Source organism: Ahaetulla prasina, chromosome 3 (assembly GCF_028640845.1).
Source record: "Ahaetulla prasina isolate Xishuangbanna chromosome 3, ASM2864084v1, whole genome shotgun sequence".
NCBI classification, from domain to species: Eukaryota; Metazoa; Chordata; class Lepidosauria; order Squamata; family Colubridae; genus Ahaetulla; species Ahaetulla prasina.
In genome coordinates this window covers 58351850-58423938 of record NC_080541.1, presented here as the reverse complement: position 1 = coordinate 58423938, position 72089 = coordinate 58351850, and the positions used below count along the sequence as shown (strand labels likewise).

Sequence of the window (72089 nt, the reverse complement as noted above, 5' to 3'; positions counted from 1 at the left end):
AGTAAATAGTTTGAAAGTGTTGAGGGAATTATTTGTTTAGCAGCGTGATGGCATTCAGGAAGAAACTGTTCTTGTATCTAGTTGTTCTGGTGTGCAGTGCTCTATAGTGTCATTTTGAGGGTAGGGGTTAAAACAGTTTCTGTCCATCATGCGAGGAGTCTGTAAATACTTTCACGGCCCTCTTTTTGACTCGTGCAGTATAGAGGTCCTCAATGGAAGGCAGGTTGGTAGCAATTGTTTTTTTCTGCAGTTCTAATTATCCTCTGAAGTCTGTGTCTGTCTTGCTGGGTTGCAGAACCAAAGGAGTTTAGCAATAATTGTATTAAGACAATTAAAGGTAGGGTTACTCTGTAGCACCATCAGACAACTTCAGCTTACTTAGGGAGAAGAATCTAAGTTATTTGTACCAACTTGCTGTCTTTTGACTACATGCCATTTCATGCTATTCCCTGCTGTTTTAACACAGATGGTGCAACATTTAAATATTTCATTGTTTATGACTTTGCTTTGATTTGCTGTATGTGATACTTGACTAGTTTTATCGAGTTCATGAACAAGTGACAAGAAAATATCTGTGAAGTTTCTTCCCCTTTTTCTGTGCTAGAATATCAAGTGTTTCACTTTAAAGGCAGGGTTATAGTTTTAAACACAGCAGAGTACTTGTTTGAATTCAGTGGAATGGCATGAACAGAGAATTGTAATACTGCAAAGGAAGTAAGTGTATAACGTCACAGAGAATACCCAGGGGTAATTTAATAATAGTTATTTGTAGATTACTTACTAATAGTACATCTTCATAATAATCTAAATATTCTATTATCTTTTTGAATTATTATCATGGATGGATAAACGAATGAATGAACAGCTAAGATACGTAGAGACAGAATTGTTTTTTTAGACATTATCCTTTCTATCCTCCCTGTGATTATAACCTGGCACAAGGGAAGGGAATGATTCCATAGAGGAATGAATTAGGATACTGTATTTATAAATGCACTCAGAACTATAGAGTTATATATCTGAAATTTCTTTCTAGGAGATATTACAATGGTTTCTTAGCATCTTCTATGGTTAAGTGTGTCCTTGACTCCCTTCCAAATACTTAAAGAGTCTAGTTTAATCTCTGTTTTCAGGTTTTCACTCTAGTGCTGTGTCCTTTTATGTTGTGGATAATGTCATATTATATCATTTATAGTTATTCATTCCCACAAATTGTCTTGTTTTTGCTTTCTATTTCCACTTAAGAAAGAAGAAGATAGATAGATAGATAGATAGATAGATAGATAGATAGATAGATAGATAGATAGATAGATAGATAGATATACACACACACACACACACATATTGAATCCAGAACTTTTCTTCCTTTTCTGCCGCAGGAACTTTTCTTCTGTTAGAAAAAAAGGAAAACATGTGAAATAAATTAAGTGGAGTTGTCCACATCTTTTAGAATAATGGAAGGCAGCCATCTCTCCTAAAGGATCATCACAGGAAGGATCTCAAAGAGGCCCAGTGAAAGCCTTCTAGAGGTGTAGATTTTCCAAGCAGTGTATTCAGAAGGTATTTTGTTCATTTCCTAAAGTGGTACTCCAAATGAATTCTGCTGCGAATTTCAACTTGTTGGTAAATTCTATAAGGCTTCATTCTTTTTCCTTTACTTCTTTAAGTTTTCATTCACATCTGTGTTTGCTTGCCCATTTTCTTCCCTCCCTTTTCTGTGAAGCAACCTCTTACTCTTATCCTATCTTCATCCTAGTTTTCATTTTTTTTCCTGCTGAAACATGTGTGAATGTGTACACTTCTATGTGTTATGTTTCCCCACATAATATGCAGTGAATTCATTCCCAATACTGTCTTAATAAAGTTGTCATGTAAAATGTGAAAAAAATCCTTCAAGGAATGACACTAAAATAAATGCTATAGAATCCCAAGATCAATGTTACAGGCATGGGAGGGATACCACTACAAAAGATAACCTTTTCAGGGAATTAAAAATAAGGTATTTGTCAATAGAATGATGTACCAAGGAGAATAGAACAATAATGTAATTCTAATTAAATTTAATTGGTCTAGTTACTATAACACAAGCAACTTGCTAATTCGGTTCATAAGATATCAGTGGACATTTTATTGGATCAGATTTTCCTTAACTTGAATATCAGACATCTTTCTTATTTAGGATGTGTTGTGTTGTGGTCGGCCAGCAGCCTGCAGACCTGGCAATGGAGTGAGACAGTGAGGAGTCTGGGGAGGACACTGGGCCAGTCCTGGAGTCAGGGGAAGGCCCGGACAAGGGCTCTGCATCGGAGGCAGAGATGGTGCCAGGGCCATCTGAGAGCAATGTGCGGACTCCGGAGCTCCAGAAGCAGACAGCAGGGAGGCAGAGGAACAGGAGAAGCCTATTCCTAGCGCACGCATACAAAGAGCTGCCAGAACGCAAGAGCAGCTGAAGAAAAAAGGATAACTCGGGAGTAGGCCAGAAGATGATTGGCCGCTCTCATAAGGCTTAAAAGAGCAACAACGAGCCATTGAGTTCTTTGTAGAAAAGCAACGTTGATTTCCGTGCTTCTTGTCAGCGTCTCATGAACTTTGTGGGGGTTTTGCCAAGAAAAGCCTTTGGCAGGTTGCCAAAGAAATCAAAGGTTGGTGACAAGGCTACCTGACTGGTTATTAAGAATTTTGTTTTGGACTAAGCTTAGAATGAATTAATTCTCAGCTGTTTCAATAAAATAAGTTTGTTGAGGTCTGAATTGTGTTTAGTAATCACTACTTGGGCCTTGGTCACAACATGTTGCTCAAGTCCTTTGTAATACACAATGTTGTCCTTCTTACAATTATGATAACATTGCCCTTGCAATTCATTACAATATGAAATTATAATGAATAGAAGATCTTGCATGCAAATGGCTGAATCTCCCTTATGGCGAAATATATAGTTTCATCTATGAAGAATTATATGGGTGGAATTTTTTCTTCATCATCCCCTAACACAGGGGTGTCCAAACTTGGTCCCTTTAAGACTTGTGGACTTCAACTCCCAGAGTCCCTCAGCCAGCAAAGCTGGCTGAGGAACTCTGGGAATTGAAGTCCACAAGTCTTAAAGGGACCAAGTTTGGACACTCCTGCCCTAACAGATCTTGCCATTTCTGTGTTTAACTCTACTTTCCAGGCTTTTATTTCTAATGAGGGAATGTTAGAAAGGGATTTGCTCCTCCCTTTGCTTTTCCTTCAGTCCTAAAACAAAATATTAAGGCCTTTATTTTTTATCATCTGACACCTTCCAATTGGCAAACTGATGTTTTCTTGGTTTAAAATCCTAGGAACAATCTTTAACCAGTCATGATCTTTATGTTGCTTCTAACTACTGTTAAGTTTGGGTATTGACGAGGCAGGAGACCAGGTTAGTGACAACAGCTCTTTAATATAGTGTGACCCAGCAAAACTCTGGAGAAAAACCTCTCCTTATATACACTTCAGCCAGAGGCTGTATCCAATCAGAAGCGAGATACTTCCCGCCTAAAACTCCCGCCAAAACTTACAGTAATACATTACACTCCTCCCCTCCCAGAAGGCACTTTGCCAATATTTGCATATTACTTCTCTACGTAGTCCCGCAGGTACGTGGGGCGTCTCCTGACTCTCCCGGACCTGCGCAGTTCACTTTCTGGAGTTGAGTCGAGCTTGCCGGAGGGGCTTTTCGTTCCTCTGAGCTCCTCCTCCCGGCCATCCGGCCCTGGATTATTCGCCGGCTCGGACCTGCTGTCCTCTAGAGAGACCTGAGGGTGTCGCTGGACCTCGCCTGACTCAGATAAGTCTCTGTTTGGTTCTACGCTTTCTGTTTGTTCTCTGCTCCAGTCAGCTGTGGGGTTAATTAAATCATAGTCAGGGCTGGTCTCGCCTAATTCTGCCTTATCGCTCAATCTGTTTCTTAATTGATCTATGTGGCGCCTCCAAACTCTGCCATCGTCTATTTCCACTAGATAAGATTTGGGGCCCGTTTGTCTATGACTATCCTCTTCCAGCTTGGGCCGTCGCTGTAATTATGTGCCCACACTGAGTCTCCTATGTTTAATTCCCGGATTCTATCTGGTTTTGTTTTGAACCCGTCCTGCACGTAGTTCGGTGTAGCCGGTCTAGCGGGCACCGTAGCTTCCGCCCATTAATAGCTCGGCTGGGCTGCGGCGGTGGCCACAGGGGTCCTGTGTTGGACGGTTAGGAATCGTCGATCTGTGCCTGCCAATCGCCGGGCCGCTTCGTGATAGCGCTTCTTCGCACTCCGAACAAAGCGTTCAGCAAGGCCGTTCGGCGCGGGGTGGAACGGCGCTGAGAGGGCATGCGGATGCCCTCTTCAGCCAGGTACCCTTCAAATAATGCTGCGGTGAACTGTGGGCGTTATCGGACACGAGGGTGTCCGGTAGCCCGTGCGTGGCGAAAAGGTGTTTTAGTGCTGCAATGACAGCTCCAGCGGTTGTGGATTTCATTAGGATGATCTCCAGCCATTTGGAGAATGCATCCACCACAATTAGAAATGTTTGGCCGTGGAAGGGCGGCAAAATCAATGTGTATGCGGGACCAAGGGCCTTGGGGTTTCTCCCACTCCAACACTGGGGCCGTGGGTGGTAGTGGTCTGGATTCCTGACATACCTGGCATCGGCCAACCCTGTCACTGATTTCCCTGTCCATTAGGGGCCACCAGACATAGCTCCTGGCTAGCCCTTCATCCTTACAATTCCTGGGTGACCCTCATGCAGTAGTTCCAGGACTTTTTTTCTCAGCTTCTCTGGAACTACCACCCTATCCCCCCAGAGCAGGCACCCCCCTTGCACAGACAATTCCCCTCTTTTCTTTACAAACTCTCTAAAACGGTCGCCCGGCACAGCGGGCCATCCCCTTTGAACCCAACCGATTACAGTTCTTAACACAACGTCCCGGTAGGAGGCCCGAGCCACTTCCTGCGATGTGACTGGGCCAGAGTCCCAAGAGTCAATTAGTAGAACGGGGGCGCCCGGAGTAGGGTCCTCGATTTCCCCGGGCAATGGGCATCTGCTCAATGCGTCCGCATGCCCCAGCTCTTTTCCAGGTCGATGCTGCAGTTTGTAAGAGTAGGCGGCCAGAAAATAGTCCATCTGGTCAGTCTAGGTGAGAGTGCCACTGGCGTTGGGCGGTCGCCAGCCAGTAATCCCAATAGCGGTCTGTGGTCAGTGATAATTTCAAAGTCTCTCCCAAAACGTATTCGTGAAATTTTTTCACCCCTGACACTATTGCGAGAGCCTCCCTATCTAGCTGGCTGTAATTCCTCTCAGCCGGGGACATCGTTCGTGAATAGAACGCTATAGGGGCTTCAGTGCCGTTTGGGAGTCTGTGGCTAAGTACCGCTCCTACTCCATAGGGGGACGCATCACAAACCAATACTAACGGCAGTCTGTTGTTGTATTGTATTAACAGGCTATCGCTTGATAGCAAACTTTTTACTGTCTCAAATGCCCTATTCTCTGACTTCCCCCACGACCAAACAGCGTTTTTTCCAAGCAATTTATGCAGCGGTTCAGCAACGGTTGCCTTGTCTTTTAAAAACACGGCGTAAAAGTTTACCAGACCCAGGAAAGCCTGGAGTTCTGTCTTGTTTTTGGGTGCTGGGGCTCTCTTTATCGCCTTGACTTTGCTCTCAGTGGGGTGAATCCTTTTTGTCTATTCTATAGCCCAAAATTCAACAGATTCGACCCCTATCTGACACTTGCTTGCTTTGACTTTTAATCCTGCCGACCTAAAATGGCCAAAACTTTCCTTAATCGCTTCCCCAGTTCTCTTAAATCTTCCCTGATACCAACACATCATCGAAATAGGGTACGACTCCGGTAACCCTTGTAGGAGCCGCTCCATCAAATTTTGGAATAGCCGGGCCACACTCACCCGAACTGTAACGGGTGCACTTAAAGGCACCCGGTGCGTTACAATGGTCTGGGCTTCAGCTGTGCTAGCATCTACGGGTAGCTGTTGGTACGCTTGTGCCAAGTCTAATTTGGCGAAAATTTGTCCGTGCCTAGTGAGTGCAATAAGTGTTGCACTACTGGAACTGGGTAGGCGCTCTTTGCAATGCTTTGTTCAAGGTAGCCTTGTAATCAGCGCAAATTCTTATGGACCCGTCTGGTTTTATAGGGTGACGATTGGCGTCTCCCATTTGGCATGGTCAACTGGCACTAGTATCCCTGGCTGACTAATTTATCTAACTCTTTGTCGATTTTAGGTTTGAGTGCAAAAGGAACCCTCCTTGCCTTTAACCTAATGGGAGCTATTTGGGGTCTAAATTGAAGGAGATAGGGGTCCCTTGTACTTGCCTAAACGGTCCTCGAATACGTCTGCGAATTCCTCCATTAGGGCGTTTGCAGGTTGCATCCGTCCGTGGACGCCAGTCACCCCATTCCCAACGCCCGGAACCAGTCTAGCCCCAGCAAGCTTGGCAAGGTTCCTCGACTAACGTGATGGGCAGGGTCTTTTCGTATGTCCCGTACTTGACCTCGACGGTCGTTGTCCCTCGAACAGGGATGCGGTTGCCCTGGTAATCCTGCACCCGGGCCGTTGTTTCTGTAGCTTGCGCTTTGCGATGTGCGGCAAGGCTTTCACAAAAGTGTCCCAGGACATGATTGTGATAGCTGATCCTGTGTCTACTTCCAGTCGGCACGGTATGCCTTCAATTGTCGGGTTTGTGAAGATCTTTTCTTGATGCGGGTAGCTGCGTGGTCTATGGTAACAGTCATTCGGTTTGACTTGCGCTCTTTCTTTCCTGGCCAATCGCGGGTCGCCTCGCCGATCTCGCGCTCTGATTGGCTGGTTTGAAATTTCGGCGGAATGTGGGGTTTGCATCTCTGACTCAGAGCCGCTCTGATTGGCCGATTTGAATTTTCGGCGGAAGGTTGGGGTGCTCGGCAGACTTGAGCCAGGTGCCCTTCCTTTCACACCGCCGCAAATGGCGTCCCTGAACTTACATCTTTGGCGCTGATGTCGCCCGCAACTTCCGCATTCCTCCGGGTCTTCCTTGTCGATTTTCCGGTGTAGTGGACTTCTTCCTCCTCTTCGCTGGTTGACTCACGATAGGTTTCTTCGTGGTGGACTGTGCTCGGCTTTGCGCCCGCCATCGGCGTGAGTCGCTTTGTAAGGTGTCTGCTGCATGGTTGGACATCTCATGGGCTCTGGCTTCGTCCAGGCGTTTGCCAATGTCAGGTTGCTCTTGGCTAGCAACCGTCTCCTCAAACGGATGTCTCTGACCCCCGTATAAGTTGTTCCAGCAGCTCTTCGTCCAGATCGCGGTACTCGCAATGCTTGGAGGCTTGTCTCAGGGCTGCCATGTAGTCGCTGATAGACTCGCCTTCTTGTTGCCTGCGCTCCCCAAACTCGTACCGTCGAACGTATTTGGACGGGGCTGGTGCGTAGTGATTCTTCAGGAGGGTCTGAAGGGTCTGCCACGATACGGAGTGTAGCGGTGTTGGCTCCGCTAGGGCTTCTGCGACGGCGATGACTGCGGACCCACAGTGGCTTATGAAGTAAGCCCGTTTACGGTTGTCGGAGACTCCCTGTAGCTCGTTTGCCTCCAGGAAACTTTCGAAACTGGTCATATATATTCCCCATGTCTCCTGGGCAGGGTCAAACGGAGTGGGTGGCGTGTAGCCGGTCATCGCTGCATTCGCCGTCACCTTGCTGGGTTTGATTCTCGTAGTGAGTTCAGCTTTGTTCTGGTGCTCTGCCTCAAGATCCCACCTTCGTCGCCAATGTTAAGTTTGGGTATTGACGAGGCAGGAGACCAGGTTAGTGACAACAGCTCTTTAATATAGTGTGACCCAGCAAAACTCTGGAGAAAAACCTCTCCTTATATACACTTCAGCCAGAGGCTGTATCCAATCAGAAGCGAGATACTTCCCGCCTAAAACTCCCGCCAAAACTTACAGTAATACATTACAACTACCAACCCAAATTAACTCCATGGGTAATCCAAGTTTTAGTTTACTATAAATTAGATATTTGTAAATTGTCAGCTTGAAAGCGTGCTTCCATAGCAACTATAACCAAAGCAGCCGGACTGTTTAATGCCAACTACATTGTAGCAAAATTGTGCTTCTGTTAAATTACAATCCTATTTGGAGACCAATCAAAAAAAATGCAAACATCACCATAATATATACAGAGGTTCTTCATGAAGGTCAATTCCCATGTAGCCTTATTTAGTTGTTTCCAGATGTTTCAAATTTACGCTCTTATTAGACAAAATGATTAAATCGTGTCATGAATTTCTACATTCAGGAAACTGCTGTACCTATTCTTGTTGCATTCATTTTTTTTAATGAATTACAGTATTTATTGACCTTTTGTTTTTCTCCCTTCATCCAAGACAATTGTCTGATTGTATATGCAAGCATTTTCTCTGCTACTTAGTTGACTGCTATCAAATGCCAAATAACAGAATGCAGAATAGATTTATGCACCATGAGACAGACACTGCTGGGGTTTTGTATATGTGTGTTTTGATTCCAGTTAAACAATACCCAGAGGGCTGCCATACTAACAAGCTTTATAATGATTGACTTCACCAGCCACTTTGAGACCTTGGCTTCAGTTGAGTAGCTCAAAACCTTCAATTAACATGAAATTTATGTCTGAGACAGGACGCTTGCTTTGAGCAGTGATGCATGTCTTTGATTTTCCCCCACAATATCTGGCTCTTCCTTATTTAGATATACTTTATCTACATTATCTACTCCCAGCAATTTCTGACTGCCAAAAAAAAAAAAAAGCAATAATTAAGTTAATGTAGTGCGTGAGTCAAGAATTATGTTTAACTTTGTTAGGTGATATCTATTCTAAATAGTTTCTTTACATTGTTTATAATGCTTCACTAACCATTGTCATATTAGAAGCTGAGATATTCACTATCTTCTTTACCCTTTATATTTAATAATAACTTTTTTCTCTCTCCTGAAGCCAGTTCCTGAGATTGGTGGAGCATAAAGCTTTAAAAGCATATCACCACTTCCTGACAAAAGAGGGGTGAAATCCAGCAGGTTCTGATAGGTTCTGGAGAACCGGTAGTAGAAATTTTGAATAGTTCAGAGAACCGGTAGCGGAAATTTTGAATCATTCGGAGAACCGGTAGCAGAAATTTTGAGTAGTTTGGAGAACCGGCAAATGCCACCTCTGGCTGACCCCAGAGTGGGGAGGGAATGGAGATTTTGCAATATCCTTCCTCCCGGAGTGGGGAGGGAATGGAGATTTTGCAGTATCCTTTCCCTGTCACGCCCACCAAGCCACACCACGTCCACGCCCACAGAACCGGTAGTTAAAAAAATTGGATTTCACCACTGTGACAAAGTTAGCTCCCCATGTGATAAGTCTCCCCACCATCATGAATGGATTCCAGGTGTTCTGCTTCTCTGTAACACTGACCTTCCAGAATAGAACAAAGAAGTGTAGCATTGGCAATTATACTTAGAATAAATCTAATATGGTCACCCTTTTTCTTATAATTGTGTTTTCTTTACAGATAGTTCTAGACTTACAACAGTTCATTTGGTGACCATTCGAAATTACAATGGCAGTGAAAAAAAGTGAATTATGACCGTTTTTCACACTTACAGCTGTTGCAGCATCCCAAGCTCATAGGATCAAAATTCAGACGTTTCAACCGACTCATATTTATGACAGTTGCAGTCTCCTGGGGTCATGTTATCACTTTTTGCAACAGTCTGATGAACAAAGTCAATGGGGAAGCAAGAGTCCCTTAACAATCATGTTACTAATAGCAATAGCACTTATATACCGCTTTACAGTGCTTTACAGCCCTCTCTAAGCAGTTTACAGAGTCAGAATATTGCCCCCAATAGTTTGGGTCCTCATTTTACTAACCGGAAGGATGGAAGGCTGAGACAACCTTGAGCCGGTGAGACCCGAACTGCCAAACTACTAATTTAACAACTGCAGTGATTCACTTAACAATAATGGCAAGAAAGGAGGTCGTAAAATGGGGCAAAACTCACTTAATAGGTATCTCAATTAACAACAGAAATTTTGGGCTCAATTGTGTCATACGTTGAGGACTACCTGTATTTTCAGTTCAAAAAGGCATTTTCCTATGTTCTTGAAACAAAAGTTAAATTGCATGCACAACAGTACAAAAATGCCTAAACCATTTTTATCTTACATGTGGTTTCAATGTGATTCAGCTCTTTCTATCCATTGTACAAATATGAAGTCTACATGTCACAAGAATGTTCATTTCATTTAATAAATGGCCTTCTTTTACTTGAATACTACATTCATTTATTTTTTTATATGATATGAAGGCATTTTTCCTTTTATTAAAGTATTGTGTACAAAAGTAGTTTAAGGTCTACTTATAAAAAAGGCAATAAACAATATTTTCTTCTAGTTGCCCGATGTGTTAGAACGTAGCACCATTAAGAGACAAATATGTTCTTTTCAGATTTCCTGCTTAACAATCAGGATAGTTTGTAAGTTAAATATAACCACTGTAATAGAAACAAGGAAAAATGAAGGTAAGAATGAGGAGGAAGAGAAGAAGGAGGAAGAGGAGGAGGAGGAAGAGTGAGGAGGAAGAGGAGGACCAAGTAAGAAGGAAGAATATCAATAAAGTTTTATTTGTTGGTCTAATAATAAAGATACTAATTAACGCCTATTTTTCACATTTGCATCATAGACAATCAAACTTTTTTTGTAAACATTTTGGCAACCATTCAATTTTAAATAAGAGTGTACATTAAAGCAAGTTTTTACACACTGTATTCTGCAGAAGGCTAGGCTTCTATGAGATATTGGTGGAGTTCTGTGAAAGGCTAATAGGAAAAATAGTTTATTTAAATGCAGGCATTTTTTATCATTAGCTCTGTACTCCTTGATCTTAGTATGCAGCCTTTTTTTTCCCCTTTAACTGATAAGTTCTGCACACTGAAAAAGTTTGAAAACCTTTGCAATAAATGCATGTTGAAAACAATGACTCTTCTAGTCTAAGATACTGAATCTGGATGGTAAGTAAGGGAAGGATAAGATCACTTTCAGAATTCCATGCCATATTCAGATAAAAAAACGAAAAGAAGTAGCCCTCAAAATGGCAGAAAAACCCAAAAAAAATGAAACTATGAGAAAAATCTTGCTGTGTCCCCTCTCAGGGCTTTTATATAGCATGTGCATTGGAAAACACTTTTTTCTGCTTGCATTATTAATATCCCCTCCAGAATATAATATTGTGAGTGGTCCTGAACACTTTCTGGAGTAACAGTTGGAAACATTAGTGTAAATGCAATGAAGAAAATAACAGGATTTACATGGTGGTTTGGGAATTGCAGGATGTGTCAGTAGATAAAAGTGTGACTTTTGCAAGCTATTGCTCTCAGCTTCTGTCTCTAAAACAAAAAGCTCTTGAACTCAGTTTCTCTCTTTGTCTTTAATTAAAAAGAAACAGAATAAAGTGTTACTTGTTTGAGAAGATACAAAAAAAAATACTACCGTATTTTTTTGGAGTATAAGACGCACCTGAGTATAAGACACGCCTTAGTTTTTGGGGAGGAAAATAAGCAAAAAGCTGATTGGCAGGTGGATTGGCCTCCCGCAATACCCCCAATCAGCTGTTCCCAGAGGTGAATTTTAGCAACAGGTTCCTTGGTTGTGAGCTCCGTGCCTTGCTTTTTTTTTTTTTTTTTTTTGGCTTTTCTTTCCTGAAGCTCCATTTCAGAAAAAAACTTGTTTCTGCCTCTGAAAGCCTCCAAAACAGAACTTCAGAAAAAAAGCCTCTGAAGTTCCGTTTGGGGCTTTTTTTCTGAAGCTCTGTTTGGAGCTTTTTTTAGCCTCTGAAACCTCCATTTGAGAAGCTGGGCAGTGCTACATTCAGAATATAAGACGCACCCAGATTTTCACCCTCTTTTTGGGGGGAGAAAGGTGTGTCTTATACTCTGAAAAATACGGTAGTTCCAATGGTACCTTTACTATGCTTGCATAATCAACTGCAACTCATTCAGTGTTAATTGGGTAAACTGTATTCCAAAGGTTTAATGAAGAATATCCAAAAACTGTCTTTTGCTTTGGCATAACTCATTCCTTAAACATGCAGTTAGAATTCACCCAGACAGCAACATCCAGTCAGCTAGTTCAAATATTAAATCAGAAAGAGAAAGATTGTTTTTTTTAAATAATATTAATAATAATAATGATAATAATAATGATGATCATCATGATGATGATGATAATAATAACCATCATAATCATCATCATCATCATCAAATAACATCTTGCCAGTAGAGCAGAAAGGAAACAAACCAGGAAGCAGAGGAACAAAAGATCAGCTCCTGATTGACAAAATGATTCTAGAAAACTGCAAAAGCCGAAAAACAAATCTGCATACAACTTGGATTGACTACAAAAAAGCATTTGATTCACTACCACACAGTTGGATCATCAAGTGCCTGGACGTTATCGGAATATGCAAGTGTATCGGTAATTTCATTGCAAATACGATGAAGCACTGGAAAACAGAACTGTTTATTGGAAGTGAAAACTACAGACTGGTCAACATCAGAAGAGGGATTTTCCAGGGTGATTCTTTGTCACCTCTGCTGTTTATCGTTGCTATGATCCCCCGTCAACAATTTTACAGAAAACTAACCTGGGTTATCAAACTGCTAAAAATTCACAGAAAATCTCTCACCTGCTGTACATGGATGACCTGAAGCTATACGGAAAATCAGAAATTGAAATCCAGTCACTGACCAATACAGTTCGAGTTTTCAGCACTGACATCAGCATGGAGTTCGGCCTGGACAAATGCGCCACAGTGGCACTGAAGAAAGGGAAGATCATAGAAAGTGATGGAATTGAAATGCCCAATGGACAAACCAACCCGAAGCCTACAAATACCTGGGCATACTGCAGCTGGACAATATCAAGCATGGGCAAGTGAAAAATGTGGTCAGCAAATACACGCAAAGGGTCAGGAAACTTCTAAAAAGTAAACTGAATGGCGGTAACACCATCAAGGTTATAAACAGCTGGGCCATACCCGTTATCAGATATACTGCTGGAATTGTAAACTGGACACAGGCAGAGCTGGACAGCCTGGATAGGAAAAAAAGAAAAATGATAACCATACACTATACGCTGCACCCACGTAGTGACGTTGACAGGCTATATTTGCCCAGAAAGGTAGGCGCAAGTAAAGCAGACAGCTGAAGAAGAGAAACATGCTCTGGCAGATTATGTGAAAGACAGTGTTGAACCAGCTTTGATGGAGGTCAACAAAAGGAAGCTGCTAAAAGTACAGCAAACCAAGTATCAATATAGGAAAACAGTGATGCAAACTCGAGCTGACAGCTGGTATAACAAAGCGCTGCATGGACAGTTCCTTGAAAAGATCCACGGAAAAGTAGATAAGGAAAAGACCTGGTTATGGCTGACCAACGGAACATTGAAGAAAGAAATAGAGGCATGATTCTTGCAGCCCAAGAACAAGCCTTTAGAACAAATGTAATCAAAGTCAGAATAGAAAAATCTGCTGATGATCCCAAATGCAGACTCTGCAAAGAAGCAGATGAAACCATTGATCACATACTGAGCTGTTGTAAGACAATAGCTCAGACCGACTACAAACAACATCACAACACAGTTGCTCAGATGGTCCACTGGAACTTGTGTCACAATTACCATCTGCCTGTAGCAAAGAACTGGTGGGATCATAAGCCTGAAAAAGTGATTGAAAATGAGCATGCAAAACTACTATGGGATTTCTGAATACAGACTGATAAAGTTTTGGAACACAATACCCCTGATATCACGATTGTGGAAAAGAAAAAAGTGTGGATAGTTGACATTGCTATACCTGGTAACAGCAGAATCGATGAGAACAACTTGAAAAAGTCACCAGATATCAAGATTTGAGAATCAAATTGCAGAGACTCTAGTATAAACCAGTGCAGGTGGTTCCAGTGGTACTCAGCACACTGGGAGCTGTGCCTAAAGACCTAGGCAAGCACTTAAAAGCAATTGGCGCTGACAAGATCACCATTAGTCAGTTGCAGAAGGCCACCTTACTGGGATCTGCTCGCATAATTCGCCAATATATCACGCAGTCCTAAACACTTGGGAAGTGTTCGACTAGTGATCTGTGATATGAAATCCAGCATAGTTATCTCGTTTGCTGTGTATACTGTCATTTTGTGTAAATAATAATAATAATACGTCTTATTGAACGATAATAGAAGTCATGCAACCCCTTAGAAAAGGAAACATTACATGGAGACAAGCCAATAAGTGTACTATTTCCTGTGTTAACCCCAGTCATGAACATTTATTTCATCTTCCAATTTTACCCTTCCCCATATTACTCATTCAAGCTAAAAAAAATGAGGAAACACAACTTTCTTAGCCTTTGGGTATATGCCAAAACATGGGCATGACTAGGAGAAAAACTAAATATAAATTAAGTTATATCTAAATCTAATTCAATTACAATTAATATAATTTCATCTTGTGTAATTAAATGTAATTAAATAATGCACTCTTTTAGCCTAATGGTTGGCCTGCAGTGAATAATAACAGGGTTAATAATGAGCCGGGACTGAAGAAAATCCTCCCCTCCCCTCATAAAATGTTAACATTTTATATTATCTACAACATCAAAACAATAAGCCAAAACACAATTAAAAGTACATCAACAATAAAGATGTCAACAATTAACATCCAGCAGCAAATTAAGCATAGTTATTAAGAAAGAAAGCTATACAGCAAAAACATGTTTTAAGATTGACCTGAGTGACTGAGGGAAGGAATTCCAGAATGCTGGAAGCACCACTAAATACACTGATGCCATACAGTCATATTGTTGGAAGAAATGTCCATCTGGGTTCAATTCCAAGTGGGGAGAAAGACAGTGGAAAGATGGAGAGTGCTTGGAAGGATGGTTTTAATAATGAATAGTTTGAGGTCCTGGGCAAAAATGAGCACATGAAGGAGAGGGAGGGAGGAAGGGAAGGAGAGAGAGAGAGAGAGAGAGAGAGAGATTTAAAGCCTCTTTTGGGCCCCGCCTTGGAGCTTCCTGTTCCTGTATTCTGATTGGTTGTCAGACTTCCATGGGACCATGCAGGAGTAACTTTGTAGGTTGTCTTGAGTCCCAGGCGTGGTTGAATCTTGCTGGGTGATGTAATCTCCCCAGGTGTCATGTGGCTAGATGGGTAGAGGGCTAATCCTATCATGTCCTGAGGGACATGTCTTAATCCCATCACCCTGGAGCTAAAGCGGGAGCAGGGAGCTACAGGCAGCTGCTTTGCCTTTAAAACATGTTTCTTTTCTCAACCAGGGAAATATAATATTCTGCCTCTTTAATATTTCCTAAAATATTTCATTCTTCTAGGAAGGGGGTGGATACTAACTTTCTTCAATATGCTCAGGGCAACATACACAAAAGACTGCAGGTAGTCCTGGATCACAACTGAGCCCAACATTTCTGTTGCTAAGCGAGACATTTCTTAAGTGAGTTTTGCCCCATTCTATGACTTTTCTGGCCATAGTTGTGAAGTGAATCATTGCAGTTAAGTTAGTAACATGGTTGTTAAGTGAACCTGAATTTCCTGTTGACTTTGCTTGTCAAAACGGCACTAAAGGTGATTATATTACCCTGGGATACTGCAACCGTCATAAATATGAGTCAGTTGCCAAGCTTCTGAATTTTGATCACATGACCTTGTCAGTTAAGTATGAAAAATTAATTTATTTATTTGTTTTGTCACACAGTATATATAAGCATAAGCATGAAATAACTATACAATATATAAACATATATATAAGCATAAGTATGTAATAACTATATTAATTGGATATAATAAAAGGAAACAATAGGACAGGAACGGTAGGCACATTTGTGCTCTTATGCACGCCCCTTACAGACCTCTTAGGAATGGGGCGAGGTCAATAGTAGACAGTTTTTGGTTAAAGCTTTGGGGATTTTGGGAAGAGACCACAGAGTCAGGTAGTGTATTCCAAGCATTAACAACTCTGTTACTGAAATCATATTTTCTGCAATCAAGATTAGAGCGGTTAACATTAAGCTTAAATCTATTGTGTGCTCGTGTATTGTTGCAATTGAAGCTGAAGTAGTCTTCAACAGGAAGGACATTGTAATAGATGATTCTATGAGTTAACTATGAGTTTAACTATGAGTATAAACTCATATGAGTTTATGAGTTAAACTCAGGTCATGTCGAAGGTCACTCCCTTTTTTCAATGCCATTATAATATTGAATGGTCACTAAATGAACTGTTGTAAGTCAAGGACTACCTGCACAGAGCTGGGCAGCATTGCAGCAAGGAAACCTTATCTTCAAGTAAGAGGTGCTTAAATCATGTAGGGATTTAGATGTGGTAAGAACAGATTATTGGATTTGGCTCAAAAAGTAACTGGAATGTAACGCTAACAGCATGTAAAGAGAGGACAAAGGTTCAATTGCACAGCTTTGGCAAAGATATTCACTTTTTTAAACTTCCCTGTGAATGTTCTAAAAGGCAGATAATACATTTATTTATTTATTTATTTATTTATTTATTTATTTATTTATTTATTTATTTATTTATTTATTAAATTTTTATACCGCCCTTCTCCCAAAGGACTCAGGGCGGTGTACAGCCAAAAGATAAAAAACATAAAAATATACAATTAAAACAACAATTTAAAACCGAGCATATTAGAAAAAAATGGCCAACATTAAAAAATTTAAAATTTAAAATTACGAACCCTAAAATAATAAAACCCCAGTTAAAAATTTAAAAATATTAGTAGTTAAAAACTACTTCATAGTTACTTGAATAAAAAGGTTTTATTTATGTCAATATAACCACAAAATTGCCTTATGTTTTAATGATTGCCAAACAATAACAATAACCAAAAAAACCCAAACACCTTTGTGTCACACCACAAAGTTCTCTTGCAATTGCAAATTTGAACTATCATCATGACTTGATCAATAGGACAACCGGAGAGTCCCTGGAAACAACCTTAGGGAAAAAGATCGAATTGATCCAAGTTGAATCACCATATTCTAAATCATTACACGTAGTTCTCATAGGCAGTATCTGTTAAATCAGAAATAATGTTGTAACCATTTTCTGTCTTCAAAGGTGGTAATTGATTCCACACTTCATCACAAAAACATTTGAAGCTCATAATTTTTAGCTTTTTATTATTGATTCTCTTCCCCCCAGGTCCCAAACATATAGATTTTTTTCCAACTTTGTGACATGTTGTTGCTGTGTGAATCCATTGAGACAGGTAACTGTAAATCTATAAAGGCCCAGTGACTGCCGACAACATCCTTTTGATTCATTTACAACATTTTCTTTTGAAGACAATGCTATTAAGCAGATGAAAATATAAAAAATTATAAAGACAAAGTCTGAATTGTAGATTTTAGAAGGCCCATTGAATTCCAAAAATGTATTCCCACAGAAATAAAAAGCTTCCTTTTTCTAATTAGACTTCTCTGAGTATTTAAAAAGCACGTAGACTTTTTTCATGGGCCCCAATTGAAATTCTGTATATTTCTGTGAAAATAAAACAGTCCAACAATGTGCAGAACTCTCAAACCTACAATCTCTTGATGTTCCTGAAATTTTCAACACAACTTTGTTAATAACCATTGCTATTGCATACAAAAAAGTTAGTCACCACAATCAAAATAAATGTTTCAATATTCAATATTCCATAGGTGTAAAGAAGCTGACAAAGACTTCTAATCTATATCTACATGGTAAAAAGTTAAATCTTTCTGCAAGTGTGAATGCATAGGGTCCTTTTTGTGAGGGAAATGGGCAATTTCTAAATTAAATGAATAACAAATATTTACTGTTTCTATGCAATGTGTTACAGATTCAGACTAAAAAAAAACAGAAAGTAGTGGGTACCCTACCAGTCACCTGTAACACCTCATTTAGTAGACATAATACCCTCTAACACCATGTCCTGAGGTACCCAAGACTATCTTTCTATTCTTTTTTAGCCATTAATACTGTGCAGCAGGTATTTGTTTTACATGACAATGTAATATGAGAGTAGGCATACAAATGCGTTTATCTCAGCACATTTAAGATAACACTTGTGTATCATGTTTATGAAAATGCTAATAAAAAGATGTAGCATATTCTTATTTCAATGAATCTCCATTTTTATGAATTTCCTTTTTATAAGTGCTGAAATTTTAAAAGTGCTGGAGTTGGTAACAGGCAATCTGACCAAAATGCTTAATTTAGCATGGGACTAATCTAAAGAACCATAAACTGGATTGTAGCCAGAGTTTATTGATGTGCCTAAAATCTCCCATGATTCCCTAGTAATACATTAATTATCTTAAATTAGGACACGTTCCAGTAAATTCACTATTTTAAAAAGCTTATAATCAAGTACATGATACCCATTGCATTAAGAAGACTGCATTATAAAACAATGTTAAAAGATGTTCATAGCAAAACACTTTAATGCATTATGTATGGTTGCATTAAATGATGGAAGCAAATATATGAGCTTAATCAATAACATTAGCTTTATGTCATATCATTTGCTTGTTTGAACAAAAGAAAAGCAACCTCTTCACACATTAGGTTATTCAACCTACAAATTTACTAAGGCAAATATCTCTTTTCATACTTTAAAAAAAACTAAAAAGTTGGCAAGCTTTAAAGCAAATACCTCATTTCCAGCATCATTTTCAATAATGTGAAAGTTGCCTTGAACCATGAGATCAACAGCAAATAAATATGATAATAGTAAAAATTTGATAATAATCATAATGTTCCAGCCATTCTCAGAAATGATCATGATCCTGAGTGCCTAAAACCGAATGATTTGTTTAAAAATAGTCCCATTTGCACAGATCAAACTAAAAACAAAGTTGCAGAATATCCAGGACAGTGATGGCTAACCTTTTCCAGACCGAGTGCCCAAAGGGCGCATGTGTGCATGCGAATGTGTGTGCATGTGACCGAACCCCCAAAATGCAATGCCCCCACGCATGTGCACCCCCTGCATGCCCCCTGCATGCTCCCATGAATGTGCTTGTGGGCCCCCTCATGTGTCCCGCTCCCCACACATGCGCGGCAGAGACCTGATGACCATCTGGCTGGCAGGAGTCAGATGTGCATGCACAGTGGAGCTGAACTGGGGCAACAGCTTACGTGCCCACAGAGAGGGTGATGCATGCCATCTGTGACACGTGTGCCATAGGTTCTATTGTGACTCAGGCCCAAAAAGGTAGTAATAAACTTAGTCCGTGGAAAAACAAACAAACTTCATTCAAACAGCTGGGAATTACTTCATTCCCAGCGTTGTTCAACTCAAAAGTAAAACAAATGCCTCCCAAATTACTCAGTTATCTCGCAAACCTTGGTCCAATTAGGCAAACTGCCAAAGGCCCTTTCTGGCAAACATCCAGAAGCCACAAAAACAAAGACGTAGATGAAGCAGAAGACGAAGCAGAAGACGCAGCTACAATGTTGTTTTCCGGCAAAGCTCAAACGCTGGTGCTGGTCTGTTTTAAGCCTATGGGAGGGGCCAATCATCTCTTGGCCCTACTCCTGAGTTGTCCTCTCTGCTTGAGTTTCTCTTGCCTTCTGGCAACTCTTCTCATGCGTGCATTAGGAACAGGCTCCTCCTGGTCCTCTGCCTCACTACTATCAGTCTTTGGAGGCTCTGGAGTCTGCACCTCACTTCCTGATGGCCCTGGCCTCACCTCAGCCTCAGCGCTGTCCGACTCAGTTGCCAGCTCCGTAGGCTATTGACGGACCACAACAGGTTCGCCATCACAGTCCTAGGATCTTAGAATACATATCAGGACAAGCTTGTTTGTTTTTTATAAAATAGCAATAGCACTTAGACTTATATACTACTTCACAGTGCTTTACAGGCCTGTCTAAGCAGTTTCCAGAGTCAGCATATTGCCCCCAATAATCTGGGTCCTCATTTTACAAACCTCGGAAGGATGGAAGGATGAGTCAACCTTGAGCCTGATGAGATTTGAACAGGCAAATTGCAAGCAGCTGGCAGTCAGCAGAAATACCCTGCATTACTGCATTCTAACCATTGTGCCATTATGGAAGTTTGTGACTGATAATAATTTTATGAACAGGCAAGTCCTTCTGCAATAAGCATTCTGTGAGAACATTCACAACATTCTCCCAAATATCTCTATCATAAGTGCAATTAAAAAAAAAAAGAGTGGAGTTTGTTGTATGGAGTTATGGGGAATAGCTATATTATCCTATCAGTTCTACAGAACCAAGTTTTCTTTCAGTATTCTTTACTAGTTAATCACACAGGAATTCAGATTTGCCCTTTCTTTGATTTCAATTGTTTTTCTAATCAGGACCCCAAATTGTGCCTTCTCTGCCAAAGTGCCTGCATCTGGAATTAGATTTTTTAAAAATCCTCTCTATACTAGTCTGTAAGATTCAAACAGCTCTCTCCATATCACTATTTCAAAGGGCCCTGAAAACTGGCTCTTTGCCCAGGGATTTGGGAAGTTTGATTGAAGCCCCCCCTTTTCTTTTTTCATGTGGGTTAGTTATCTTTACTATCTTTGTTCTTTTTTGTTGTTTTGTTGTTTTAATTTTTTAAACATTTTGTAAACCACCAAGAATTACTCAGAGTCAGCATACAAATTAAATGAAGAAATGAATAAATTTTTACTGCTTTCTTATTGTCCTTTTTTAAAATTAGAAATAAAGGCCTAGGGAGACGACTTCCGGTGTCCAGGGGCAACGGTCGTCTGGAGGCTTCTCTTGCCCCCAGCGCCCGAATCCGGCCGCCGCCGAGGCCCCCAGGGGCCAGGTGTTCCGAAAAGGACACCTGCCGCACGGACGGCTCGCCAGGGGTCTCCCAGCCGACATACAGGACTGGGGGGACCGATGCTGGCGCGTCCTAGGCTCGGCGGGGTTCGGAGGCCACGGGCCACGGCCATTACTTTGGTCGTCGCCTGGGCCGCTGTGCCCGGTGACACCGGGGCTTTGGATTTATAACTGCAGCAGCCTGGTGGTGAACAGGGAACGGAGAAGAATTGAGGAATGGAGAAGGGAAGGGGATATCGGTAAACGGGAGTGGAGTGCTCCGGAGTGCGGGGGGGTTTTTCTCCCCTGCGGCTGGAAGGAGCACGAGTCATTCTGGAGAGAGGAGAACTTAAAATAAGAAGATTACTGGTTTTGTGGAGCTCTGGAGAGAAGAGGTGATGGAGAAATTTAGGAGGGAGGGTTTGAGGCCCCCCCTCCCTCTGGGGAACAGTGGTGGCGTCCAGCTTCCGCCTTCACTATGAGAATCTTGATGACATCACTTCCCTTCGGCTTCCTGGTTGACTAACTGTACTCTGGACTCGTTGCTCCTGTGAGTGCCCCCTGGTGGATCCGGAGGAAATTACAAGGATATTGTGCTTGCCTGAGGATTTTGAATTTATTTATTTCCAAATGGCAAAAGGTCAGAGACCAACTGCTGGAGAGATGGAGAGAATTCTGGAAAAGTTATCCAATATGGACAAGAAACTGGATGATTTGCAAAGAGGCCAAACGGAAATAAGAGCAGAAATTGTGACTATCCAAAAGGATTTAAAGGATACTCAACAAGTCTCAGCAGAAAACAAGCAGAAAGTGGAAGGTCTGGAGGGTGAGATGCGGGCAGTGCAGAAAAGAGAGGAGACGACAGGCAATGCTGTGCTTGGACTACAGATGGATAAAATGTCTTATTTCCTTAGGTTTCAAAATTTGGAAGAAGTGGACCAAGAAGATTTGAGAGATGTTGTGACTAAATTGTTGGGAGAATTTCTTGGGAGAGGTGTTGATTTCATGAATTGGGATCTGGATCGAGTTTATAGAGTTAATTCACAATATGCACGCACGCATGCAGTTCCCAGAGAGGTTCATGTCAAATTTGTGAGAAGAGAGACGAGATGAAATTCTTAGAAAACATAGGAGTGGGGCATTGACTTACAGGGGCAGGGAGATAGCCATTCTGAGGCAGATTCCCAGACAGGTACGTGAAATGAGAAAGAAATATTACTTTTTGTCAAGCAAATTGTACCAGAAGGGAGTGGGCTTCAGATGGCTGATGCCAGAGGGATTGATGATTTTCCGGGAGGGCATTACGAAAAAAATTAGTACAATTGCGGAGGCTACGGCCTACGTGGAGGAACACAAAGCCCTCCTGGAATCAGATGACCCAGGAATTGAAGAAGGGGAGGTTATAGACCATGGGGCGGTGGCGGCTGCCGCTGTTGCGGCCCTGGAGTTGGGTCAGGCTGAACCCAGAGTTCTGAGATCCAAAACTAGGAAGTGATAAAGATATTTGGTATTGTGTTGGTTTTCCTTATTCTCTTTTGTATGATATTCTGTTTATTCTTGACCCTTCTTTATTGCGTATGTAAGATTTGTAAACTTAGCTACTTCGTGTCACCTGCTTGCCATATGGCTGTTGTATGTGTTAAAAAATTTGAGCAAAATTCTTATCTAGGATAAGAAAAATGAAAATTTGCCATACCTGATATGTATTTGTATATACCTTTTTTGACCAATAAAAACTTTTTGAACAAAAAAAAAAAGAAATAAAGGCCTAAATTATATTGAATGCTATATTCTTTGCCCCTTTATTTCTGAACTGTTACATTCAACGTGTATTTGGATTCAACTTGTATTCAGTTGGAGACTGAGCTTGAGAGTTACTGCTTTAGGAATACTCGGAAACAAAGATTTAAAAAAATTAGGAAAACACTATTCATTACTATGCTATTAAACGCCAGCAATTCCTTGAATTAATTTGGTCAGCAACCACTTAATTTAAATTGTTCCATACTGTATTTTTAAGCATATCACCAACAAACCAAATTAACATAAATCCCAGGAATTTATCAATGTACCTATAGTTGTACTATAGCTAATCATTAATAAGCCCAAACTCTTTAAATTAAACAGCTTGCATTTATTGTCTAGCTAGGACATCTTAATTCTTGGAGTATACAGTTATAAGAGAACTTTGTATCCGCTATATATTTTCATTCATCCATGTTTGTGTTTGTGTGTGTATTTCATTATCAACATACCTTTTAAACTAATTCTAATTGTCCATATTTTAGCAGTAATTATTGCAATGTAAATAGCCTTTATGTACAAATAAGTATTTTTAACAGGGCATTTTTTCCCTTCTGATGTAGCAATAAGACATCCACTAAAAACTCTTTTTGATCTTTCTTTCTCCTAGAAAATTTGATGTTCCTATCACATATCTAACAAGCAGCAGTGATACAGAATTCTTCATAGGTAAGTTCATTGTTTCTGTATATCTGTTGATGCCTATAAATATGCAGGCTGGGAACCTTCCCTAATCAAGATTAGATGACAGGAAGATGCTCCTCTCATTTGTTTATTTGATTTTTTGATTATTTATTCAGTATTTTACCCAAGTGGAAAATAACATAAGATTGATTTAACAGTTCCATGCTTTGCATTACAGACAAGATGATATTCTCTTTGGTTTTTGTGGTTTGTTTTTCACATAACACCAATTATGTGCAAGCTGCAAACATATACAGGCCATTTCTCAGATGTGAGTTAGGTCTAAAATCTTTACAATAAATCATAATCTCATGCATATTACACATATGCATTTAATATATGTGTAAAGACAATTAATATCTTCTCTGCTTCTCTTATGCTCAGGTTCCAGTTCATGGATTGTAATTCCCATTATCCTCTAACCACTGGCCATGACAAAGGCTAATACAGATTGGAATTCAGTAGTACTTGAAGACCCACATCTTGTCCACCAACATATTAGGATCCTCTGTTCGCTTTCATGTTTTTGTTGGATTAATGTAATGTAAAAAAAATTATAATACAGTGTGTTATATATACATTACTAGCTGATAACCCGGCGTTATAGACGTTGAAGCATTTGTCTGACAGGGAGCCATTGGGAGGGGCCTTTGTTCCCCCTACTACCATGCCCATCATCCCTGCCCTCTCCTGTCCCACTCCCATGGTCTCTTCTTTCCTGCCTTGTCTATGATCCTGGCACTTTGCCCCAAAGTCATCAGGCGCTTCCCCCATTGGTCCACTGGAGGGCAAATGTCATGGCTGGCTTTCCAGAGAAGCTGCAAAGGAACTGAAATCACAAACAATTGCCACTTTAGGATGCCACACTCGCTCTCCTTAATGGTCCAGCTTTCCAGAGGAAGCTGTGAAGGAACTGACATCACAAACAATTGCTACTCTAGGAGGCCACACTCGCTTTCCTTAATGGCCCAGACGTTCCACAATTATGCTGGAACACACACACACACACCAGGGGTGTCTTCTCCCCCCCCCAGTATTTGTTTCCAGAGGGTAAGACATCTGTGTACCAAGTTTAATTGATATTGCTCAAGGTGTTCCAGAGTTATGCTGGAATACACACACACACACACACACCTAGGGTGCTTTAGGTGTCTTACCCCCACAGTATTTGTTTCCAGAGAGTAAATCATCTGTGTACCAAGTTTGGTTGAAATTGCTCAAGGCATTCCAGAGTTATGCTGGAACATACATACAAACATACATCCTTTTTTATATATATAGAAAGATTGTGTGTGTTGTATATACCAACATTATTACACATCTTAATGGAAGTAGAGTCACAACAAATGGCTTGTACTTTACTTTCTGTATAACTTGTAAATTAGCATCTTATTAGTTTCTTCATCATGAATATGTCAGATGTGCCCCAATAGAAAATTGTACAATTACTTATATTAAGTGTCATTAGACATCTGTCATGATGTCTGTCAGATATGGGTGTTCTCATTCTTCTTCAGTTCTGTATAAAATCCAATGTTATCCTCAAGCTAGCTGTTTTCTTCCTGATAGCCCCACTATCAGAGATATCCTTTTGTTTATAAGAAATGGCAAATCTATTTTTATAACCAAAGCAAGGAGATATAAATACCTTTTGTGAGGCAGACGAACCCACCTCATATTCTAATCTTATAAAATAACTCCCCCTCCCCCCCCAAAAAAAAACACATCAAGAAACTGAAACTAATGTAAGATATTTGTCCTTTTCTTAATTCTCTCAACTCAGACTTACAATAAAAGCCCTGCAACATAGAGCAACCTTAGAAATCATAAACTCTGGAGCTAATACTTCTTTTATTATAAGATTATAGCAGCTGAAGACTTGTAAGTCTGAATGCACTTCTGCTCTCTTTCCCTTTGCCCTTGTGAGAACTAGGGAGGGTTGTGCCTGAAACACTTTCTCAAATAACATTTCTGCTTGGACTCAGATTTCTTTTATCTGACCATTGTCTTGGTTGCAGCTCTTCCTCCTATACGTCATTACATTTACAAAAAATAATTTAAAAAACTGAAAAGTTAACAGGATGTATTATAGAAAAATCTAAAAATATACCACCCTATGCACTATATAGATCTAATGCAAAACACTAGCCTGTCAAATTGTTGATCAAATCCAAGAATGGTAACGAGATATAATCCTATCACTGGAATTCATTAAAAAAAAGCATATCCTAAATACACCTTTCAATTATCGTCATCAAGATTCACAATGCTTTTTTACCAACTGCTGAAGCCAGCATGTTTCTTTGTCCAGCTCTTTCTTTCAGGAAATGTGGATGGGCTCTTAAACACTGATTAGAAAGCTCAATAAATACTGTTAATGAGCCAGGATCGTGTGTCCCAGCTAAAACCCAAGAGGACAAGAAAAGTGGAGATCACAGATCACAGGATGGAAGAATAGACTTTTTAATAGAATGTTGAAATATAGCTGTCACATATGCTATCAGCCCATCACTGAAGACCACAAGCCTAATTGTGCCTGTTTGGAGGTTGCTCCTAGAGCAACCAACAAAAACAGTGGCAATGATTCATTATGATAAGTATATGAGACATCCAGATTATCTCATCTTCCAGTAGATTCTGACCCTATTTTTTTTTTTAAAAAAACCTATTTTCTGTTTTAACAAAGATCATATATTTTGCTAGAATGACCTGTCTCAGAAATCCAATTCTCCAGAATTATCCCTGTTCCAGACTGCTGTGTGCTTTGGTAGTCTCAGCTTATTCAACTGTCATTCTCCTGCCTTCCATCAGGGACCTGTTTGCATACATTTTATTTGTAAAACATTACACCATATTAGATTTTTTTTTAAAAAAAACCACCAAGTTTGCCATATTGGTATTATCACAGTGTATTTTCTCTATTTATGCTTTCCACTACTTCATCCAGAACAATCAGGGGCCGTAATAGCTCAGACTGTAAGGAGTCTGTTATTAGAAAACAGCAGCCTGCAATTACTGCAGGTTCAAGCCCGGCCCAAGGTTGACTCAACCTTCCATCCTTTATAAGGTAGGTAAAATTAGGACCCAGATTGTTGGGGGGCAATAAGTTGACTTTGTAAATATACAAATAGAATGAGACTATTGCCTTATACACTGTAAGCCGCCCTGAGTCTTCGGAGAAGGGCGGGATATAAATGTAAATTTAAAAAAAAATCAATCAATCAACCAGAATAGACATGGAAGGGACTTTGGAGGTCTTCTAGTGCAGGGGTCTCCAACCTTGGCAACTTTAAGACTTGGGGACTTCAACTCCCAGAGACCCCTGTTCTAGTCCAACTCCCTGTTCAAGCATTTGAGACCACTCCCAGAGACCCTATAGCATTTTGGCTGCCTTGTGACTCACTACATTATTCCTTACGGGTAAAAAATTCTGATGTGTGTATATTTATTTTATTTATTTTATTTTTATTTATTTAGTTGTCAAACATAGATAACAGGTATAAGTATAAACATGGACATGAGCACAGGTAATGAGTACGAATAAATGGGACAGTGGAACAGGCACGGTAGGCACGCTGGGTGTCTGTGTGTGTGTGTGTGAGAGAGAGAGAGAGAGAGAGAGTCTGAATGCAGTATGTCATGGTCTGTCCAACTTTGTGATTGGGATGCAGTAGCTGCTTTCACACAAAAAGTCAATCTGCCATCAATTTACAACTCTGGTCAGATTTACTTTTTGCACCAGTAGAGCTTACCAGATATCTTGTTACCAGATAACAACACTGCTGTCTTCACCTGTTACAGCTTAAAGAGGAGGGGGGAGTCAGATAACACTATCAGTCCTCAGATATTATCAAAAATGTCTCAAAAATCAAAAATTATATCAGAGAAGAACTGCAGAGTTATTTATGAAACTGTAGAAAAAGAAACATTTTTGAATCCAAATTTTGAAATGGATCATTATGAAAATTAATTTCAGAGTAAAATATTCCTTGGACGAGGATGTAAATCACCTTGCTGTTACACTATGGGAAAGAACAATATTGCAAAATCCAATCTGGGTTGGATATTGCAACATTATCCTGAGACACTTATATTTGCCTTCGTTCATGCAGAATGTTGAAAATTAAAACTTCATTATCTCACTCTGGACTATTTTTAGTTGATGTTCTCTTTTAAAAATGTATCTTATACACTACTTATAGTAAAAGAATGATAACATCATTCTTTTACTTTACTTACTTACTGTCAGGGTGAAAGTAGATTTAGAAACTTTGATACAGAATAGAGGTTGGTAAATTCCAAGTGTCAAAAGGAAATTGGTCATTTTAAATTAGCACTTCCTTCCAAACCTATGCTTATCTGTTTACACTTGTTCCATATCCATCATGTTCAATTTGCCTATGGCCACCTAGAATTAACATAATTAATAATAGAATCCAAATTCAACTGCCATGGCCTCAATTAAATTCACTCTCATAAATTAGATTGAAAGAAAACCTGTCTTCCTATCTTTCTGAGGAAAGAGATAGATAGTAGGCAAGCAAAATATCAGGATCATACCCTGAAAATAATGAATACAAAGTCCTCCTTCTGGATTAACAAATCTTCTGAAAGATGATATGTGCCTTGCCAAGGCCAGGCCTTCAATTGCTAAGTTACCTCAAGGCAGCAACTCTGGTGTAAGTACTTTGGTCTCTTCTGACAAGGAGCCACTATAAATCAATCTTCACCTTATGGCACTTCTGAAAAAGTTAAGATTCAGATCAGGATTGTAGACAGAAGCTCTGGATCCTTTGCCTCTCAGACATTTAGCTAGCCATAAAATAATTCTTGGAACATATGTAAAAGAAAAGGAATTTATTCTCCACAGATACGCCTCGAGCAAAACCTTCAATCAGAATGTGACGCATTGTTAGAGATTTATACCTATTAAGAACAGCAGCAGCACTTAATAGAGTAGAGGTCCTCACATTTTCACAACCAAAGCTCCTGGCTTGCCCCATGGATTTCTGAATGCAGCTTTTTCTTCTCTGCCCCCTTTTCACTTTCTCTCTCCCTTGCTTCTTTCACCTTTATAGAAAATATAGTAATGAGACCATTAGACTGCTTCTGAATCCAATCCGACTGCTTAACAACCAATATACTAAGAAAGGCATAAAATAAAATTTTATGTGCAAGTAAAAAAAAATTCTTTTTTTACTTGCACGTAAAATTTTCTGCTTTGTCACCTAATAAATTTTTGTCTGTCTGTCTGTCTGGGAGACAAACTCTTAACACCTGCATGTTTCTATTTTGCATTAAATGTATTAAATATAAAAACTAAATTTTAAGAGGAAAATGCTATATAAACATAAGAATTAAAATTTGTTATGGAACCAAACTTTATTCTGCTACTAACTGGTTCACTCTGCTGTTCTGGACTTAAATCATCGTTCTCCAAAACTTGTTAAAGAAGGATACCAAGGTGAATTAAATTCTGTCTCTTAGTTTAGCTCTGGCCAGCATATAAATATTTTAACTTTTATGAGCACCATTTGGAGAAATGGATTACAAAGAAAGAAATGAAAAGCAGCTATAAACCATTAGCTGGAATGATCATTAAAAAAGTGAGAACAATATTGCAGCCTGCATCCACATCTTTCATTCTTGATCGTCCACAACTGATTAAAGCTTTAACCCTTTGGAAGTCATTTCACTGCAGCCCAGTAAACTCAATGGTCATTTTCACTGCTTTTCATGCACTGATTGACCAAAATATTAGCCTTCATAGTTTGAGTATTCCTTTAAACACGGCATTAAGAATTATCCCTGTACACAGGGCCATCTTTTATATAAGTTTTTATATGCCTTATGTAATATTAGTGCTGTTAACAGAGGCGTGAATGAAATATCATGAAATAAACTCTTTTATTTTCTTCCATGGCTCATATCCTGAGAAAGGCTGTTTCTGAGCCCAACCTGCAGTTTCATCCCTATGAAAATTCTCTGTAAGTTTTGATTTTATTTAAATGTGTGTATTTGTTTCATCCAATATTATCATGGCTAAAAGCAATTCCAAAGCAGATTGCATCAATTATATGTGTCCTAAGAACAGATAAAAGCAGCCAGCCTACCCTACTGCAAGACCAAATGCTAAGAGTTCTTGCTAGTATGGTCATGCCTTTTATCTTCTGGTTTGTTTGAGATGAAACACTCAAGAAACAGAAAGAACAAAAATAGTAATAAACAATTTTAAATATTTTCTCCTAATACTCTAGAGCAGGGGTTTCCAACTTTGGCAACTTTATGCCTGGAGGATTTTAACTCCCAGAATTCCCCAGCCAGTTACCTAGCACATAACTTCATTGTTTAAAAAATCATCCATCCCCTCTGCAAGTTTCTCAATGTTTGTCTATAATGCTGTCATAACTTTTCCATTTAATTTCATCATACTGATCCAAGATCAGTAGAAAGCTTTTATTGTTGGTGAAGCGAGTTCTATGATGCATGTCAGCCAACATTAATTAATGTTACCTGCCAAAGAAAACCCCCATGCAATCAGTCAGCTTCACTTGAGCAGAAATTGGCCACTGTTGTTCACTGGGCTTTAATTATGAATTTATTTATTGTTTGTTAAATTTATACCTCACCTTTTCTCTTTTGAACACAAGGCAGCAGCCATAGTGATACCTCCTTCAATTTTTTCATAATTTATGTTGACCTAAGAGAAAGTTACTGACCCAACGACAATTAGTGAACTTCCATGGCTGAGAATGGACTTGAACCTAGATCTCTCTAACCTAAAATTTTTAACCACTAGATCATACTGCTCAATGTAACAAGGAATAAACTTCTCTATACCTATTTATATAGTGATATCCACTATTATACATAGTGATGTCCAATGTATTTGAGGTGATTCTCCAGGACTTTCTGATGTTAATATACTGTATGTCAAGTTTCGTGGTATGGCCCTGTACAAGATGGGTTTTTCAACGTCAGTATTCTATCCACAGTATGAGAGTCACAGGGACTTCTAGATCTATATGAAATGATCTGCTCTAGAAATTCAGGAATCTTCTACTGCAGACTTAGCACTGGGTTGGGGATTTCAAGGAAGAAAGGGAGAAATTCCACTGCACAAGCAGAAGCTTATTTGTACAACTGGATTTCATCCTTCCCAAATGAAAAAAAAAGGCTTATAAGATGCCATACTCTAAATTGTGTTACATTTTTATAATTTCTTTCCAAGTCTTAATTCTCAATTCTACTACAAACGTTAATTATCATTCTGAAAAGTATATTTCAGAATGTTAATTATTATGTTGTTTTCCTATTATTTTTTAAAGGTAATTTCATTTGTGTTTACTACTTGTTAAGTACAATGTTGTAGAGCAGCAACAAAAATCAGGAGGAATCTGATAGTATTTTTTTTTTTCAGCTAACACATTTTCATGAATGAAAGTTTATGTCCTTTAATAAAATTTGTTAATCAGAAAAGGTGCTATCTGACTTAGTTTTTTATCTCCTTTGAAAAACTTTCATCTTTCTCCCACATAAAATAAAATGGTCATTTCACTGTAATCCTCCTGATATTTACAGTACAAGAATATATAAAGCTGAAATGTTTGACTTCAGATGTTATTGGAACATAGCAACTGAAGACCTAAAACCAATGTGTCCATCAAAGGTTATATCAAGTTTTATGCAAAAAAAAGCAGCTGACTTTTTATTTGGTACTGGATTGTAGCAAGCCCTATCCCAGTATTGCCTTCTTATAATATAAGCATATCATTCTTAAAATGAAATGTTACCAAAAAAACCTAGCAAACTGATAATATTCCCTGAACTAGAAAACTAGTTATGATAGCACATGTGAACTAAACTTTTGTCCTTGGTATAATTTTTGTGTGTATATAAACAACTCAGTGCAATACACGTATAATATTGTGTGGATATTTTTAGAAGAGGACAAATAAAGGTAATTTATTAATATTCTTAAGATACCAATATGTTTGTCTTTTTCAGCTGAAAGTACAGTTTACAGGTATTGTAGAACTTCCCTTAGGATGTAAATTGCTAATAATCTCAGATTGTAGGTATCCTCCCAGCTATAATTCCATAATGTTGTCTCAAAAATACCTCATACCCAATGGCCTATTTTTTCCACAATTAGAGATCAGTCCTTCCAATCAAAATTATTTACATACTTGAAATTCATTGTTTATGGGTTAACTGCTTCTTAACTGTAGAGTAAGAAAGATGACTTAGATGGAAATATGCAGAACCTGTTGCCTAGGCAAAAAGGACTGATGCATTTTTTAAAGTCCAGAACACAGTCAAATAACATCCAGAAATGCCCAGACACAGATCTAATTCACTGAATTGTAAGGTGGAGCAGGTGGTATTCAGCACAGTCAGACTTGCAAGGTTCTGTTATTATAGCCAACTTCAGTAAAAGTAATTGTACCCTTCTCATGGAGTTGATGGTCATGGTCTGGTGTACCTTGGTGTGCTGGCATTAACAACCCTCCTTGGCTCCTGTTGAGTAACCCATGGGATTGAATGGATTTAATTCTTCAAGTCAATTAATCTAAACTTGACATTCATTGGATTTTCTTCCAAGTATTCAGCATCATATGTCAAACCACCATGTCTATCCATAGGTTTAATGATGAATTTGCCGGTAACAGGATAAGGTTCCAATTCCGTTACCTATTTTTCACTCCAAGCTTTTTAGTGTGCAGTTCTTGGGTAGCTTGAGTAGTTCATACAGCACAGTCTTCTTAGGAGAAGAATGGCACAGTTGTCTATTCGCTTTTTAATAAAAAAATTGGAGGGACTTTAAGAGACTAGTTCAATACAGCTCTTAATCTACTTGAGGAATAGCAATCATAGTCATAATGGGGAACTGGAACGTTTCCAATTATACCTGAAACATTTAACTGAAATTTCCCTTTAGAATACTCTGCTATGAATTCTTATGCTGTCAAATCAACAGGCAGCCACATTTTCCTAAGGAAACCCTTTAATTTTTTGCATACTGATGGCACTGAAGAGTCACACTGAAAATTTGAGGAGATCCAGTGACAGACTAAAAGGCTTTACAGTACAGTCATTGTTTTGTGACTTAAAATAAAATAATCAGGTCCAATTTAAAACTGTTTATAACGTGTTATCGAGATATATCAGAGGCCACAGAATCAAGTGTATCCTTTTTATTATAAAAAGTATTGTGGTTCAGTGCTTTTTATTGAGCAAAGCTGATTTGTTTAAAGCTATGAAGTACCATTACAGCAATCTTAATTGTGATTATTGTGAAGCAGGATTGTGAGGCTAAAGAAGTGCATACAGGTGAAGTCTTGGCTAACCCCCTCAGGGATATCTCTGAAATGCCTCCAAAAGAAAACAGCAAGTTTTACTCTGAAAGCAACCCACAGGTTTCCATTTGTTTTGCTCCAGAATAAGTATGAGCTCATTAGCATGTAATCCATAAAAAGGTCATGCTTAATTCCTGTAGAAGTGCCTCGGTGTTCCTCGGTGCAGCAGTAAGATCATTTTAAATTCTGAATTTAACCATTTAACCAGGTGGCCATTCCCACTCTTCTCTTCTCTGCTGTTTGGACAGTGATGTGTATGACTTAATTCAGAAATGGGATAAACACCTCTACTGCCTTAGCTCCTGCATTCAACCCACAGTCCTATCTTGAAGGCATCACTAATTTGGTTTATTCAGAGTAAAATCTCCATGAAAGTTATTTTCTTTTAGTGAAGTTGCTTAGGATAAACTAATGCCCAAAACAACTTTCTGACTTGGTAGACAGATCTAATGGCTGCTTCCACAATTCCAAGCCAGATGATGCCTGCAAATGGTGAAAGCAATCATCCATCTTTTCTTTCACTATTTAAATATAAATTAATATTTTTAAAAATGCATGAAAAAATAATGGATTGATCAATAAATACTAATATGCATTTAGATAAATTTAAATTGGTTGTGGATTCTAAAAAAGGTTGCTTTAAAGGCAGACAGCTGAATATTTATGTCTGTTTTTCAAGACAGCTGCAATTAAATATCTGGGCATACTCTCATCTTTATTAGAGACCACAGTTTGGGGAGAGGTATTTTTAATGATTTTTCTGATAGCTACATGTTGCAGTGGAACTAAGAGGGACAAGAGAAGCAGGCTTTTTCCATAACTTTAAAGAAGGACTTGACGTGTAAACTTAAAAGCAAGACTGACTTAAATAGCTCTTTTGCACAGCCTCCCCCAAACAGTAGACAAAATTGCATTGTTTACAAAAATTTATTAATACAAACTTTACACACTTTAAAATAACAGTGCTCAAAGTCCCAGCTGAGACCATGAGTGCTTATAATCATTCTTTTTAATTATTCTTGCCGCAGTGCTTTTGACACTCAAGTTGCTACACAGAAAAAGGAGAGGAAAAAATAGATATATAGATATCGATATAAATATTTCCAAAAGACTAACATCTAACCTCAGTGATCACTGGATTTCCAAAGGGGATCCACTGGATTTAAGGCTCTTGGCGATAGCTATTCTACAAACAGGCGATCACTGGCCGGATAGAGAAACATACCCGGGCGGATTGGCTGCAACTTAACTAGCTCTCTGACCGGTGGGGCGAAGTTGATCGCCACAAGCAAGTCAAAGGCAGAGCCTGCGAGGTCGCCCACTCCGCACCAAGCACGTGACGCACGCACGCGCGCACACACACATAAACACACAGCACTTACACACAAACATACATTTTTTTTAAAAAAAAGGACCGCGCGCGGGAGGACGAGTTCTGCCCGCTGTTTTTGTCCGAGAAGCGGCTCGCGAGAAATTCAACCCAAAAGGGAAAATGGGGTGGGAGGAGGGGGGAAAGGAAAGAAAGAAAGAAAGAAAGAAAGAAAGAAAGAAAGAAAGAAAGAAAGAAAGAAAGAAAGAAAGGCAAGCGGATGTCTTGCAGCATTGTAGGGCCACTAAATAGCCATCTGTAATCTCGTGGCGATTTTAAAAGGCGAAGGGAAGGCACGGAAAGTTGCGTCCTACGGCACGTGGCCTGAACGGGAGGCGAACCTCCGAAGGAAGTTGCGCTCAGCCCCCACCCCCGCCCTGTTCTGTCCTCGGGTCGAAGGCCAGCGGGCTGCGAACGGCTCCTGTGGAGCCCCGAGGAAAGCTGTCCTGGTTTCACTACTCCGGACCCCGGCTGGGCACAGGGCAATTCCCTGCTCTAAGGGAAGGGGGGAGTCGAAGCCAAACCTAGACCGGGTTTAAAAGTCTGCCTTATTTTTCCAAGCTCCCAATCTATCAGCCCACATCCCCGCCGACTGAGCCAGGCAGCTGGCGAGTCCTATGGAAAGGTTATTGGGGTAAAATCAAGCGGAGCGGTCAGTTCAGACTAAAGGTCCACTGGTCGCTCAAGATCATCTTTGGAAAGGGAATATTTTAAAAAAAAATACATGCACCTTAAGAGAATTTGTTGTGGTGGCTCGTTTATGCTTTATAACTAGAAGGAAAAACAGGTGAAGCTGTAACAGGTGGCTCTGTAAACAAGGAGGTGATCTCTTGGACTGGAGCACTCTAAAAGTATTAAGCTGTTTGAAACCATTGTCACTTGCTCGGTAATATATAAATATCGAGGAAAAGAGCTGTAAGTGGCTGGATATACAGCCAGTCTTTATCAAATGTGCAGAGTGGGGAATGGAGCATATCTTGCCACTAGCTTCCCCCTTACCTCTCCTGTTTTGGAAATAAAATTCTCAAGGTTTCAACCCATTTTTCAGTCATTCAAAAAAAAGGGGGGGAATGAGGGCACCAAGTGTTTCATACCCAGTAGGTTATTTCTTTACATTCTGACCACCCTAAACCCCAATTCAATCAATCCAAAGCAATCTCACAAAAGTGGATTATTAATTCCAATAGCTTAAAGGAGGGATGGATAAGAAATATGTCTAAATAGGATTTTTTTTTTTCTCATTGAAATGTCTAAGAAATTCTCCTGAGAAAGTACAATGGTTTTCCAGAGAGAAGGTCGTGTAAATCTATCATTTGAAACCACAAAAGGTCTTGTGACACCTTAAATACTAACAAATGTTGTCGTTGGTGTTGAAGGTGCCTCAACCTTTATGCTGAAAAATTGTGCTGGTATTTAAAAAAATCAAGTGTCCTTGATTCCAGTGGAAACCAAATGATTGGTTTACTGCTCATTTTCCTAGTTATTTGGATGACTTCGGTTTATTCATATCTGTGAGAAGCATTGTGCTCAGGCCCATCATAGCCTAGATAGGTGAATGAACAGGAGTTTAGCTTGGTTCCAATATAGGTAGGGAAAGCAGCTTTAAGTTTTTTGATTGCAGCACTTTTATTGGATTAAATCCAAATTCTGCCAACTGAATGAGGAGATACATTTAGCTGTTCATTCGCCAGAGGAGGGAAGGGGAGAAAATAAGTTTCTAAATCATTCCACCCCACCCCACCCCTCGCCCACCTCCCCATCACATTTCCAAATCCCCGTCCATACAGAAAGATGATTGATAAATATCAGAAACTGAAGCGCAAATGGACACTACACATTCTAGCATGACAAAAGTTGATTGTATGAAATAAATTTTACTAAGCGGTTAAAGCCATGATGTAGAAAAATACATTTTAAACCTCCAAACTCAATAAATCAACAAGGAACCAAAAGAATTAAAATATATATTTTTAAAAGAACCTTTTCTGTAATAGTGCGTTAAGTATTTAGTAGTAGATATAGAGATATATAGTCGCTACAACAAGGGGGAGGGGGCCTGAAACGGTCTTACAATCAGAGCTCGCGTCATAACAAAACTCAAAAATGCCTGAGGCGTTCACAATATAATTTGTTCGTTGTTGTTTTCAAGCCAAAACAAACTGAAATGACCCGGATGGAAAACACAACATTGCGAGAGAGGCCATGAGGGGAGGGATGCGTAAAATCTACGGGCAACACCGAAGGCGGAAAACGTGGCTCCCCCTGGCCAGGCCCGGAGGGGCTATTCCAAAGAGAAAAGGCCGGCCAATAGAGCAAGATGCGAGGGCGCCTGGGCAGCACTGGAGAGGTGCACGGGATCCTTTGTAGCGCGCGGTGGCCCTAAATCTCTGGGGAGGGCTCGAAAATAACACGGTGCGAATTTTGGGGTGTCTCCTCGGATTATTTCGTGCCTTACTAGAAAACGAGTCCAGCAAGGCGAAGGGTCGCGTGTGGATTCCATCTCCCCGATGAACTCGTTTTCTAGCGGCAGAGCATTTCTTTCTGCCCCTCCCAGCCGTAGTTGAAGTGCTGCTGTCCGCTCTATCGCGCTCATTGCGCGGAGGCGAGAAAAGCAATTTATTTGACCTGGAGCCTGGATTGCGTCAATCCAAACTCAGAAGGGCTGAGGAAGAGACATTCGTCCCGTTCTTTAAGGGAAACTTTCTAAACTTCTGTAGTTATTTCTAGGAAAAAAAAGGATGAAGAGGTGCGTGTGTGCAAACGCACTTAGAAACCAACCTACTCTTATGGTTTGGAGGAAGGGCTTCCCCCACGGTATCTTTCCCTGAAAACTGCATATAGGTACATTTTCTGTTACTCACTGAACGGCAGCAGCTGCAGTACTATACAGTACTGAGCCCTAAATCTTTAAGCGGACCGAAATGGGCTAGTTCTCCCGTAGTTTCTAAGTAGCAGGAAGATCTGCTGAGTGGGAGGAGGAGGTCACAAAAAAAAATGACTAGAGGGCAGCAGGCTGGTTCATACTGCATATTGTGCAGCCCCGAGTAAGCTCGCTCTTCATGGATTGGGGGTGGGGGACTGATTCTTAGGAAGTAAGGCAACTCCTTCTCTTACCCGAGATGGGAAGGGGAGTAATGGCCAAGGGCTTTTCGGGAAAGACTCCCAGGGGCTAGAGATGCTCTCTTCTCAAGAGCATCCTAAACTCCTAGGACCAGAATACTTTTTATGAATGTACAATAGCAAGTGGAGAACAGTTATTCTTTCAACCCTGTCATAATTAAAAAATACTCTCCTTTATTTTCCATTACAAAAATAGGAATCATATTCAAAGCAATGATTGTCTCCCTCTTGCTCTCTATCTCTTCTATTTTATATAAAAACATAAGCTTAGAGCCCTCGTGTTTTTTTTGTGTGTGCGTGCAAAGCTAACCACTAAAGGACTATTAGTCTGGTCTGTTTACTATCCCAGTAAACCTCTACCTTTCAAACAGTAAGGTAGCTGTCTGGGGATGATAGGAGTTGTAATCAAGTACGTTTGAAGGGAATCTGATTGGGGAAAGCTCTACCACTAATGCATCCTTATCCAATATTTATTATTTTATATCTATTTATTTAAAGGGTTGGTCCACAAAGTAGATCTGTGCGTTTCTCTAGTGCTTACTCTTAATTTATTTTTTGTACAAAAGAAAAACAATATTATTATCAAAATAGTCATTTAATGGCTTTACTTCATACATAAATACATGTTTAGATAACATAGGAGAGTGGTGATTGATCAGTCAGTTTGGAAATGACTTTGGGGGTGGGGTGGTCCTCTCTCAGATTTTTTTTTTCCCCAGGGGGACTCTTGTGTACACAGGAGTGGTTGGGAGCTCATCGCTACAAATAAGCTACTCGCCGTCCTTTGTTTTTAACTCTTTGTTTATACCTTTTACCCAGGACTGCTGCCAAGTATTTCTTGACAGCCATTTGTTTTCGGTAGCGGCTGTAACTGTCTGTGAATATGCCATCCGAGTGCCTTTTGGAAAGGGGTTCTGAGTCGTCCTCCAGGCTGCTGGTCCCACTGCAAGGCAAAGAAAGAAAAGCAATCCATGGTTGGTGCAACATTGGGATCAACAGAGAAGCACCAGTAGAAGCAGAAGTGAAATCTCTAGGGAGGGCAAGGAAAAAGAAGAAAAATGTACAGAATGGAAACATCTGACAGTCACTGACAGTCAATGAAAAGGGCAGTGACTAAGAACCCAATAGCTGGGATCTGGAGAGGCATTTTTCACACCTGTGTGGATTCTTTAAGCAGCTTCTTGAGCTTTATTTCTTTTATTAACAAGATCCTTTTAACCTTTGATAAGCCTGCTTACTTTGCATTTTAGGTTGCAATGCTGAGAGTCAGCACTCCTCACTTTCTTCCAGGCCAAATATCCAAACCTCCTCCCAAAAGGTTTGCCTGCCTCGATCCCTTTTTTAAAAAATTCTTTTTAATAACCTAAGGATTTTTTTTCAATCATTATTTGTCTTCACTCAAACATATCCCAAAGAATTTGAGCTGTGTAGGAATTGGAGTGTTGTTTTTGTTCTTCTTTATGTGGTTGGTTGGTGAACAGCTAAAGCAACACATAGATTGTGGGGTAGAAGCAAAAGGAATCAGTGGTAGGTTCTTCCTTGAGGAGGAGACAAAGGATTTCTCTAAACATGCTGCGGAAGTTGAAGACTGATCACAATGCAAGCGGACAGTCGGGAGACCAGCTTGTCAAGTTCTGCATTATTCATGAATAAATTGTGTAATTCATTTCCTCCTTCATTAAAATGTTGCCTTCTGCTGATAGGTACAGTGACACATATGAGCATGCTGGGCTCATATCGGCCTGGGAGATTTGATTTCAAGCCACTGAGACTGGGAGGTTCTATTCCCAAGTCCTTCTCTTGTCCTACCCATTTAATTTTCATGCCACAAAATTCTTGATAACTCTATATCTGGATCAATAGAAATGTGATCTTTTCTTCCTCTGAGACAAGAGACCTTTAGCACTGATTCATCACAGAGCAGGCTGGGGCAGCAGGGGCAGGATCCATAAAGGACTGAAGTGTATAGTAACAGGCTGTTTTCTTATCAGCTGAACTTTTCATATGGTTAGTCTGGTGGGGGGGATGCCAATGTATCATATTAAACAGCATTTAGGAATAATAGTGGCACACTTCAGAGTTGCAAATTAGAGAACTTAGTTCAACTGATTTTAATGATCCCTCCAGAATACACAATAGGTTGCATACTAAGGATATTCAAATTGGTATCCCAAGTGTAACAATAAAAGGTTATGGCATCTGTGGGGGGCAGGGTTTAAATATTGTTCTGAATTTTGCATCCAGACTTTGTAGAGGGGAAAAAGGACAAGGAGATTATTGGCCAAGGAAGCAATGTTATACAAAGGACCTGATTTTTGCATTCAAAACAATACTCCTGTCAAATTTGTCCAGAAAAAAAATTCCACTGAGACCAAATGAGGGAAATTTATTTCCATAAAAATACGTTTTGGATTACAATCCTATAGCCCAAGTCTTGCACATTGCCCAATAGCATCCAGGATGAATCAAGCTATCAGGCCAGCTAGGAGGCTGGTGACTCAAAATCAAAAATCAAAAATTCATTTGTATGAATGAAGGAATGTGTGTAGTGCATAGATTAAGTACTCTGATGCAAAAAGCATTTTTCATTTCTTCCACCAAAGACATATGATTGCAAGAGATTCAAGCACATGCCCAGTGGAAAGAAAGTCCATTTTGCTTAAAGCACACATCTTCAGGAGGAAGAGAGAGGGCGAGATACACTGCTGAGCATCTAACAATATCTTAATGGTGTTTAATACATTCAGCAGTCCTGAGGGTGGGGTTGTCATTATGCCTTGTTTCTTTAAAAGCTGGTTGTTTTGCTCTCTAACACAAGCACAAACAAACAAGAATCTGCAGACAAGAGATAACATCTTACCCCACCCGCTTGGCCATCAGAGAATGCAGATACTTCCTTGCAGATAACTGGCCCAGCACTTTTCTATACGCTTTGTTAAGTATCCCGTCTGTATGCCTAAAACGGAGAAGTGGAAAGAGCACAGATTAATAAGTAACATGGGCTGCTGATTACCCAATTCCCATAGACACCATGGACATCCTCTCCTCTCCTCCCCTCCCTCCCTTCAGCAAGCCGACAAGCCACCGAAGAGCAGGGAAAGACCCCTGGGAGGCTGCCGGCATCAGTCTGGCCCCTACTTCTCCTTGGTATTCCCCAGGGAGATCGGGCCGCGCCTATCTTGGCAGCGGCGTCTGGCTGTCAAGACCAGCTGCCTTCCCCCCACCACCTCCGGTCGACTTCAAAGGCTGGACAAAGTAAGCTGATGGCTGCCGACTCCGGATTCTCGCTTTTCCAGGGTGGAGGAGAAGCGGTAAGTCTGATTTCGTCTGCCTTACTGTTTTGACCACCCCTTCCCTTGCTTGTTCGCCCGGGCTGCCTCTGGACTCTTCCCGAGGGATGCCAGTTGGATTTTGCTCTCTCTCTTTCCCCCTCCTTCAAGACAAAGCTTGGAAGCGCAAGGGAAATCCGCCCGCCACACCCACAGAGGTGGGCTGAGAATGCGAGTGCCACTACCAGCCCCGGACGACTGCTCCCGGGCGCCTCGTTCCAAATATATAAATGCAACATTAAATCACCTTTTTTCCGGCGGGTAATACAAAGTGTACATGTCGTCCAGCATGGAGGAAGGGTCGGCTATACTGAGGGGTTCGCTGTCAAAGGCATAGTCCGAAAGAGTGTTGCCCTCTTCGTCGTACATTTCATCTTCCAGCCTACTGAAGAAGAGACGCACAAGCGCCGCCTTAATTGGTGGGGGGGGGAATGCAGCGGAGGGGCAATTTGGGAAGGGGACGGATGAGAGTGGGTTAGCAGACGAGCGCCCACCCGCCAATAACCCCTCTGGCTGGTTAAGAGGGCTATTCCCGGGAAAGAGGGAAGGGCACCACCATCCCTGTTACACACCTGCTGGCTGCTGCAGAAGCCCCGCTGCCCATCCCGACAACCTCCAAATGAGACAAATGACAGTTCCCTGTACAAGCTGGGAATTTGCCCAGCTAACTCTGGGACAATTGCCCCTTTTTTGGGAAGAAGGGCCGGGGTAGAAAGATAAAAACCAGCCCTAAACCGCTGAACAAGCGCCTTTCCCTAGGCTAGCTCCTTGTATCTCCCTTCTCTGCCAAAAGACCCCTTCTGCAAAGGGACAAAGGCGGATCTGAGAGATCAACTCACTTTTGGGTTTTTTTCTCAAGTCCAAAGACATTCAGTTGCTCTCCCGACCCAGATTTCAACTGACCCGCGCTGCTTTCACTTAACCTGCGGGTATATTTCTTAGCGGCCCCCCCCCGCCCCAACAGTGGAAACCCAAAAAGGAAGAAACGGGGCCTTGGGCACCAACCCTGGAACTGGAAGGGCAACGGAGACAGGGGCTCTACCGGGTTGGCCTGGAACACCAAAGCTTGCCACGGAACAAAGAAATGCAGACAGCGTGGCTGCTCCTTTCTGGGAAACAGGGTCGCCCACCAGTCTCCTACGGCAACTAAGCTCTCTCGGGCGCCTCTGCGAGTTTCTTGGCGAGGCGGAGTTGACAGACACTGGGTCCCAACACTGAAATCATTGCCTGGGGGACATAAGCGAGCCGGCTTGGCTGCCATTGTAGAGCTTATTTTGTTCCTACCTAAGTGCATCCACACGTTCCAACCCTCCCCCCCCCCGCCCAACAGACACACGCAGAGGGCCATTTCCTTCCTCCTCACTTCGCCTCCTTGCAGCCTTCCCTTCCTCCCCCTACACACACACACACAGACACACCACGCCTCCTGTTCCCTCCGCCGTTTCCCTGCTTTTAGGTCATTGTGCATCTCCGGCAGTTATTTTCGTCGGCGGAGCTCTGGCAGGAGCGATCAATAATAGATGCTCCTCAAGTGTTTCGCGGCTGCTAATTCGGGCGTTTGAAGGCTGCCGGCGCCCTCTGAGCCAAGAAGGGAAGGAATGTCTCCCCCACCCGGTTCAGGCCACTGCTTTCCAATGCCCGCCCCACCCCCACTCCATTCCAAACAGGTGGGATTCGGGGAGAGGAAAAAGGACACGCGGGGATAACCGTCCTGAGAACCGGGTGGGTGTGGACAAAGCTGGTTCGTTTCAGGACAATTTCGGAGTCTGCGCAGCAGCGCAATTTGCGCTGTTTGGCCGCTCTTTCTGCTATTGCCAAATGTGCGCCGCAGTCCCCACTTTCCCGTGGGTGGGAAAACCTGTTTTTGTCCCCAGGATTGGTGGAGGGGGGGGAGAAACCCAACCTCCACTCTCCCCTCCCTTCTCTCCTCGCGCAGAGGCGCATCCCAATTCGTCTGGACTAGAATCCAGCAACGCCTTGAACTTCTTAAAGCTTCCCTAAAGGACTTCGCGGGGAGGAATCCGAGTGCGGGCCTTTTTCCTCTGCAGAAGCAACGCTTAGGAGGGCTTTCCTCGACAAGAGCTATTTTCCCTCAAGTAGCTTTGGAAGATTTTCCGAAATGTTCCAACTAGGTCCGCATCCTGCCCCTTAATTTGATTCATTTAGGTTTTAGCTGGCAATTAACATAGACTGCCCCTGAATAAGGAGGCGTTATTCAGCCAAGTAAAGGACACGGTGGCTCAGGAGCTAAGTCGCTAAGCTTGTCGATCGAAAGGTCGGCAGTTCAATCCCTAGTGCCACGTAACGGGGTAAACGCCTCTTACTTGTCCCAGCTTCTGCCAACCTAGCAGTTCGAAAGCACATAAAAATGCAAGTAGAAAAATAGGAACCACCTGTGGTGGGAATGTAACAGCGTTCAGTGCTCCTTCTGCGTTTAGTCATGCTGGCTACATGACCACGGAGACGTCTTCGGACAGCTTTGGCTCTTCGGCTTTGAAACGGAGATAAGCACCGCCCCTTAGAGTCGGGGACGACTAGTACATATGTGCGAGGGGAACCTTTACCTATTCAACCAAATAGTGATTTATTCTTATTTTTGCAAGAAATTTGTATAAATCTTACTAGCTTTCCTTTGGTCTCTGCTTTATTTTTTCAGTCACATACTACCTTGGTTCTCTCCTATCCCTGGAAGTTACCAATTTTTTTATATTAAGAAGTGCAAGGGGGATACCACAACGGTCATCCTTAATTGGCCCCCATTGTGGATTGTGAAATAAATCTTATGACACATAACATTAACTCGATTCCCACACTAAATCATTCTTTGCATCTTTAGGACCACTCTGGCAAACCAGCCAGAGTTTGAAATTAATAGTATTAAATCTTCAAAGTAATGTGGTTTTTCTTATTCAATAGACTGTTGTAAATTTATTTTAAAGAATTGATTGATTTGGAATTTATTGCTAAACAAATACATTTAAATTTTGAGAAGAAATTGTGGGAAGAACGTGACTTCATGGAGGTAGTTAAACAACAGTCCTAGAAGACATTATTATAGGAGAATCATGTCCTTCTAAAGCATATTGGTGTAAACCTTTTGGGTTCTAGGAATTCCAGAAACAAATTATATATTAAAAAAATAACTGACATGCCTGGAGGAAAGGAGGAGTCTAACAGTCTTCCTACATTTCCTTACAATAACAGGAAATGAGGTAAGAAACCAGCTGAACTGAACTGAAAAACATTGGGTATCAGATAATTCCACTGTGAGAACCTGTGTTAGCCAATTGTTCAAATCTTACAAGGAAGTCAGCAGACAGAAATAATTAGCAAACCAATGCTGACATTTAGAAAAGATTTGGTCCTATACCATGTACTGCTTGACTTCAGTCTGGACTACACTTTAGTTAATCTAAATTTCATAGAATTAAAAATGATGGCTGCTACAAAATTAAGGCACCAATGAATTCGGTTTGATTACTAGTTACAGAAATGTTTTGCCACTGCTTTCTTCCAAGACAGGTTTCCAGCTTCCCATGCTAACCTACATCCCTGGAATAACCGGGATCAATCCTCTTTCAAATTAGCCAATTTACAGGCATCTACTGAAATAAACAGGCATTGATCAGGTAAATCAGATGATTTGGTAATTCTCTGAAAAACTATCATGTACAAAAAGAATAATTTCATTGTGTATTAGATATGATTTCAAACCTTGATTCATACTACCAGCATTGTAATAGATGATGCAGTGTTTTAACTGCAGCCAGATACCCTCCTCTAGTAACTTCTTTAATGCCTGCCATACGAGATAATAGGCTACGGGTAACCAAATTCCAGGAAAAAATAAATAAGAGTTCTAGTATATGTATACATGTATAATTATATCCCAGAATCTACATAGATATTTACATAGTTTCATTGTAAGGCTGCTAAGTAACACATTGATCTAAGAGTAATATTTATTAAACGTTTTAGGCAAACTTCTGGAAAATTATGTATTAGAAATAAATTCCATTGGTATAACTGGCACTTACTTCTGAGTAAGCATGGCCATCATTAATGCCTAGCATTAATAAGAATTTCTACATTGTTTTCTTCATGTTGGCGATAAGCTCAAAGATACGTAAATAACACTTACAAAGGCGTTTTATCCATTGTGATCCTAAACATACAGCTCTAAAGTATTATTCTAGGATTATTTAGGATACCTGAAAAGGGGAGAAGCCACTGACTTTGTGTTTCAGTCAGGGATTCCCAAGAGACTGTGATGGAAAAGCCTAGTCCGGAGGAACTCCCCCACCCCACTCCCTTCCCCAAATCAAAATTATTGCTCTCTGGAGGAAAACCAGAGGAAGAATAAATCTTGCCAATTTGGGGCAAGATGTAAGAGATGGAAGTTTCCACTGAGCAATTAATTAAGCAAAACGCGCGCGCGCACACACACACACATGCATATGCACTCAAGCACGCACGCGCGTTTTCTTCTTCCGTCTCTCACACACGCATATGTATACACCCCAGTCAAAATACTGTAACCTCGCACGTTTTCCTGGCCGTTCCGTTTTTCCCACGCTCCTAAAGAATCGCGGCCTGTCTCGAATCTAAGAGTCCCAGTGGACTTCTACCCCAGGCAGGACATATAACTGGAAGAACCGGGCGAGGGCCCCTCTGCGATCTCAATTCTTTCAGCCTGCCTTAGCAGAAGTTGCCCTCCCTCTTTGCCAGATGTGGCGAAGTCGCTTTGGACAAGGGACTAAGCTCGCGAGCCTTAACCTGGACAGCTCCGAGCGAGACAGCCGAATCGCAAAGGAGCAGACGAGCCAGGAGCGCCGGGTGGCGACAGCAGCCAAGGCTGGGCTCTGACTAGGGGGCGGGGAAGGCAGAATAGGGCACTTACCTCAGCGCGGGGTACTGAAGTCCAGCAGCAGCAGCAGCAGGTGAGCAGTAGACGCTGCAGTGCATAATCAGCCCATAAAGCAGCAGGGCGAGAAACGCTTTGCTGCACATCGCCACTCTGAGAAGGAAGGAAGGAAGGAAGGAAGGAAGGAAGGAAGGAAGGAAGGAAGGAAGGAAGGAAGGAAGGAAGGGAAGAGAGCGACTGTCACAGTTGGGTTCTTCTGGGGGCCCTGGTCCCCGCTAAGAAAGAGGCTCCCATAAGCTTGGCCCACCAGGTGCAGAGAAAGCTGCCTTTGGGGTTGCGCCTTTCCCCTCCCCCTTTCTCTCCCCCATTCCTTCCCCTCCCTTCCTGATTTACGAGCCATTCATCCCACTTAGCTGTCCCCAACCTGGAGCCCTCCAGAGCTGTGGCACTACAAACTCCCCTTTGCTCTTCGGCTGGGAGGATGAAAATTGCAGCCCAGCGCACCTGATCTTAGTGTAACTTACCATTCAACTCGAGAGAGTGAGAACGAGACTGAGTCTGGATCCCAAAGGCTTTCTTCCGAAGTTTGGCGGCTATAGTTTAATCCTCTTGGAGCATCGCTGCCTCTCTTTCTACTTCGCTGTCTTCCGTCCTCTGATGGGCAAAAGGGAAACCGCAGAAAGGGAGGGGGCGTGTGGGATAGACAGCAGAGCGACTGGTTGTCTGCCTAACTTAAAAGACGGGGGGGGGAATCCGCTCAAATTACAAAAAAAAAAGTTTGCAGAAAGTAGAGCCTACTAGGGAGTGTAGAGACACAGAGAGCAAGGGAAATAGAAGAAGAGCGGGCTCTTTAGGTGGGAAGAGCCCCAGCAGCAGGTGAGAGTTAGTTGTGTTCTTCCGAGGTTTCAGAGCTTCTATCTTCACCGAGCTGCTTCTGATGTTCGTTGGTATTTTCACCGCTCTTCTTTTCTGCGTCTTCCAAGTTGAGGAGCCTTCCGCTGTTTGCAGCTGACATCCACCCGCCTTCTCAGCTGTCAGATCTTTTGCACACTTGGCTTTCTGATCGACAGCTCTCGGTTGCACACAGGAACCTCTCTCTCTCTCTCTCTCTCTTTCTTTCTCTCTCTTGTTGTCTTGCCCAGTGTCTAGCTTATTTTCCTTCGCTGTTGATGTGGCATTCGGATTTTTATTTGCCGATGACTTTTCATTTTTGTTGTTGCAGTCACGTAATAATCGGTATCAGAAAAGACGTCACCACTCCAATTCCTCAAGGGACATAACGACTCTATGTCCAAGATGATGCGAACAGGAGTCATAAGCTTCTCATAAGCACTTGCTTTAAGTTGCACTTCCTCCTTCCCCCACCCCCCCGCGACCCCTTCCGTAGCCTTTTCAAACTAAAGTTTTAGTGAAATGCCTTTCTCAAATTTCACTTTTCTTCTCGAATTTCATTGCATTGAATTATATAGTTATTTTTTAAATTTATTTTTAGACTGTGTTTTTACTGTCTCTAAGCCGCCTAGAGTAGCTGAGAGCGAGAGGGTGGCCATATAAATTTTCTAAATAAAATAAGTTTAAAAATTTAACTTATTATTGAAAGCAGGAAAGGTGGAGAGGATAGAATTGAATGGAAATTAGTTTCAAATAAAATTCAAATAAATCATATCTTCCCAACTAATTGACCTTTTTTTTTCTTTTTAAACTGAAGACCTGCCACAATTCCTAAATACTGTATTCTTAATTACAGAATCAAAACATATTGGAAACCGTTTGCTGGTTCAGTTAAATACTGTAAAGAGGATTATTGGTCTTGTTCTTACTATAATCAGTATTATTAGTTTGCAGAAAACTGTTTGAAGCTGTAGATTCTTATGATATTTCTAATTAGGAATGGCAATGGACAGTTTCTAGCCAGAGGGTGCATTTATTAATACTCTAGGTAGGAGAACAGTTTCTTTCCTGGTGGAACTGTCCAAGCACAGTGGTGCTGAACTGGCTTTGGCAAACAAACAAGTACCTCCGAGAAAGAATGCTTTACGGAGCTCCATTATTGGCAGGCAAAGCAATGTTAGAAATGTATCACCTAGTCTGTAAAGTCCATAAGCCTAGTCCGTCTTATTGGAATTATATTTATTTCAAATTATTCAAAGTGTTTTGAAAAAATATTTTTTTAAAAAATATATTCCACGCGGCACTCCAGACTCAAAATAGGTTTTAGCCTTTTAGATGTGAGGAAATTTTCCCCAGGTTTTATGCTTTTTTAAAGACTCCATTATAGCACATAATGCAATACTATTAACAAGTAATTATTTCTATGTTTGAAATCATAATGTCAAAAATATGGAAATGTGAACAAGAAGAAAATTATTAGAATGATATGAATTCTGGTTTTAAAAATCTATCCTATTTTCTACATAAAAGCAGTTTGCCAGTTTGAATACTTTCCAAATCAGCACACAGATTTTTCTTAAATTGTCAAATCTAGGAAAATTCTTCAGGAAACCCTTCAAGATTTCATGATCTATTGCTTGGTCACCATCCCTTGACACCAACTATGAGCAAACATTCTTTTAAATCTAATTTTCAAATAATTTCCTATTGTTCACTTGCTTCCCTTCCAAGAGTATAAGTCCAGATTTATTTTAAACTTTAAGAAAGTGAGAAAAGGAAGTTTGGTCGTTTTAAGATGATGAAAACCAAGAATGAAATTAGCCATCAGGCTTTTACTTTCTGATTCAATTATTTGGTTTACAGGGACAAATAGGGGCCTCTTGGAACTTAAAACACAATTTTCTGTTTTCCAGTAGTGAAAGAAATATAACAGTGTAGCAATAGTAGTAAAATAATAATAGTAATAACAGCAGAGATCAACCAAAACAATCCTCTAATTTGTGTTTAAGATTTTTGTGTTTCAAAAGATTATAAACTTTTTTCTTGAGGGTGTACCGAGAGGTTTAGGCAAATCTGAAGTTTTTCTGATAAGAATCAGTGGAATTCTTGTGCCATTGCCCTAGCTTTCTTTTCAAAGATTTGTATAGATTTTCAGAATCATGGAATCCTTCATGGAATATTTCACTACCAAAAAAGCTCTTGTAAGCTGCCTCTGCCACCTTGTGGGAAATTTAAAATCTGCATGGTTGTGCTTCAAGATCTGTTATCTCCACCACCACCAAGGTATTGAAGATGCTTAAGTCCATGTCACTTCTGTTCACTTCTGTTTCTTATCAATATTGTTCACAATAATTTCATCACTCTTGTACTACTCTTGTACTAGATATCTGGAATAAAACTGTAGGGTAAATCAGAAGTTCAAAAATCAAATACGGATGGGTTTTTTTTTTCTGAGATTGGTCTAGTAAACTTTCCTGTTTGGGTAAATATTTGGACTATACAATTATTGTGCTGTTCATAAGTATATGTATTTATATTGTTTATATTTTTATGATTGCTTATCAAATTTTCACTGCATATAGTGTTTTTTTTTCCACTTTCAACTTGAAAAGTTGATTTTCTGGGGTCTATGTCTTATTATTTTTGGTTAACCTGAGTATGATTTATGAAAAGTGAAAATGTCTAATTAATAACCTAAACTATTCACAAATATTTATTATAAAAAGACAAATGTAAAATCAAGATCAGTCTTTTACATAAAACAATACAAAGAAAAATAACAATGATGAAAAAAAATATCACAGTCTTAAATGTGCTCATTTATGAGTAGGTCTCACCAAATACAGTAGGAGTTCCTATTTAGCAAACAGGCATAAAGCTATAGATATTCAAGTTATTTTTAAATAAGCTTTGTTTCATGTGCACAGAAAAAGATTTTAAATCTGGAAGAAAAAATTCAAAGCAGAATTAGGATTGCTCTTAAGAAGACACAAATTTATATTTCATTAGAAAGACATAATCGATTCATAATCATATGTTTAATTACGCACATATGTGGTGTCATTAGACATTCATGGTTGTTCGGAAATTTGAATGAAGATGGAGTTTGAAATCACAGTGAAAATTCTCTTCCATTTCTTTCTGATTATAAACTGTCAATTGAAGCAATATCTCTTCAGTGTCTCATTTCATCTACCTTGTTTCATTTTTGTACAGGCCTTTTAGAAAGCTGAAAACAAAAAGGGATTTTTGGGACAGACACAGAGGTGGTATTCAGCCAGTTTTGGTGAAGCGGTAGTGAAAATTTTGAGTAGTTTGGAGAACCGGCAAATCCCACCACTGGCTGGCCCCGCTCGTCCCCGCCCGCCCCTGCCCACTTGTCTCGCCTAGAGAGCAAAGATGGAGGGAAGCAGGCCTGAAAGGCTGCTCGGTCGAGCCTCGCTGCGTGGCGGAGCCATGAGAGCTGTGCATGCGAGGAAACCATGCATGCACACATGCGCAGAAGCCATGCACGTGCATGTGCAGAAGCCACATGCACACACATTAGCATGCTCACATTTTCAGCAAACCGGTGGTGAAATTATTTGAAACCACCACTGGACAGACATAAAGAATGAAAGAAGTAGTAAACTTGGCCCCTCCAACAGATTCCATGAGCTTTCCTTTAATAAGACCAATCATGAAATGAAATGTGACATGTTAAAAGACACAGAAAAGCAATGCAGAATCATCTAGATCAGGGGTCTCCAACCTTGGCAACTTTAAGACTTGTGGACTTCAACTCCGAGAGTTGAAGTCCACAAGTCTTAAAGTTGCCAAGGTTGGAGACCCCTGATCTAGATCATGGGTGTCAAACTCGCAACATCACATTGTATGATGTATCGTGATGTTTTTCTGTTCGCGGAGCTGGGATGGACGTGGCCTGCGTGTGACACATCTGGTCTGTGGGCCGCCAGTTTGACACCCCTGCTCTAGATGTATCTCGGTATCTTTCTGTTTCTCTCTTTCATATGCATGCGCGCACACACACACACACACACACGTCTCACAGTGCTTTCATAGCCTTTTCCTTAAATCTTGCCCTATCAAAACATTTTCTTTTATCTCAGTCTGTTTGCTAATTCACTTGTCTCTTTTCTTAAGAAATCCTGCTACAGGCCTTTAGAAGTACATGTGGTCTGCATAATGTCATTAGCACCATAAGAAAATATATATATATTGTTTTTGTTTGTTTAATATAAACCAATTTTTAGAATAAACAGTGGAGCTCTGTTATGCTAACTCTTGGTTCACGTGTATTTTCCTGTAGACATTCCTATATTTTCCTGTAGGCATTAACCTGGTATCTTGACTAAAGGTGGAAAAAGCAGCAGAAATGAAAGCTTGAATATTAAAAATAATAATTCCCAAAGGAGTATAGAGATATCAATCTCATTATTATTATTATTTTCTTACCATTTTTTAGAGGAAAGGAAGTTGTGGTCAGGGAATTCTTGATGTAGCCAAATGTTTGCTGGGTTGCAAAGCCTGTGCTTTGCTAGATAATCTAGGTGAGCTGATTATTCCACAGGATTGCTATAAAACTGCCTCAGCCGTGTACCCTTCTTTCTTTCAAGATAGATTAGAAGTCAGAGTAACATCTGAACAATCATCATGACTTATTATATTGGGAATACCAACATTTATTTATCTTTCCTATCCTTTGTAGGACTGAATCAAATTATAAAGTACTCAAGAACCTCTTAGAAATTTATTTTCATTCCAGTAAATCAGACTATCAATACCCTTGTTCTATTTCATCCTAAATGTATCACAATACTACTTCAGTTTTTGGTTTTTGTTCTGAACTTTTGAGGCCAAATTGTTTTTCCTCCTGTCTTAGCATCAGTTTATGATCTCCAAAAATTACGTTCCTTTTTAAAACTGACTCCTCATCATTTTTCCTATTGTTCTGCCAAGTTCAGACTGTCTCATATCTTTTTTATTTGCTTCCACATTAAAGCACTTCATTGAATCCATATTTTGGTCTCTGTATTACAGGATGGATCCAGTGGTGGGATTCAAAATTTTTTACTACTGGTTCTGTGGGCGTGGCTTGGTGGGTGTGGCATGGCTTGGTGGGCGTGGTAGAAGGATACTGTAAAATCTCCATTCCCACCCCACCCCAGGGGAAGGTTACTGCAAAATCCCCATTTCCTCCTGATCAGCTGGGACTCGGGAGGCAGAGAATAGATGGGTGCGGGGCCAGTCAGAGATGGTATTTACCGGTTCTCCGAACTACTCAAAATTTCCACTACTGGTTCTCCAGAACCTGCTGAATACCACCTCTGGATGGATCCTATTAAATCCCTACTTCATTTTTTGGTATCTTGAAAGTAGCAGAATCCTATATTTGCCTTACTTTTGAATGCAACAGTGATAGTAAAGCCAAAATACAGAAAGTTTGGAAACATAACCTTTAAGAAAGTGCAACCATTTAGTTATCAGCACCTTCATTTGTCTCCAGTTGTTTGAAATATGATTCTTTACAATGATAGAGATCTCTGTTTAGTCCTGTCATTATTGCTTCAAGTACTTATGTAACAGAACTTTCTTTATATATACCATCTATTGAATGTTCATGAGCAATGATAATCTATAAGTAGTTAAGGCCTTTACTTTTTGCAAATCATAATTAACATTTAGTGTTTAATTTTATATTTTAATTTAATATTAATAGTTTTCATTTAACTATGTGTGACCAAAATGGAACTGATAATTGTGAATTTGCCATAAAATGTTCATTAAAATATTTGTTCAAAAACTTTTTCTTGTTTTTAAACATCCACATCAAGATTCTACATATCATAATGCCAGCAATGATAGTACTGCCAGGAACTGAACCACTGAGCATTGGATTTATAATTAATTACTTTTTATGTAATTGTGAGGTTTCTGATGCACTTCCTTGAAAGATACTCTTATTTTTAAAGTCTAACAATGGGTTGATGAGCACTTAGCCAGAAAAACAAATGGCCCAAATTTTAATAATTAATCAAAAGGCCATTTCATCTCATCAGAGTATCTATTTGCAAAAAATATATTCCTTAGAGTATTTTTGCTCCAAAATGTATTATGTATGTGAGCCGAATAGCCACTTCCTCTGCTTTTTCTTGTGGTATCGCTTAAGAAAATACTGAAGGGAAATAGATCCTTGTTTTAAATGTGAATAGTTTGCAACTTTGGTTTTTTTAAGGTGGGATTAATAAAAACCTTGGCTTTTTCTAGGAGTTAGAACCTTCCTAACAGTCTAGATTTACTGTAGATATCAGTCCAAAGTTCATGACCATAATAGCTATTGTAATTGATTGTAGAATCAAATTTCCTCTAGATTTTTAATATAACCTTGAACAGATATGCTCTGAAGTGCTTCAAATGAGAAGATATTTTGTCTTAGAGGCAAGGAGTGGCTGTGGCTTAAAACCTACTCATGAAGAGGCAATATTTTAAAATTCTCATACTGGTTTTATGAACCTATGATAGTATTTAATGCAGTCCCATGGATTGTAAGGTATACAAACAAGTCAGTCCTAGAGGAGATCAACCCTGACTGCTCCTTAGAAGGTCGGATCAGAACTGAAATACTTTGGTCAGTTAATGAGAAGGAAGGACTCACTGGAGAAGAGCCTAATGCTTGGAAAGATTGAGGAAAAAAGAAAAAAGGGATGACAGAGAATGAGATGGCTGGATGGAGTCACTGAAACAGTAGGTGTGAGCTTAAATGGACTCCAGAGGATGGTAGAGGACAGGAAGGCCTGGAGAACATTGTCCATGGGGTCGCAATGGGTCAGACATGACTTCGCAACTAACAAGTATTTAAAAAGATTTAATATATAATATAAAATGAACTCTTTAAAAAGGTAACATGTTGCCTTGTTTTGACTTCAGATATTTTTTTATTATTTCAACTAAACTGGAAATTTGGTTGCATTAAAAATGTATATGTGCTTTCCAAAAATTAAATATTTCCAGACAAAATGGATGTTGATTTAGGTTACAGTACTTGTTCAGGAAAGGTGAACACAATTCCACTGTACCTTTCTCAATGACATTTTTCTGAACTATGGAGAAGGAATAAAACTCTGCATTTCTGAATATTCTATCTATTCAAATTATTAGCACATTAATTATAGCTATAAAATTACTCAGAAAGTAAGAGTTTAAATAATGGGAAAATAATGGGAAAATATTATGTTCAACCCCTCAGTTCACAAAATTTCTTAGTACAGTGTAAAAAGAATATTTTGTGACTTCCTGAATGAATGGCAGGAATACATTTAAGGTTTGAAAATATCCACTGCAGAATAGCTATTAACTGTGACGCTCTTAAATAAGGGCCTTAGAAGTCCTCATACAGATCGGGACAACTTTTACTTTGCATCTAATTTGATGAAGAATTCAGTTCTGGTTTAACATATAATATTTCACCATGGCAGCTTCCGTGGCATAGAATTTTTTTTTGCTTTATGTCCAGTGTAAATCTGTGCCTCCCCACTCCATAAAGAAAAAGGCCATGGAAATAAAGTCACTATTTTACTGGAAAGTCATTATCCAGTAATCTTTGCTGTTTCTTCACAGTCAAGGAATCAATCTGTTTTCCAAAGAATGCCCATCATCTCCCTCCTGCATGATTCAGTCTTTCTTTCCTCATACATACCCCATATTGTCACTAGGCTATCATTTTTCTTTTCATTTTTTCATTGAGTTTCCTTTGTGTAAACATTGTCTACCATTCTTCAATAGCAATAGCAATAGCACTTAGACTTATATACCGCTTTACAGTGCTTTACAGCCCACTCTAAGCTGTTTACAGAGTCAGCCTTTTGCTCCCAACAATTTGGGTCCTCATTTTACCCACCTCAGAAGGATGGAAGGATGAATCAATCTTGAGCCTGGTGCAGTGGTGGAATTCAATTTTTTTTACTACCAGTTCTGTGGGCATTGCTTCATAGGCATGGCGTTGCTTGGTGGGTGTGGCTTTGTGGGCATGGCAGGAGAAGGAAACTGCAAAATCTCCATTCCCACTCTACTCCAGGGGAAGGATACTTCAAAATCCCCATTCCCACCCTATTCTGGGGCCAGCCAGAAGTGGTATTTGCTGGTTCTCTGAACTACTCAAAATTTCCGCTACCAGTTCTCCAGAACCTGCTGAATTTCACCCCTGGCCTGGTGGGATTTGAACTGCCAAATTGCAGGCAGCAGGCAGGCAGCAGAAGTAGCCTGCAGTACAGCACTCTAACCACTGTGCCACCGAGGCTCTATCTTTCACCAGTCTTTCACCAGTTACTATTTAGAAGGGTTGCATTAATGTAGGCTAGTATATAATAGTATCACTCCATTCCAAAGAGTTTACATATGAAGATGTGTTTTGGTGATGCTGTATCATGATGGATGGGTGGGTGGGTGGATTCATTCATTCATTCATTCATTCATTCATTCATTCATTCATTCATCATTTCAGCAGATAGAAGTAGAAGAATACATTTAAACAAATACAGACGCAGGACAAGAATACAGAAATTAACTTTTTTTTTTGAAAGCAGATAAAAGGAAGTTTATGCATTAAGAGTCTAATTAATCCATTGAGCTTTGACTCAGTGGGCTCCAGGAACACTCAAAGCCAATTTTGAGGCAGCTACAAACTTTACATTTATAAAATAAACACAATGAATATCAGCATTAAAAATAATAATAATATCTCAAGTGTTGTTATTCACTGAAAAGAATGGAAATAGATAGGTCTGGTGTCTCAAAAACCTGTATGAAACCTGATTAAGCAAATATAGCCTCCTAGCTACTAAAAAGCAGTTATTGCCACTAGGTTATCACAATAATTTTGGATACCAGAGAGAAAAAAATCTTTATAAACAAAACAAGTCATTTCATTATACATTAAAAGCTATTAATATATTTTTGTATCTCAGTGCAATGATCTAAAAATATTAATATCACATTACTAATTCATAGAGGACAAACAAATGAAGATGATTTTTAATATGTCCTTCACCATATTTTCTTTTTCTTGTTGCTATCATTCAACAATGCTTGTCATTCCATTCAGTAGTAAACCAATACAGCTGCAAAAATGAGCAGATGTTAAGACATGATAACAACATTGTCTAATAGGACAATACAATATACTGTTATTTTAACAAATTGCACAATATGTAATCCTAAATAATTTAAAAACCTGTTAAATGTAAAACTGTTTAATTTTCTAGAATTTTGTGCTATAAAAATGTGTTGTTGAAAGACTGTCAAGTTCAACACATGGATCATCTTCAGGATGAATAGGGTAGGTTTAGAATTTGTACAGAAACACAAATTCACCTAAATCCTTATAAATATTTTTCTAAATTCATTTGATTTATTATTCAAAACTCAAGAAAGCTCTGCGGGTGATGACAAGAAAATTATTATCTTTGTAATTGCTTTGTGAAAACCACTAAAAGGATCATTTCATACCGCAATGTATTTTGAAGTCAGCTTGTCATCAAAAAGAAAGATGTTTGACAGGAAATGTTTTCAAAAGATTCAGACTTTCAAACTCTGGGAAAACCATTTCCTTGAGTTTATATTTCATTCTCTAGCCATTATTTCCATTCATTGTGAAGAGGAAATCACAGTAATTATAATTCCATGTTAATATAGAAGCATTTTTCAGAAAACACATTATATTTTCAAAAGTTAGAAACAGCCTTTAATATTTTATACAAAACAGTGCTGGATCTGCTAACAACATGGAAGCCATTTTCATTATGGAAAGTGGAGATACGCTATATTAAAGAAAAAATGCAATGAATTAAGATATATCAATGCAGGGCTGTCAAACTCGTGGCCCATAGGATGGATGTGTCACACACTGGCCACACCCACACCCAGCTTAGTGAAAGGGGGGAAAGTTCTGATACGTCACGTGACACTGCAAGTTGAAATGCAAGTTTGACACCCCTGCATTAATGTAAATATATAAACTGCATACAAGATATGCAATCTAAATCTAAATGTTAACAAAACTTAATGGCTATGTTCACTTAACAAATTGATCATATTATGACTTAACATGATGGCTTGGTTGCCACAACATGGTTTGGATTTGCATACCAAAAGAAATTTAACTTCAAGCCCATTTTAACCTTGTTAACAGGCTCTGAAATTCAGAGTTTAAGTGTGATCCTATATTGGTCAAGTGGACTACTATTTATTATCTCTAATTTTTTATTTATTTATTTATATTTATTTATTTATTTATTTTAATATATAATATAACAACAGAGTTGGAAGGGACCTTGGAGGCCTTCTAGTCCAACCCTCTGCCCAGGCAGGAAACCCTACACCATCTCAGTCAGATGGTTATCCAACATTTTCTTAAAAATTTCCAGTGTTCCATTTATTTATTTATTTTGTCGAGTACATATTAGATAATATATATTTATTTATTTTTATTTATTTTATTCAATTTTTATACCGCCCTTCTCCCGAAGGACTCAGGGCGGTGTACAGCCAAGTAAAAAATCACAATATCAATATTAAAAGAAATTAAAACAAGCATATTATAAAATGGCCAGATTTAAAACGAATTAAAATATTAAAATATAAATAACCCAATAAAATTTTAACCCAATAAAATTTTAGGCCAGTCCCGCTTGAATAAATAAGTGCGTTTTCAGCTCACGGCTGAATATATAAGCATTGAGCGTTGAATTGAGTACATAAAATGAATGCAATTAAAGGGAACATTAGGACAGGGACAGTAGGCACACTGGTGCTCTTATACATGCCCCTTACAGACCTCTTAGGAATGGGGTGAGGTCAACAGTAGACAGTCTTAGGTTAAGGTTTGGGGGGTTTTGGGATGAGACCACAGAGTCTGGTAGTGCATTCCAGGCATTGACCACTCTGTTACTGAAGTCATATTTTCTGCAATCGAGTTTGGCACGTTTCACTTTAAGTTTGTATCTATTGTGTGCTCATGTATTGTTGTGGTTGAAGCTGAAGTAGTCATATAAGTAGGACATTATAGCAGATGATTTTATGAGCTATGCTCAGGTCATACCGAACGCGGCGTAGTTCTAAATTTTCTAAACCCAGAATTTCAAGTCTGGTGGCATAAGGTATTTTGTTGCAAGCAGAGGAGGGGAGGACTCTTCTTGTGAAATATTTCTGGATGCGCTCAATTGTATTAATGTCTGATATGCAGTGTGGGTTCCAGACAGATGAGCTGTATTTGAGAATTGGTCTAGCAAATGTTTTGTATGTTCTGGTTAGCAGTGTAATCTTACCAGAGAAGAAGCTACACAAGATTAGGTTTACAACTCTTAATGCCTTTTTGGCAATGTTGTTACAGTGGGCTTTGGCACTTACTGTAGATCATTTGATATGAGTACTCCAAGGTCCTTGACAGAGTGAGGGTCATCTACAAGGTCATGTCCACTTAGCTTGTATTTTGTGTTCTGATTCTTTTTGCCAATGTGTAAAACAGAGCATTTGTTGGTTGAGATTTGGGGTTGCCAATTTTTTGACCATTCTGACACAAAGTCAAGGTCTTTTTGAAGGGTAGCAGCATTGTTGGTAGTGTTAAATAGTTTAACATAATTGGCGAAGTGAATGCAGTTACTTACTTCTGGATGGGGAGAAACAGGCTCAAGCTCAATCCCTCCAAGACAGAGTGGCTGTGGATGCCGGCATCCCGGTACAGTCAGCTAAATCCGCGGCTGACCATCGGTGGTGAGTCATTGGCCCCGATGGAGAGGGTGCGCAACTTAGGCGTCCTCCTGGATGAACGGCTGTCTCTAGAAGATCATTTGACGGCCGTCTCCAGGAGAGCGTTCTACCAGGTTTGCCTGGTGCGCCAGTTGCGCCCCTTTCTGGACCGGGATGCCCTATGCACGGTCACTCACGCACTCGTGACGTCTCGCCTGGATTACTGCAATGCTCTCTACATGGGGCTCCCCTTGAAGGGCATCCGGAGGCTACAGTTAGTCCAGAATGCGGCTGCGCGGGTGATAGAGGGGGCCCCTCGTGGCTCCCGCATAACACCCATCCTGCGCAGACTGCACTGGCTACCTGTGGCCTTCCGGGTGCGCTTCAAGGTTTTGGTGACCACCTTTAAAGCGCTCCATGGCATAGGGCCGGGTTATCTACGGGACCGCCTACTGCTACCGAATACCTCTCACCGACCCGTGCGCTCTCATAGAGAGGGACTCCTCAGGGTGCCGTCAGCGAGGCAATGTCGTCTGGCGACGCCCAGGGGAAGGGCCTTCTCTGTGGGGGCTCCCACCCTCTGGAACGAACTACCCCCAGGACTTCGTCAGCTTCCGGACCTTCGGACCTTCCGCCGCGAGCTTAAAACATACTTATTTAATTGCGCAGGACTGAGCTAGATTTTAATTTACGGTTTTTAAATTGGGTTTTATTTTCATATTTTTAATTTAGGCTTTTAGAATAAGTTTTTTAACTGTTTTTAGATTGTATTTACCTGTTTTTTAAATGCCTGTAAACCGCCCTGAGTCCTTTGGGAGATAGGGCGGTATATAAATTTAAACAATAAATAAATAAATAAATAAATAATATGATCACAAAGGTCATTTATGTATACTATGAAGAGTGTTGGTCCTAGAATGCTGCCCTGGGGGACACCGCTATTAACAGGTGCAGGATTTGATAAGGCACTCCCTATTTTGACCACTTGTTGCCTGTTTGACAGGAATGCAGTTATCCAATTATGGAGGTATCCGGAGATGCCATAGGAATTTAGTTTTAGAAGTAGTTTGTCATGTACTACTGAATCAAAACCTTTACAGAAGTCTATGTAAATTGCATCTATTGCTTTGCCCTGATTAAGATTTGTAGTCCATATGATTTTGCAGTGTAGAAGTTGTAGATTATAGGATTATTTTTTTCTGAAACCAAATTAGAGAGTAGGTTGTTTGTTTCTAGGTGGAGGGTAATGGATTGGTTGATGATTGATTTCATTACTTTGCAGGTGATGCAGTAGAAAGAGATTGGTCTGTAATTTTCAACTAGGCTGGGGTCTCCGTTTTGAAGATAAGATGACCGTGGCTAGTGACCACAGATTGGGTAGGCAGCTGGTCCTGAAAGATTTTTCAAAGATTATGCTTAGGGGTTCTGCCATAACAGTGGAAAGCTTTTTTAAGAAGCATGCACGTAGTCCATCAGGTCCAATAGATAAAGATGGTTTCAGTCTATGTAGTACCTTTTCAACATTATCTTCTGTGAAATCTATTTGTGTTAGAACGTTGCAGTCATTATTGGTATGACTAGGGAATGTTGGGCATGAGCCATTGCTGTTAACAAAGACTGAGCAGAAGAATGTGTTAAAGAAGTTTGCTTTAAGTGCCTCATCATTGCATTCTTTACCGTTAGGTCCTTTTAGGGGTGGGATGGATCTCGCATGCATGATATTTCCATATGGTTCCTTTTTTATTATTTTTTACATTTACTCTTTATTTTTTTAATTACAAACATTCTCTCAAGAATGCTGGATGCTAGATTCTTAAACCTTCGGCTGCATGTGTCTCTCTCAACTTCCCATTTTGCATCTGCCTGAATAGAATTTGGTAAAATGTAAGACTTTGAAACCTTAAGTTTGTCTGTCACTCCTAGAATGGCTTATTTGTACCTTCAGCAATTGTAAAAATATTAACCTTCTCCAAGCTCTTTGGATGGAAAAGTTCTTTGTTTCAATAGCACAGTACAAGTACCTACCGGCAACTAAAAAAGAACGGAATACTTTTCTTCTCTCAGGCAGAGAGAGCTTCTGGAATAAATTAGTTTGGTTCCCAAAAGCTGAAATTGTTATTCACCAAGCAATGGTTCTTCCTCCCCACTCCCTTGCCCCACACTCGCCCCCCCTCCCGCCACCTTTTCTTAGCTACAAAGACCATGAAAGTAATTTGCGGCCTTTTACATCTTTAATGCAGGACAGAGCTTAGTCATTTCAGAAGAAGACAGATGAGTTCAGTGAGGGTCAGTACCTTACGGGCAAGTTGTTAATTAGGAATCCACACAGCTGAATTCAGGATGAGCGTTCTGGCAAAGACCATGATGAATGGGGGAGAGTAGCAGGAAGAATCCTAACTTTGCAAACCTGATAATACCTGGGCCAAAAGCATTGGCATTTGGTAGTGTAGTAAACAACTCCATTCTTCCTCCAAAGATAAAGCCTCAGTTGAATTCCTTGTTACTTTCTTAATACATTTGCTTAGCCCTTTCTCTCTTTTTTAACATTTCCCCAACATCTACATTCAAATATAGATCCATTTAAGGTTAATCTAATGATGGAGTGATGTAAAGGATCTCTTTTGAGTGAGATGGGCCTAATTTCTGTACTTAGTACATTTATTAAAAAAACCCTCAAAATAAACCTGATAATTTAAGGATTATGATATTCTTCACATGAAAGGGATGTGTAGAAATACAGAGTGTGATCCAATTGCAGAATAATGTGATCTGTCCTTTCCTTGTAATATGCTGAAATGAAAGAGAATTGGAATTATTCAACGGGGGTGGGGGGGTGGTTTGGGAAGAGTTCAGATTTTATTTTAAAATGTATGACAAGGCAGAAATGGCAAAACATTTCACTCTTACGTAGTATTGTCTCTTAATACAATATACCTTAAATCAGTCTTTCAAGAATCTGACCCTCAAGTCAAAAAATATTTCTCAATCCAAGCTAGCATTTAAAAATGTTCATGTTGTAGTTCAATTCCATTTTAAAAGCCATTTCTTTTTCTGAATCTATCATCTGTATTACCCAAATAAATTCCTGGTTATTAAAATATGGATTTAGTTGGATTATCTTCATTTATGCAAGTTCCTTCCTCCAAGATCCAAGAATGATTAAATGTGATGATTCCCTAAAAACACATTAGAATAATATTCTATTGCCCAAAACATTCAGACAGGGAAGGTACGTACTAACAGTAGTGGGGTTATTTTTTTATTTCATAATTTTTATTTGCTTTCAGTGTTCAAAACGTGAATAAAATGTTCAGCTTAAAAATATGAGAGATTATTATAGATTTTATTAGAAAGCATCCAATTTCAAGAAAATTTCATTTACATGCAGAATAGCAAATGTTGGCCATAAACTATCAGTGTCATTGGATACTCTTTTCAGAATAGTACAGAATAGTACAGCAACTGAAGAAAAGAATATATTAAAAAGCAGCAAAAGAATATGATGTTCCATGGACTAGATCTGAGATGCAGAAAAGGATGCTACTGAAGTCTAACATGGCTAGTGTCCAGAGTATGATTTAGAAAAGCCAGAATGGAGGCCATGATGGTGAGATGAAGCTTTGCTCATTTTTAATGTGCAATTGAAGCCCTGCTTAATAAGAAACATCTTTGATTACCTATCTTGACATTTCTCACTATACTTTGCAGATATATACCCTTGCTATACTAAGATTTAGACTTCAGCAACATTTAAATCAATTGTCTGTCCTGAAATAAATGCATGGTATAATCCTATACTGACAAACATCTATCCTTCTGTCAAAGAAGACATAATCACTAGACCAGTGGAAAATGTTCCCATGCATATTCATGATAAAGGCTTAAAATTGTAAATTTTAATGATGTTGTTGTAAATGCTTTTAAAAGTTGAATTGATTTGGTGTGACATTAATTATACGAAACTTGGAATCTATAAAAGTTGAAATAATTCTATGGAAACCTAAGAAACAGAAGAAAATTGCATTTATCAAAGAAAAGTAATTCTCAGTAAAATATTATGCATTTGTTATTACCTAACTGAAAATCATTGCTTTTCGCAAGGAAAAATATATTTCTTCTTCTTCTTATAAAAGAGATAAATGAATGTTTCCATTTTTAATAAATATTTTATTGTGTCATTTCAGACATGGACAAAAGATGCCACTGTAAGCGGCATAGCAGAATAACAGAGTTGGAAGAGACCTTGGAAGTTATCATAAAAATAATTCATATTATAAATAAGATTAGTAAAATAAAGGATTGATTACAAATCTGCCTCATTCCCTTCACAATAGTTAAGTATCAAGGTTCCAATGCAACATATGCACAAGAATAAGACTGTAGTTTATTTCAACACACCACACTGATTTTTATTCACCAACAATTCATCTATCAGATCAAACATGTGGATAAAAAAAATTGAAAAGCACACATACCCATAAAAATCCAGTAACCCTAAAGTTCTATAGGACACTATTACATACTTTTAAAAGGGTTTGCTATAAATAAAACCATAGAAATGGAACGAGCCATGACCATCACATCTGCTAATGTGAAAACATCATATAAGACACAATGATCCAAAACCAGAATGGATACACTTATTTGCCAAACACCTCATTTCTTCCTCTTCTTGTTTTTCAAGTTGAATCCATATTTTCTGTAGGCATTGATTTCTGTTAGAGAAATGTTGCCATGCTCAGCAATTTCTCCCACTCTCTAATCAAAAACAAATTTGTTATTTAAATGCATTGGCCCTGTTCTAGCATTCTAGGATTACCATTACACCTCCATCCAAATACATTGTTTGTTTCATCAATTTTGTTGGTATTAATTACCTGTGTGTAAAAAAAAGCCAGGAAGTACCAACACCTTATATAAAAACTTGTATGAAGTGCTGCACACAAATAGTATACACATGACCACTCTAATTGTCATTTAGCAAAGACATGAAGATGCCCCCTTTTTGCACTGGCATTTGCCTTGAGAATGACATTCTCTCCTTTGTGTTTAAGAAATTTCAAAACAAATAGAAATATAGATAAAATGTTAATGTTATATATACTTTCCAAACCTGTTCTATTCATTAAGGGAAGGCCTGTTGAAAATTCCTTCCCCTCATGAGGGTACCAGGATGGGTGACTGTAATGGTGGGTGTCCTCTGAAATAATTCCCACGCTATGGCACATTCTCCCCAGCTGAACCTACTAACCTATCTTGCCAATGAGTAAAAGTTAATCAACGTCAACTTAACTTTGTTTTCTACTGTGAACATATGTGTGGGGTTTAATTCTTCCTTTTCTTTATAGATACCCTTTGGATTTTGTTGTTGTTGTTGTTGTTGTTGTCTTGTTATTGTGGCTGTTTCGTTTATATTATACTGTATGTTAGCCAGAGTCTTTTGGGATTGTAGCAGGAAATACATACTATAAAAAAATAAAAAAATATTAAGTTAAATGTTGGCTTTCAATAACTCTCCTAATATTTGCCACTGTAATGGACGACCCTATGGTCTTAAATTGTCTATTGTATAATCCAAATATTAAATGTTTCTTAATATTACGTCCTTTTATACATATGTGTGAGTTCTTTCTGACAGATTAAAGCAACTTCTTTTCTATCAAAAAATACATTCTTTTCCGATTTAAAGATGACACTGAAAAATAGAAATGAGGCCATTTGCTTTGTTTTCTGAATACCAATACTTCATTTTTAAACAAGTTTTTTTTTTAGAAAAATAGTTTTAAAACTGATTTGTAGGGGAAGCTATTAATCCCATGGCAAACAGCACCAGCACAATTTCTTTCCTCCAGCTACCCATGCAAATTATATTCCTCTCCTTGCAGATAATACCACATCTGGGTAGGAAATAAGAGATATTCTATGATAAGATTTCAGTATCAGATGTGATATTAAATTTCTGAAAATAGCAATTGATCTGCGAGGATCAAACTTTTTGAATCCTACTTGATCTTGCTATTCATCCCTCAGAAGTCTTTTCAAGGTGAAATGGCAATAAATTCAGAATATGCATAATATAATATTACTGCCTTTCCGCAGAATAAAGGCTCTGACAGTTTTCCTTTTTTATATTTATAGGCAATCTGTGTTGATTGTAAAACTAGTGGAATACTTCTGGAGTTGCATTAAAGCAGGAAGACTGAATACATAGCTTTTGCAAACTAGAAATAATATGACTTATTCTGTCTCATGGCAATTTCCATATCCATTTCAGAAACATTCAGTAGAGACTAGGGTGTTTATTTTGGCAAATTCAAAATAAAGATGAAAGTTATAATTGAGACTAAATAATACAAAGAATAAGCCAACAAAGGGTTGGATCCAGGCTAAAGTATACTTACATTTAAATTTAATTTAATTATATGCAATGAAATTAATGAGATTTAAAGTCTTCAAATTATATTAGCAAGCATTCAAATTATATTAGCAAGCATTCAAATTATATCAGCAATTTAATTTGATTAAGAAGAAATCTAGATTAAGTCTAGGCATAATTTATAAATATTGACATAAAGTTGATACTGTTATCCAGCTTCAAAACTAATATAATTAAATTTTTGCTGGAGAACTGAGGTGGTTATAATGCAGACTACTCACTGCATTGCTCCCAATATTGTTTTATCATATGCTCTACAGATTGTCTACAAAGATAAATGCTGGAACAATTCCTATTTTGGATGTTCTCAGTTTTCTAGATGAAAAGGGCAGTTAGGTATACTTAATTCTCAAACTTATGAGGTTAGCAGCGATAGATGCATTTGAAAGAATTTCCTATTGGATTATATTAAATTATTCCAATCAATCAGTGAATAAATAAATAGGGTCATACGGAAGCCATTGCCAGTAGGACTGCTTTCTCTGTGGATGTCTTCCATTTAAGGGCCAGACTCAAAAATATCACCATATATCCCAAGATCTAACTAAGAATGGATGAATAGTCCTTGGCAAGGAGCTGTATGCATTGCAACACTCTTCCAAACCTGAGAAGAATCTACTGGAACTCTTGTTATGTGTGAAGACCAATTCAAGATACTTGTTCCAAATGTACTACAGTATAAAAATTGCACAGACATAGCTGTGTACAATAAACAGGAAATACTTGTTGTTGTTTTTTAAAAAAACCTACAGATTTAGAACTCTGCACTAGAATTATAGCCATAATTGGAAGTAAATATAGAAACCTGCAGAGGAAAGGAGTGTAAAAAATTAATACTGTAGTCATTCACAATTCCACAATTTTGCATGGGGACATTACCAAGGCTACAAGATCTGGGCTACACATATCCGGACAGCCTCTAGATAGAAGAAACGGGTTAGTTTTTTTCCATCTCTTGGCTGGAAAATGGCTAATGTGGAATTCTGTACTACAAATGTGATATATTTACACCCTGGAAACAATTTGTCTTCCAAAGTTCTCATCATATTTGGGAAAGAGAGACTTTGGTTTTTTCCCTAGGCGCTGTTCTGACCTAGGCTTCTCAAGAGCATAAAGCAGACTCCTCGTCTCGATAAGACCTTTTTTATTTAGGTTAAAGGGACATTCCAGCAAAGTCCCAGCAAACAGCCTTTCATGAGATTTCTCAACTACAGACCTTTATCAGGCTTGGAGAGTTGCCAGGCCGATATCTTTCAAATGCCACGCTGTAGCAGCAATTATTTAAGTATTAAATTTGTATCCTATGACTATCATTAAATGTTGTAAGTGTTGTACCTTGGTGAAGGTATCTTTTCTTTTATGTATACTGAGAGCATATGCACCAAGACAAATTCCTTCTGTGTCCAATCACACTTGGCCAATAAAAATTATATTCTATTCTATTCTATTCTATTCTATTCTATTCTATTCTATTCTATTCTATTTTATTCTACTTGGCAAGAAGTCAGGAACAGATTTTCACCTTAATGAATTGAACTAATAGTCTCCTGCAAACTCCCCTCCTCTTTCGCTCCTCTTTATTCCCAATGGGAGGGGCCATTCACCATCCACCTGTGCCTTTACTCCTGAGTCGGCCCTTGTTCCTTAGCTGTTCTCTTCTCCTGGCAGTCTGCGCATGCGCACATTGGGAGCAGGCTCCAACTGTTCTTCTTCTCCACTGATACCCGACTCCAAAGGCAGCTGATAACTGTCAGATGGCCCTGACCCCATCTCTGCCTCCGATGCAGAGCACTCATCAGAGTCTTCACCTGACTCCAGGACTGGCCCATGTTCCTCCCCAACCTTCTCACCGTTTGAGTCTGCCACCAGCTCCGCTGGCTGCTGGCAGGCCACATAAGGCACTCCCATTACCAGCCCCCTGTAATAAACTATCCCATCCACATTGCCAGATTTTGAGACTATTTTTTTTAAATTTTATTTTGTCACAACAGTATATACAAACATCAACATAAACAATAATTCATCATGAGAAAAAAAGTATATATAATTAAAAGTATAAGTAAAAGTATGCATATAATACTATAATGAAGAGAACAATAGGACAGGAACGGTAGGCACTTTTGTGCTCTTATGCACGCCCCTTATAGTCCTCTTAGGAATGGGGTGAGGTCAACAGTAGACAGTTTTTGGTTGAAGATTTGGGGGTTTTGAGTAGAGACTATAGAGTCAGGTAGTGAGTTCCAAGCGTTTACAATTCTGTTACAAAAGTCATATTTTTATATGTTATATGTTTTTTATTTTTATGTTACAAAAGTCATATTTCCTCCAAGATTGAGTACAGATACTTCTCGACTTCTAACCATTTATGTAGTGACCATTCAAACTTACAATAGCACTGAAAAGTGACTTATGACCATTTTCCCACACTTGCAGCAGCATCCCCATTGTCATGTGATCAAAATTCAGACACTTGCAACTCACATGTATTTATGGGGTCACACTTGCAACTCACATGTATTTATGCAGTCTCCTGGAGTCAGGTGATCATCTTTTGTGACCTTCTGTCAAAGTAAAGTCAACAGGGAAGCCAGATTCACTTAATAACTATGTTACTATTTATTTATTTATTTATTTTATTAAATTTTTATATCGCCCTTCTCCCGAAGGACTCAGGGCGGTGTACAGCCAAATTATAAAACCACACAATATACAAATTAAAACAGAAACTTAAAACCAAGCATATTACATAGATGGCCGAAATTTAAAACAATCAATTTAAAACCCTAAAATTCATAAATAGCCCCAATTAAAATTTAGTAAACTTTTAAGCCAGTCCCGCTTGAATAAATAAATGCGTTTTCAGCTCACGGCGAAAGGTCCGAAGGTCAGGCAATTGGTGTAAACCAGGGGGAAGTTCGTTCCAAAGAGTAGGAGCTCCAACAGAGAAGGCCCGTCCCCTGGGGGCCGCCAGCCGACATTGCTTGGCGGACGGCACCCTGAGAAGACCCTCTCTGTGTGAGCATACGGGTCGGTGGGAGGCATAAGGTAACAGCAGGCGGTCCCGTAAGTACCCGGGCCCTAAGCCATGGAGCGCTTTAAAGGTGGTAACCAAGATCTTAAAGCGCACCCGAAAGACCACAGGAAGCCAGTGCAGACTGTGCAGGAGTGGTGTTACATGGGAGCAACGTGTGGCTCCCTCTATTACCCACGCAGCTGCATTCTGAACTAGCTGAAGCCTCCGGGTGCACTTCAAGGGCAGCCCCATCTAGAGAGCATTGCAAAAATCCAAACGAGAAGTGACAAGAGCGTGAGTGACCGTGCATAAGGCATCCCGGTCAAGGAAGGGGCGCAACTGGCGGACCAAGCGTACTTGGTAAAAGGCCCTCCTGGAGACGGCCGCCACATGATCTTCAAACAACAGCCGTCCATCCAGGAGAACACCCAAGTTGCGCACCCTTTCCATTGGGGCCAATGACTTGCCCCCAACAGTCAGCTGCAGTTGCAGCTGACTGTACCGGGGTGCCGGCATCCACAGCCACTCCGTCTTGGAGGGATTGAGCTTGAGTCTGTTTCTCCCCATCCAGACCCGTACGGCTTCCAAGCATCGGGACAGCACTTCGACAGCTTCGTTGGGGTGGTCCAGGGTGGAAAAGTACAGCTGCGTGTCATCAGCGTACAGATGGTAACTCACCCCAAAGCCACTGATGACCTCGCCCAGCGGCTTCATATAGATGTTGAACAGGAGAGGCGAGAGAATCGACCCCTGAGGCACCCCACAAGTAAGGCGCCTCGCGGTCGATCTCTGCCCCCCTGTCAACACTATCTGCAACCGGTCAGAGAGATAGGAGGAGAACCACCGATAAACGATGCCTCCCACTCCCAAACTCTCCAACCGGTGCAGCAAGATACCATAGTCGATGGTATCAAAAGCCGCTGAGAGATCTAATAGGACCAGGGCAGAGGAACAACCCCTATCCCTGGTCTTCCAGAAGTCATCCACCAACGCGACCAAAGCTGTCTCCGTACTATGTCCAGGCCGGAAGCCAGACTGGAACGGGTCTAGATAGACAGCTTCATCCAGATACTGGGGAAGCTGCCATGCAACCACACTCTCTACAACCTTTGCCACAAAGCGAAGGTTGGAGACTGGACGATAATTTCCCAAAATAGCTGGGTCCAGGGAAGGCTTCTTGAGGAGGGGTCTTACCACCGCCTCTTTCAAGGCGGCGGGGAAAACCCCTTCCAACAATGAAGCATTTATAATTCCCCGGAGCCAGCCTCGTGTCACCTCCTGTGTGGCCAGCATCAACCAGGAGGGACACGGGTCCAGTAAACATGTAGTCTAATACTAATTTAATACTAATTTATCAATTGCAGTGATTCACAAGAAAGATCATAAAATGGGGCAAAATTCACTTAACATCTGTCTTGTTTAGCACAGGGTGGGTTCCACTTACCTTTACTACCGGTTCACAACAGGAGCGTGCACGCTTCTGTGCATGCGCAGAATGTCCATGATGACATCCAGGTGGGTGGATGGACCTTTACTACCGGTTCGCAAGAATCGGACTGAACCAGGAGCAACCCACCACTGGTTTAGCAACAGAAATTTTGGACTCAATTGTGGTCATAAGGCAAGGACTACCTGTATTCAGAAATTCTAAAAAGAAGTAAACAAAACTATACCCCTTACGACTTTTTGCATAAAAAAGAAAACAATGAACTTGTAATTTGTAGTTTTAATCATCAGACAAGGGAGAGATTATAGAAAAGAAGATACCATACAGTTTTCTTGCCAACAATAAGGAAGATGTCTGCTGTTTGTTTTTCCACAATCTCTTTTTAACTTCCCAGCCTGAACTCTAGTGTTTCTTGTTGGTCTTTCATCCAAATAGAAACAAAGACATATCCTGCCTAGTTTTCTGAGCATAACGAAGGCTAGCTAGGTGTTGCTATGGAGATATAATTATGTTAACTGTATTTCAATTGATTTACATTAAATTCAACTTCAATGTCATTTTTGTTTTGATCATATGTATTTTATTGCCTTGGAACTATCCACTTTTTAAATTGGGGGCCCTGGTACAATAGTCAAAACCACACATTTGTGCACTCCAGCTGTAAAATGTAATGTGAAAACTTATCGTTATTCATCTGGACCATTTTAAATATGGAAATAGCTTTTAGAATTGGAAAACATGATAAAATAATCCAAGGTTACCACTCACAGCTCATCCACGCTGTATTTATTTATTTATTTATTTATTTATTTATTTATTTATTTATTTATTTATTTTGTCACAACAAATATATAAATGTATATATATAAGCATAAGCATAAAAGTAACTATATAACATATAAGCATATATATAAGTATAAGTATGTAATAACTATATTAATTGGATATAATTAAATGCCTGCATTTCGCTAAACAATAGGACAGGAACGGTAGGCACATTTGTGCTCTTATGCACACCCCTTACAGACCTCTTAGGAATGGGGCAAGGTCAATAGTAGACAGTTTTTGGTTAAAGCTTTGGGGATTTTGAGAAGAGACCACAGAGTCAGGTAGTGTGTTCCAAGCATTAACAACTCTGTTACAGAAGTCATATTTTCTGCAATCAAGATTGAAGCGGTTAACATTAAGTTTAAATCTATTGTTTGCTCTTGTATTGTTGTGATTGAAGCTGAAGTAGTCTTCAACAGGAAGGACATTGCAATTAGATGATTCTATGAATTAAACACAGGTCCTGTCGAAGGCGGCGGAGTTCTAAGTTTTCTAAACCCAAGATTTCAAGTCTGGTGGCATAAGGTATTTTGTTGTATTCAGAGGAGTGGAGAACTCTTCTTGTAAAATATTTCTGGACACATTCAATTGTATTAATGTCTGAAATGTGGTATAGGTTCCAAACAGTCGAGCTGTATTCAAGAATTGGTCTAGCAAATGTTTTATAAGCTCTGGTTAGTAGTGTAGTGTTTCTGGAGAAGAAGCTACGTAAGATTAGGTTTACAATTCTCAAAGCCTTTTTTGCGATGTAGTTGCAGTGGGCTTTGGCACTTAGATCATTGGATATGAAAACTCCAAGGTCTTTAAAGGTTGGGGGTCATCTGTAAGGTAATGTCCATCGAGTTTGTATTTAGTGTTTAGATTCTTTTTTCCAATGTGTAAGACAGAGCATTTGCTGGTTGAGATTTGGTGTTGCCAAGTTTTTTACCATTTGACACAAAGTCAAGATCTTTTTGAAGGGTAGCTATATTGTTGGTAGTGTTAAATAGTTTGACATCATCAGCGAAAACAACACAATTACTTTTAATATGGTCACAGAGATCTTTAATGTATAATATGAAGAATGTTGGTCCAAGAACACTGCCTTGGGGAACACCGCTTTTGACAGGAACAGGATTTGATAGGGCACTGCCTATTTTGACCACTTGTTGTCTGTTTGACAGGAACGCTGATATCCAATTGTGGAGGGGTCCAGAGATGCTGTAGGATTTTAGTTTTAGTTTTAGTTTTTTTGACATCCTGGTGACCTTCAGATAGGAGTTTTTTAATTTGTATTTTCACTTTACTTGTACCAAAAATAGGGTTCTATTATTCCTCTTTTGAAGAGAATGCTAAATGCCTGCATTTCGCTAAAATAAAAGGAGCAGCTCTGCTACACAGCTGCATTCAGATGCCTTTACTATTGATTAGACATGAGATATTGCTTTAGTGTCATGGTGCACATTTTTGCTGCAATAATTAAAGTCAAACAACAGGAACAAACAGCTATGTCTTTAATGAAACAACCTGCTCCATTTTATCAGCAAGATTGTAGCAGTCATCTCATTTATTTCCAGCCTGTGGGAACATCCTGATATAAAAGGTAATAAATGCCTAAGAAATGTTTTCCATTTGCATCAGTGATTCGTAAGTAACTACAGTATGTCTAGAGACCAGAAAGTTTGAAATGATGATTTCGACCACAAGATGGCATCTAGAAACTAAACTACAGACTCAGAAAATATTTTTAAAGAAGTCTTTTAAAGAAGGCTATAAGTTTTTGCCTGAGTCACGATAACCTAAGAATATCTAAGTTCTAGTGGAAGTTCATTTCTTTGGACTGATCATTATTACATCTAATTAAATACCTCATATATTGTTCCAGAGAAGAGTTAATGAAAAGTATTACCCTCCCAAGGTCGGTAAAATGAGGACCCAGATTTTGGGGGGCTATATGATGACTTTATAAACAGCTTAAAGAGGCTGTAAAAGCACTTTGAAGTGGTATATAAGTCTAAGTGCTATTGCTTTTGCTATTATCATCCATATCATACAGATGATGTTAAGCAACTCCCCCCTCATCATCCACCTTTACTGGGGATGCTCAGGAGATCTATATGTTAACCACAGGGTGTTGCATATTATCCTGGCCTGATTTAACTGTTTAATTAACTGGAATTAACTGTTAAAAGTGGGGTAAAAGTCAGTTATGAGGGGTGCTTGGTGCTCTCTAAGCTTGTTTGTTTTCTTGCAGAAGTTTCATTACCCTTAACTAGGTAACATCATCAGTGCTAGCTGATCATTAGCACATCACTAGCACATCACTGATGATGTTACCTAGTTAAGGGTAATGAAACTTCTGCAAGAAA

At 39.7% G+C, this 72089-nt stretch overlaps 1 protein-coding gene across 2 annotated transcripts; it reads right to left on the bottom strand.

Moving 5' to 3' along the window:
- Nucleotides 1–36473: 36473 nt before the first annotated feature.
- On the bottom strand, nt 36474–46036 carry ADCYAP1 (adenylate cyclase activating polypeptide 1). 2 transcript variants are annotated; one of them, XM_058176592.1, is made up of 5 exons: nt 45909–46036; nt 45421–45537; nt 40768–40905; nt 40052–40147; nt 36474–38134 (listed from the first exon to the last, which is right to left on the bottom strand). In XM_058176592.1, exons 2-5 carry the CDS (start codon nt 45528–45530, stop codon nt 37951–37953), a joined length of 528 nt encoding a protein of 175 aa, XP_058032575.1. In that variant the 5' UTR covers nt 45531–45537; nt 45909–46036; the 3' UTR covers nt 36474–37950. The 2 variants fall into 2 exon arrangements, with proteins under 2 accessions (XP_058032575.1, XP_058032576.1); XM_058176593.1 differs by having other exon boundaries at nt 40768–40902.
- Between the last annotated feature and the right edge of the window lie 26053 nt (nt 46037–72089).

Coding starts and splice junctions, on each gene's coding strand:
- ADCYAP1 (XM_058176592.1), bottom strand. CDS start 45,530: ATGTGCAGCAAAGCGTTTCTCGCCCTGCTGCTTTATGGGCTGATTATG. Junction 40,148..40,767: donor TATTACCCGCCGGAAAAAAG/GTGATTTAATGT, acceptor TCTCCGTTTTAG/GCATACAGACGGGATACTTA. Junction 38,135..40,051: donor CTGATGGCCAAGCGGGTGGG/GTAAGATGTTAT, acceptor TTTGCCTTGCAG/TGGGACCAGCAGCCTGGAGG.